Raw genomic sequence first — 72089 nt, 5'->3', positions numbered from 1 at the left:
TTGCTTCTTCTTTAGCTGGTGCCCCTGCTAGTTCTTTCTTCTTCTCCTCTTTGTTTTCTTCAACTTTCTTCGCTTCTTTTTCGTCGGGTTTTTTCTCTTCTTTGGGCTTCGTCTCCTCCTCGGGTTTCTTTTCGGGTTCTACTTAACGATTACTGCCCGTTTTCCGGTCCTTTTGCTTACATAATCCACCAGTTTTGTTGCCTCAAACACACCTTTCACTGTCACTTGTGAGTTTTCAAGTCTGGTTCTGCATTCTCCACGCCTAATTTAATTTCCATTGAAAATTAATTAATTAATTAATTATGTATGGTATCAATTTCCTAAGTCATATATGCAACTTTTGATGATACCCAACAGTCAATACTATTACTAATGATTCCAAAGATTCATTAGTAGTGGAGGACATGTGCTTGAATTAAACTCAAAACTGAAGAATTTTAAGAGAATCTTTAAGAATTGAATATTCTATTCCTACTAACTAATAAAAGAATGTACTGATTGAGAAAGGTACATATATAGAATATAGACATCCTTAAGTATCCAATGTTATTGTAGAGATCCGAAAAGGAGAAAAGAAACGTCCTTTAATTAACAAATACAGCTGAAAAGTGTAACAAAAGCATAATCAGAAAATCAGCATAATGAATCAAAATAGTACTCCTACTACTCCCAAATTAATTAAATAAAAGAAAAAGAGTGAAGAAAATAATAGCAAAATTAATAATCTTGCCTTTCATTCTTTGTATATGCCTCTTGATTTCGTGAGCACAAGCCTCACAATGCATGTGAACTTTCAGAACCATTGTAATCACCTGGGGTTGCAAAAACAAACATACAACATCAATAAACAAAAAACCCAAGACACAATGAGAGACCTATATTTGTATTAAAAACAAGAAAAAAGATGTTTTACTAAAAAACATTTTGATATGAATACCTTAAGCCCAATGCTCTATGGATTTCCTGCTATATACTTAGCCACTGGTGTCTCTAGGAGCCGGAAATTCGTTAAACTACTAACGAATTCAATCTAAAGCAAATCTAACAAATTGATCCGCTAGCTATAAGGACACTGGAGTTGAAAGTTCCTACCCTTCCAACAAACAAGCACCAAATCTACCAACTTAGGAAGAGCAGAGCCTTGTGATATCAAATGAAAAGGAGACCAACCACGACTTTTAGTGACATTGAGGATCACAACAAACAATTTTTAACACAAGAATAGCCATAAGGTCCCTAACCTTTTGTCTTTTAATAGTTAACCACAAGCTTTCATAGTTACACCTTCTAAGAAAAGAGCAACTAAATTTGAAAAAGAGGGAGAGAATGAGAGAAAAGGAAAAACTACACTGATAAAAGTAGAAAGAAAAGGATGACTAGACTTCAATAAATTTGTAAGCAATAGCTCTGCTGCATCTGCGAGTCAACTATATTGTAACACCAACCAACAAATTTAAACACCAGTCAACTATTTTGCCCGTAGCTGTCCAATTAAACAACATAATCAGTGTTAACTTACTACTTATTTTTTCATACTAGTGATGATATTTAAGATGAGATCTGTAAATTCAAAATTGAACATGATTAGTGAAGATTAATATCGACCCCAACTTGTTTGGTATCGAAGGTTGTTCTTGTAGGGAGAATAAAATAAACATGAAATCAAACCACTTGCATACACTTGCAATTCCACCTCTTCCAATTAATTCACCTTGCTGAAGTTGAAAATAACGTACATTATCATGGTACAGAAAAGATTTTTTTTTCTTTAAACTTGTAAATGAGAAGGTTTAAATTGTACCCAAAAAGAGGACCAAGACTCCAAGAGGCATGCATTACATGGCCATTTTCCAATATTTCCAGGATATATTATTCCTTGCAAAAATATAAAGATGAACAGGATACTTAGCTTACACAGACTTCCTTAACTTTTCCTTTTTGTTCAATCTATAGGCCAACATACAGGAAATGAGGAAAAGAAAGGAACAGAGAAAAAGGTTCTAAAAAGATATCATCAAGAGCGTTAGATTCCATAACTCACCATGTTTTCAGTAATAGCATTTCTGAGGCAAATTTTAGTGGATCAACTAATAATGGGTAGAAGGAGAAGATAACAACCTTCTTCAGCACTTGCTGCTCCAATGGAGAAAATGCAATAGCCTGAGAACTGGATCTAGTTTCCTCACAACTTACAGATGTATCACTAATGTCACGACCCAACTAGAGGCCATGACGAGTACCCGATACTTGTACCGAGCACCCCGTATCTATCATTTTACCTCTATTCCTCAGTGGGCCGTATGAACTATACCATATATTTTTTTTTCGTGAACATTAACATTAGTAGCTATTTATAAACATAGGCTAATAAACTTTGTTAGCACGTTATACAGCGACGAGGACAATCCAAAGTACAAAACATCTAACTGTACATATCTGTCTACGAGCCTCTAAACAAAGTGCATATATACATAGGAAGGGCCGGGTTCTGCCGTGCCCGATTATATACACAAAAGTAGTACCAATAGGCTGAAGCTCCGGATCAACTGGAGCACTCTCAAGGAACAGCTGGTGAAGCTCCTAGGGATTAAACCCGTCTGTCTGTTGACCTGCGCGGCATGAAACGCAGCGTCCGCAAGAAGGGACGTCAGTACGAATAATGTACCGAGTATGTAAGGCATAGAAACAGCATACTAAGCAACATTAAATATAATTAACAACATCATGGGCTCATAGAACGTGTGAGGAGGTAAGAAAGTAACCTGTACATAGGAATGCCTTTTTGGCCAGATACCATGCATGCTTGACTTTTCCCCCGCTAAATTTTCTTTTGTTTTTAAAAAAAACATTTCTTTTTCATAGACATAGAAAATAGAACTCATATCCTGTCATGTCATATCGTGTCATATCATATCATATCATATCATATCATATCATAGCGCCGAACAACGCCGGCTCGCCCACATAGCGCCGAAATACGTCGGCTCGCCCGTATATCCCGCGTCCGGGATGATATAACGCCAGCTGACCAGGTGGCAACGCGTCTATAGCGCAACATATATCCCTTCCCCTCATATCTCCCTCCCTCCCCCCATGTACATATACATATCATATAAGCATGCCGGAGAGCCCAAGGAAAAATCATGTTCATCATAATCATCACAAAAATATTCTCATTAGAATAGTTACAATACTTATCGTTCGATAAACGAAACAATTAAGAAAATCCGGGAATAATGGGCCCACCTCGGGTCAAATGAGGTGGCGTACACGATTTACATACGTTACATTTCATGACGTCACTTGTGAGAGTCTTAAGGTAGTCGGGTCCTATTTGTGCAAGTTCTAGATGTTTAGGCAATTTTTCAACATTTCATACAATATTTAATTCAATTCTACTGAATGAAAAAGGGTCAACTTTAAACTCAGAATTCTAGGAATATGATTGTCCCCGAGGCTCGTATCCACCCTATTATGCCTAAGACATGCCAAAGAAGGAAGGGTGAAGCCTTACATACCTTTTCCGCTTCATACACGTCTCCAAAATCAAGTTTCAAATTCGCCAAAATCTACAATTTGGTCACAATTACCAAATGTTAATTGTAAGGCTTTAAGATTTCAATCTTAACCAATACTTGTCTACAAAAATTTGGGCAGCATCTCCCCTATAAATACAACATCCCCGAGATTTAACTCGGCTCAAATATCAACAACCATACCAACAACAATATCAATAATCATCACAAAACACAATATAGCATAACTAGTCTCCTTTCCAACATAGTGTAATAGTTTTCATTCCAACTTCACATTTTCAATTCAATACCAACATTCTCATATTCATTTACTAATCAAGATCACTCCAATACAATTCGGAACATTCCATATCATTTTACAAAATATTCACAAAATATACAAAATATACAAATTTTCCACCAAACCATAATCCATCCAAAACTTCTAATCTTCAACATACATATTCATAACATATTTCCACCTTCCAATTTCATCAACCATAATCATAATTTGCACCTTAACAATTTCATTTTCATAATTACATAAATCTACCATAAAATCACAAAACTTCCCATAACAACCAACCTTTCATGCTAATATGGACTTGCATCCCTCCAAATCCACCAACCAACATAGCCATTCACATTTAAAACTTCATTTCCATATTTACATAAAATTACATTAAAATCACATAAGTTCCTATAATCATTTTCCAACAATTTTTCATGCCATCTTAAACCATTTTTCCTCCACATTCTACAAGTGAACTACATTTATTTCCATCCAAAATTCTCTTCAAATCTCATTCCATAATTCACAATGCCAACGGACGAATTTATATCGCTATTTTCCCGTTCTAATTCGTTAAAACTTTAAATAAACTTGTTAGCAATGAAAAGGAACATTATCCATACCTTAAGAATTCAGACACCACGTTATCACCCTCCTCCTTGGTTGATTTTTAGCTCAAATTGAAGACAGCGCAGCGTACAACACTTTTCCCTTCATGAGCTTCGCGATTCGGGGCTTAGATTTTGGTCAAAATTGATTTCTCTCTAAATTTCTCCTCCCTTTCTCTCTCTAGAATGTTCTAAATGTTTATGGGTGTGATTTGGTCTGAAATGTGGAGAGAAAACCGATTTGAAGTCGGGTTGGGCCGATATCACTGTTCATCTCGACCTTTCTGCCTTACAATGTCCATATCTCCTTGTACCGACGTCACCTGGGAACCCACGACCTATGGTTGGAAAGCTAATTCAATTATCTACAACTTCTATTTCTTGGTATTTTACCAAATTCCAAACTTATAATACCGTTTTTGCCCCTAAAAGTCAGATCACCCGAAAACGTTTTCTTAAAAATATTCGTTTGGAAGACTTCCACTTTTATTTGGCCCAAGGGTCCTTCTTGAGTTGCGTTTAACTCCACATATGTGATTCATATGACTTTTCAGATGTCCCAAAAAAATCTCGATGTGTGGGCCTGATACGCTCAAATTACACCTATTAATGGCGTAAAGCGGACGTTGTCAAATATAGTAACCCAACAAGGTTGGGGTCGAATCCCACAGGGAATATGGAGCGAAAAGATTACTAATCGTATGCGATACCGGTCTTTAGATGCTTTAATCCTATTCCGGATAGTTTGAATTGATTGTTGAATAATGTAATTTAATACTTTGACTTAAAATGTAATTAATGTGAGAGAGAGAGACTAAGGTTGTGTTCCCCAATTTGATTAGATATTATGCTTCAGGTTTCAAAGTGATATACTTCTAATGGTTGTTCTATGAATATGCACTTGGTCTCTTAAAGACTTCTTAATGTTTCCGAACAGTTAAGCAGTATTTCCTCTTTATGATTCTTCCGAATATAAAAGAGTTACAATCGAAGAGCGACCAATGATGCCAATTTAGACTTATTCTTATTCCTAAGTTAGTCTATTAAACGAGGGTTAACGCCTCGAGTCATTGTTATTCAATCTTACCAATATTGACTCTCTTTCCCAAGAAAAGTCAATATAATGGCTTCGGCTAATGCTTGCAATCATTACCCAACGTTACAACTCAAAGATAGAATAAATAACAACAACCATTATGCATATATCAATAATAGAAACCCATTCACATAATACCCATCATGGGATTCACAACCTTAGAATTGAAATTAGCTACTCATAATGTTTCTTGATAGAAAAAGCTTAAAGATTAACATAATACACTTACAATACTAATACAAGATGGAATGAGAGTGAAGTTGTTGCCTTAAATGCTCCAACCACTTCAAGATTAAAAACCTAGGGTTTATGCCTCTAAAATAAAATCTGAAATTTTGAATTAAAACCCTACATTATGTATTTATAGAGCCAAAATTCGCGCCAAGTTTCGGGACAAAAATGCCCTTACGCCGCATTGTTACGGACCGTAACTTAGGTTACGGTCCGTCCTTCATTTTGTCATTTGACCACTTTGACGTTACGGCCACCATGCGACGGACCGTACCCTGTGTTACGGTCCGTCCTTCTGAAGCGTAAGTGGTGACAATTACTTGGCAACTCTCTGGAATTTTGGATGATGTTACGGTGAAGGGTTACGGACCGTAACATGCGTTACGGACCGTAACACTAAACCGTAACACTGAAGGTTTTATTGAAACTCTCTGGAAATTTAGCTCATGTTACGGTGACATGTTACGGACCGTAACATGAGTTACGGACCGTAACACTCCACCGTAACAGTGATGGTTTCAATGAAAACTTTCTGGAAATTCAGGCCCTGTTACGGTTCAAAGGTACGGACCGTAATATGAGTTACGGACCCTGTTACGGTCCGTAACATGAGTTACGGAGCGTCGCTTAGCTCCAATTTGTCCGTTTTTTCAGCATTACTTCTCATTTCCAATCCTTAGTTAATCAACCCTATAAAACACAAAAATAACATAAGAAACAATGTAAAAACACTTAAAATCAAGCAACATGTCTAGTTACAAAGGCATAAAATGTGCTAAAATTCACGGCACATCAACACCCCCAACTTAAGCTTTTGCTTGTCCTCAAGCAACTACAACAATACTCGCTACTAACACACGACATCTTAGCAAAATAAGAATGACTACGGTGGGTTTGGCATGTGTTGTTAGCACGGACTCTTCGATCCAAGAAAAATATTTAGGCTCTTATCCATCTCCTGTTTGTGACACAAAACGCACATTTCAGAAAAATTTCAATTAACCATGCAACCTCAATTAATGACACAATCATAGTACGGTGGTCTCTATGCACATGAATTTCAACTTCCAGAAAGCCAGTTACTTTGAAACCTACAATCCTTATGCCCTCACATAGACCAAAGTATGTCCCAACACACATTTACGATATAAATGGGACAGAAGACTAAAGAGACAGAAGAACACTCACACTCACAAAGAAATTTGCATACCATGCGTGCACAAACCATAGGCTTGCCTTTATTTTCCATGCATTCAACTCTGAACAATTTGATCGTGATCACATTAGGACTTTTTGGGCTTGTAACGTTGGCTTAGGGACGGGTAGGATGAATATTTGGGTATCGGTGACTCACTCTCCTCGACACTTCTTTTTGACTTCATTCATCATTCTTCCTATCATTTCCGACCCTCCATCTTTAGCGTGGATTTATTTAGAACTTATATACCTATATATCTAAAAAATTTTTTTTTTATCCACGCTGAATTATGTCCCTTTATATTCGTGATCACCCTCAATAGGCCTTTGGCCTCATTTTTCGCATCTTGACTTATCACCCCCAACTTAGGCTTTTAGCCTCATTTTCCGCACTTTTGACTTGTCACCCCCAACTTAGGCTTTTAGCCTCATTTGTCATTCTTCCGTGTCAAGGAGGGACTTGGTGCCAAATGGGATTATTCACAAAAGGGAAATAGGTTAGTTCATGGTTAATCGAAGAAAAAGTCTATAGGCTCAAAAATGGGAGACTAGGGATCATTTTCTGTACGGGCCAGGCTCATTTAAGATACTTGGGGGTTAATACAAAGAAAGCCTAAGATCACTTCACAATCAAATTCTCTTTAGAATTCACGCACGACCAACCGGGCAAGTTCTAGATTGCAAGCATCATATGCAAATAGAAGCTAAAAACTCACCACACAATGGTATAAGGATTGTTTAAATATTCCGACTTCATTTCCGTTTGAAGATTTCATATGCATAAACACCCTTTCTTTGCAATGTCATTAAAAGAACCATACATGTCAATATCAACAACTCATTTTTGATGTATATCACAAATTATTTTTCGGAGGGATATCATTGAACTTGTAAAAACCATTTATATCTATGCTAGAAACACGGACCACTACCACTTAAGTCATCATTACTTTACTTCTATATTAAACATCCTAAACATGCTAGGTTTAACATACACATAGCATTCTTCGGGAATAGAAACACATAGCAAAGAACAACCGAAGAACGTCCTAACACATACTTGCTAATAAAAATAATACCAACAAAACAAAACAATAACAATTGTCTTAAACACATGCTTATTATCACAATTTTGGGATAAAATACCCATCAAAACAAAAATACTAAAAACAATCTCCAGTATACTAAAACAGCAATCCCAACAACCAATCAGTAAATACTACACCCCCAACTTAAAAGCATGCATTGCCCTCAAAGCATCAATATAACGCATTAAAAAAAATGGAGGGCCTCCCTGGAGCGCACTAGGCACTCGGATCTGTCGCAGCATCATGGGGTGGATCAGTGGGTGGGGGAGAAATACGGTGAGCCGTCTCAATGGGCTGAGCTGAGCTAGAAGTAGCTCCTGCGGTGTCGGAACTTAACCGGGACTCCTGGCGGATTCTTTTCAAAGTACGCCGCTCTTCTTCCTCATTCTGTGGGTGCAACTCAGCATATGGATCAAGACTTTGGAGAATGGGCTCGAGATCTGGCGATGCTCTACTTCGCTTCCCTTTGTCCACAGAGGGGATATCCTCCTCCAACTCTTCGTCGTGCTGTTCCTCAACCGTGTCTTCGTTGTCATCATCCCCTAGTAGGCTCTGAACCGGCTGGTATAGGCTCTGTACCAACTCCGTGTGTACTTTAGGAACCTGTTCTGTCGCCACAGCCACTTCCTGGGCCTTCAATTTCTGCACATCATCCTTGACAGACCGCAACTCACTCCGAATAGCGCCCAATTCCAATGTAGGGTGTGTCCTAGTCAGCTCAGTCATCCTGCCCTCAATACCATCTATTCGGGAGTGGATTTGTAGGTGGTCCGCAGCCATTTGTTCTTTTATCGGTCGCAGCGCTGCATCAATAGCCCTTTTTGTGTATAATTTTAGCTCAGTCATGATCTGCTTGACCTGCCTATCTGTGCGATCCTCTTGCAGGACCACTGCCCCAAAATTGTCCCGGTTGAACATCATTTTTCTCGCAAGCTCGGGTGGGACTCCTGGTGTTGCCTGCGGTGGTGCTGGGCTTGCTCCAGTGGAAGAGGTAGGACCACCCGAAGTAGGTGCGGCTGGAGGTGGCATAGGCTGTGTAGCATGATCAGCCGGTGGAGCCTCAGAATCTGTGTGCTGATCCGCAGCAGCTCCCTCTTCACCCATGATAGCCAAGGGTATAACATCTGATCCCGTAGGCCCCTCCGGCACCTCAGAAACCGATGCAGAGGGCAACGAACCCTGGCTGAACATCTCATCTTTCCCTTTTGTGATGTCATAAATATGGCTGGCAATCACACTGTGATCGATATGGGGTAGGGGTTCTGGTTCTGCACGCAAGCATAGTAGCGTAAGCAGGCATGGATGAATGAGGGAAGTGGCCGGCTGGGTGGCTCTCTCTCGGAGGTCTTCGGCTATCAGTCGCCCGAAGTTGATCTTATATCGCGACATTATGGAAGCCACAAGAACAACCCTTTCTGGAGTCAAATAATTATCTGATTGGGTAGGACGGATTCGGAACAGAACAATTTGCCACCAAAACTTTGCCTCTGGCGTTAGGGTGTTTTTCCAAATCCGCGTGGTGGCTGTCAACTTTGGCACTATGGCCCATTCAGGATCTGTTGTCCGTGCAATAACAGAAGCTACCCATTTTCGGACGGGGATTGTATCCTTCTGTTCAATTTTGTAGGCAAAATCCCCTTCTTCCGCTGCTGTAGGCTCTATATAATCTTCCCCGAATAGTGTTTTATTTATAGCCGATGGAGAGACATCTATCTTCTTTGTCCGGAATACAACCTCATTCATTGCCGGTACTTGAGTTGCTCGCTGCCCTTTCTTCACTACTTTGAATACAACTGCCCCATATGAAGCGTAGAATTCCCTAACAAAAACCGATATGTAGGACCCAACGGGGTTTTTCAAAAACTCCAACTTGTAGAATCGGATAGTATCACTAATGCCGGGATATCCTTCGATTCCATCGAAAATGACATTCCGTTCCTCGAAAATACTCCGCCTTGGGTCCATTCCCTTACCTTTTACCCGCTCACACCCCTTGTTATACAAATCTTCAGATCCCTCCACATTAAACCGGAGGATCTTCTCAGTCATAGCTTGCAGCCGAATGTCAAGTTTCCTTCTTTCCTGTTTGCGCTCTTTTTCGCGCTCCTCCGCAGTAGGCTGTCTAATGGGTGGTTGAGGTCGGTGTGTTGGTGTGATAGCCCGCTGGGGTTCACTTTGGCTCGACGAACTCGACGAGCTCGACTCTCTTAACTCCTCAGTCGAGGAGGAACTTTCTGATTGTGGGTCTGGTTGGCTGGGTGCAACTGGTGGGGGTGGCTTGCTGGGTGCGACCGGCCTCTTTTTAGGCCTGGCGTCCTTGATCAGATCGTCGTCGCGCAGCCGTGAGGTTACCTTGCTTGCAACACGACCTTTTCCTTTTTGCGCGACCTTAGGTGAAGCCTTCTTTGATTGTCGTGGTTTACCCATACCTGTGGAAGGAAAAGTTAGATATGATGTACGAGAAGTTGTAAAATTTTTACACCTTATGAATTTAAGCCAAAGACTTTAATTAGGTTAGGTACCGTAACACAGTCGACGGACCGTCGATGGTGTTACGGGCCGTATCTTCATCCGTAACTGAAATGGTTCAATTAAGCAAAGGGACCGTAACACAGTCGACGGTCCGTATCGTAGGATACGGTTCGTAACGTCTCACCGTAACATGATCAAAATTTTCAGAAACGTTACTGGAAATTTGAGAGGTGTTACGGTATGATGTTACGGTCCGTCACTCGTGTTACGGTCCGTAACACCTCACCGTAACGTCTGTCAAAATTCCAGAAGGTTTTCATGGAATCCATCGATGTTACGGTGTGGTGTTACGGTCCGTAACATAGGATACGGACCGTAACATCCCATCGTAACATCAGCCAAATTTCCAGAAAGTTTTCATGGAAATTATCGGTGTTACGGTGCGATGTTACGGTCCGTAACGTACGTTACGGTCCGTAACACATAATGACGGGCAACAGATTAGCAAACAAATGACTTGGCCAAATTTTCTCGTTTTAAGCACGAGGCCAAGATTTTGGACTTAATGTCCCATGGGTATGTTGTAAAACAATATTATATCCCCTCACATGCCTCGGGTTACTCAGACTTCACCCGGTTTTATTAAAGTTTTTATTGGGGACTTTTATCGAACAGTTGGGTGGCAAACCGATTTAGTAATTTCAAAAATGAAACCTTTAACCGGATTTGCCCTCTAATTCAGTGGGAAGCAATTGCTCGTGCCCAAGAATCTTTTAAACAGCACCAATACCAATCCCAACCCTCAACCATTGTCAAATCCCCCATAACTTATCAATTGAAATTCAAACTCAACCAACACAGCCCAAAACACGAATTTTAACGCATATTATACGAAATTACTCATGAGCATCATAGAAATCGCATTGATAGCTAAAAGAAAAGAGCAAAGACATGTAATACCTGATCGTTGGCGATTGTAAGGGTGAAACTCAAACTTACAACAGGGATTGTGATAAGAAGATAGTAAAGAGATTTTTAGAGAAATATGGGGGAGAATGGAAGATGAAGAGAGGAGGATGTGAAGAAGAGAAGAGAGGATTTATGAGGGAGAAGGAGTTGAAAAACGTTTTAAGAATCCTTTTAATTTGAAATGGGAACCGTCGGTAATGTATTTAAACATTTCCGACAATTACGTTACCTGTTACGGACCGTATCCTGAGATACGGACCGTATCTTGTGTTATGGTCCATCAAACGACCCCGTTTCACTTATTCATTAATGACCTGGCAGTCCAATCGACGGATCGTAACTCGTGTTACGGTCCGTATCACCTGGCGTAACATGTTGAAAATTTCCAGTGAAGCCCAGATTTTGTATCAACGTTACGACCCAGGGTTACGGTCCGTAATACGTACGACGGACCGTAACTTGTACCGTAACACTCTTCCTCACCCTTCAGTGATTTTTTTATTTTTTTCTTTTTTCCTGTTACGCTTCATGATACGGACCGTAACATGAGTTACGGGCCGTAACATGGAGCGTCTCGCCTTGAATCATTCAGCAGTTATTTCGTCCCTTCAGTTCTCAAAATCCCATCACATTAGCACATCAACAACACAAAAGAATACAAGGACAATACAAACTTTAAACTACTTACAAAGCGGTAAATGTGGGTTGCCTCCCACACAGCGCTTGGTTTAACGTCACAGCTCGACGTGGTACCTCATTTTCGAGTTCAGGAGCCATATTTCAAACGATACCTATCCACGACCTTACCATCATCAATACACCAATGGTAATGCTTCACTCTTTGTGCATTCACCTTAAACGTCCGAGTGCCATCCTCGGATTTCACCTCAATGACGCTTCCATTTGGGGATACACTCACAATTTCAAAAGGGCCAGACCAACGGGACTTTAACTTGCCTGGAAAGAACTTCAGGCGTGAATTGTATAACAAGACCAAGTCTTTTGGCTGAAAATCCTTTTTTAGGATCTTCAAGTCATGATAGTATTTCATCTTTTCCTTGTACAGTGTTGCACTTTCATAGGCATTGTTCCTAAATTCATCCATCTCGTTGATTTGAAACAACCGCAGCTTGGTTGCTTCATGCCAATTCATATTCAGCTTTTTCAATGCCCAAAGGGCTTTATGCTCAAGCTCAATTGGCAAATGACATGCTTTCCCAAATACCAACTTATACGGTGAAGTCCCTATAGGCGTTTTGAATGCCGTACGATATGCCCATAAAGCATCATCCAACTTTTTAGACCAGTCAGTGCGATTCACATTGACCGTCTTTGCCAAGATGCTTTTTATTTCTCCGTTTGAGACCTCAACCTGACCACTCGTCTGAGGATGATATGGAGTGGCAACCCTGTGATGCACGCCATATTTTTCAAGAAGATCAGCAAATGGTTTATTGCAGAAATGAGATCCACCATCGCTAATAATAGCTCTAGGAGTGCCAAATCTAGTAAAGATGTTCTTTTTGAAAAACGCATTGACTCTCCTACCATCATTGTTAGGCAAGGCCACCGCCTCCACCCATTTGGAGACATAATCCACTGCGACAAGAATGTATTTCAGGCCGTAGGAGCTCACGAAGGGCCCCATAAAATCAATTCCCCATACATCAAATAGCTCCACCTCAAGAACAAAGTTCATCGGAGTTTCATGCCTCCGACCTATTGTGCCTTGGCGTTGGCATTTATCACAAGAGCGTGCCAACATATTTACATCACGATAAATGGCTGGCCAGTAGTAGCCACACTCTAGCACCTTGGCTGCTGTTCGATTTCCACTGTGATGTCCACCAACTGGAGAATCATGGAAAGCTTTCAAAATGTCCATCACCTCAGATTCCGCCACACATCTCCGGATCATATTGTCAGCACACGTTCTGAATAAGTAAGGCTCATCCCAACAATACTGTCGGCAGTCTCTCAAGAACTTCTTCTTTTGATATGTCTTCAACTCTTCAGGAACGATGCCAGTTACCAAATAATTGGCAATATCGGCATACCATGGTGCCACATCATTGGCAATGACCAAAACTCTTTCATCCGGGAAAGTGTCATCAATATCTAGCACATCACTCGGTCTCCCTGGTGCTTCCAGTCTGGAAAGATGGTCAGCTACTTGATTTTCTGACCCTTTCCGGTCTCTGACTTCAAAGTCAAATTCTTGTAGCAACAACACCCATCTTATCAACCGAGGCTTAGCATCCTTTTTCGCCATCAAATAGCACAATGCAGCATGGTCAGTGTGAACCACTACCTTGGCACCCAACAAATAAGCCCGGAACTTTTCAAAAGCATAAACAATAGCAAGTAATTCTTGCTCCGTTACTGTATAGTTCAGCTGGGCTCCATTCAATGTTTTGCTGGCATAATAAATTGGGTGTAGGATTTTGTTTAGTCGCTGACCAAGCACAGCACCAATTGCAAGACCGCTGGCGTCACACATTAATTCAAAGGGAAGTGACCAATCTGGGGACACCACAATCGGTGCGGAGGTTAATTTCAGCTTCAACTCGTCAAACGCCTTGATGCACTTTTCATCAAAATTGAATTTGGATTCTTTTTCTAAGAGTTTGCACATGGGATTTGCAATTTTTGAGAAGTCTTTGATAAACCTTCTATAGAATCCGGCGTGCCCCAAGAAACTCCGAACTCCTTTTACTGAAACGGGCGGAGGGAGTTGTGAAATCACATCGATTTTAGCTTGATCAACCTCAATCCCTTTTTCTGAAATCTTATGGCCAAGGACAATGCCCTCCTTGACCATAAAATGACACTTCTCCCAATTGAGCACGAGGTTGGTTTCCTCACACCGTTGCAGCACCCGATCAAGATGACCCAAACATTCATCGAATGAATCTCCCACCACAGAGAAATCATCCATGAAAACTTCAAGAAAGTTTTCAACCATATCAGAGAATATGGACATCATGCATCTTTGGAAGGTAGCTGGTGCATTGCAAAGACCAAATGGCATCCGGCTGAAAGCGAATGTCCCATAGGGACAAGTGAAAGTAGTCTTTTCTTGGTCTTCCAACGCAATGTTGATCTGGTTGTATCCTGAGTACCCATCCAAGAAACAGTAATAAGATCTTCCGGCTAGCCGATCAAGCATTTGATCAATAAAAGGCATAGGGAAGTGGTCCTTGCAAGATGCGGTATTCAGCTTCCGATAGTCCATACACACTCTCCAACCGGTGACAGTCCTTGTCGGAATCAACTCATTTTTAGAGTTAGGAACAACAGTGATGCCCCCTTTCTTTGGCACACACTGAACTGTGCTTACCCATGGACTGTTGGCTATCGGGTAGACCACCCCAGCATCTAACCACTTAATTATTTCCTTCTTCACCACCTCTTGCATCGGTGGATTTAATCTTCGCTGATGCTCAACACTCGGCGAACTTTCCTCCTCCAACTGTAGTCGGTGCTCACAAATTCCGGCGGGAATCCCCCGGATGTCTGCAATAGTCCATCCCAAAGCTCTTAAATGCTTTCTCAATACTTCGATGAGTCTTTGGATTTGGCCCTCATTCAGAAGTGATGACACAATAACTGGGAGGGAGGCATTCGTTTCAAGAAACACATATTTAAGATGAGCTGGAAGTTGCTTGAGATCCAACTTCGGTGGCTCAATAATTGAGGGTTTTGCTGGAGGAGTTGTTCGCTTCTCTAGATCAAGAGATAGTTTCTTGGGCTCATAAGAGTAAGATCCCAGACCGATGAGTGCATTTATTGTCTCAGTATATTCCTCCATTTGTTCAGCATCAAAATTTACCAAGATGGCCGATAGTGCTTCACTCAAACATTCTTCCTCCATTTTGAATTCCACAGCATCATCCACCTCATCAATAGAATTTATGACTGAAATACTTTGATAAGGACTAGGTAATTTCATACCTCTGCTTGCGTGGAAAGTCACCTCCTCATCGTTCACCCGGAACTTTATTTCGTGCTTCTCGGAATCCATAAGAGCTCTCCCCGTGGCAAGGAAAGGTCTTCCCAGAATAATAGGAATTTCTTGATCAATAGCACAATCAAGAATCACGAAATCTGCCGGCTGAAGGAATTTCCCGATTTGAACCAGTACATCATCAACTACCCCCACTGGCCTTTTTATCGATCTGTCAGCCATCTGCAATCTCATGGTAGTTGGCCTCGGCATCGCTAACCCTGATCTCATAAAAATTTCCAGGGGCATAAGATTTATGCTAGCCCCGTTATCACATAAAGCCCTAGCAAAATTTTGCTGCCCTATGGTGCATGGAATTGTGAATGCTCCAGGATCTTCCCTCTTTTGCACTGTGGTCTTGGAAAGAATGGCACTAACGCGGTGAGTGATGCCCACAGTGTCATGTTTCAATGTTTTTTTCTTCTTTGTTAAAAGGTCCTTCAAATACTTAGCAAAGCCAGGTATTTCTTGGACAACATCCATGAACGGAAAATTCATCGTTAACTGCTTGAGTTGATCATAAAATCGCAAGCACTTCTCATCTTCTGTTTTTCTCACCAGCCTTTGAGGAAAAGGTGGTGAAGATTTGAACAATTGGCTCAAAGGGCGAAGAGCACCGGAAAGTTTGCCTTCCCCTTTTCCTGGTTTTCCACCGGTTCCTTTGGTTTATTAAGATTCAGCTCTTCTTCAACTACAATGGGGACTTCCTCCCCTGCTTTTTCCTCGACAATATCATCCAATACATTAGGCTGCGCTTCTTTTTCAACAATTGGTTCCTGATCAATTGGCTTTTTATTGTCACCCTGAAGTATTTTTCCACTTCTGGTGCTAATGGCAAGTACATTCTCCACAGAGTTCACTCCACTACCTTTTGGATTAGGAACTGTATCACTCGGTAATTGTCCCCGTTGAGGAGTATGCACTTCTCGGGAAAGGTCTCTGAATTGCGCTTCAAGCTTCTGAATGCGATAGTTGGACCTGGGACATTCCCTTGATTGTGCTCTCTGTTCTGTCTTGATTCATCAGCATTTTCTGCATCATACTCTTCAGTTCTGCAGAATCATTAGACGTGTTACCAGCAGAGTTAGTAGCTGAATTATCTTTCCATGGCTGGGAATTGGATGCTTGCCCCCTAGGTGGAATGTAGGGGTTAGAGCTCTTGTTGCCATAATTATTGTTATTGTAATTCCCTTGATTGGGATTACCCTGATCAGTTCTTCCATAATTCTGTCCTTGGTAATTTTGTTGAGGCCTTTGCCATGGGTGATTACCGGAACCTTGGTAGTTTTGCCGTTGATAACCCCCTTGCGAGTTATTGACATAATTCGCATCCTCATATTATGGCTGCCCCTCAAGATAAGTTTCGTCAGAAACTTGATACATTCCGGGAGCATGAGGTGGCATCTCATCAATAACATTTACACATTTGGCCTCTTTCTCCATAAGCCTTTTGGATAATAAATCCACGGTGGTTTGCAGTTGAGCGAACGCATGATCTCGCTCATGATTTTCTTTGGCCACCGCGGCCACAGAGGGACTACCATATGATAGGAATTCGCTATCAGTCGAATGTCAGGCTTGATTATGGGTAGTAAGCTTGTCGAGCAACCGGGTGATGTTGACAAAGGTTTTGTCCATAAAGCATCCCCCAGCTGCAGTGTTGACAGCTATTTGATTCATTGTATCTAGCCCCTTGTAGAACTTCTCTGTGAGAATTGCATCTGGAAATCCGTGATTCGGAGATTGAGCTAGATAATATTTGAACCTCTCCCATGCAGCATATAGTTGTTCCCCTGGAAGTTGTTTAAACCCAAAAATCTTATCCTGAAGCTCAGCCTTTTTGCTGGGTGGGAACCATTTTTTTAGAAAGATATTGTCCAGCTCATTCCAGGTATGAATAGTATTGCTCGGGAGCTTTTCATACCATTCCCTAGCTTGGCCAGCTAATGAATATTTGAAAACCCGCAGTCGCAGTGCATCAGCAGGAACACCACCTTGAGATTGTTGGGAACATACATGCACGAAATTCTTTAGGTGTCGAAGTGGACAGTCCTCCGAAGAATTTCGGAAATAGCCTTCAAGTTTCAATAGCTGATAGATAGAACTATCAATTTTGAAATTAGCATTTCCTGTTCTCGGGGGAACTACAGCAGAAGCATAATCAGCTTCGTCGATGAATTCTGCAAATACATTCTCATCCTCCTCTTCTTCTGGTGCAGGATGGTTCACTTGGATCCCCCCTTGGTTCCCTTGATTGCGATGGGGTCTTCCAGCCATGTTCACCTGGTTCACTAAAACAGCAAACGAGGTGTGATGGAATAGAAAAAGTTTTAAAGAATAGTACACAACAATTAGTAATTTCTGAACCGTATTCCCCGGCAACGGCGCCAAAATTTGATACGCTCAAATTACACCTATTAATGGCGTAAAGCGGACGTTGTCAAATATAGTAACCCAACAAGGTTGGGGTCGAATCCCACAGGGAATATGGAGAGAAAAGATTACTAATCGTATGCGATACCGGTCTTTAGATGCTTTAATCCTATTCCGGATAGTTTGAATTGATTGTTGAATAATGTAATTTAATACTTTGACTTAAAATGTAATTAATGTGAGAGAGAGAGACTAAGGTTGTGTTCCCCAATTTGATTAGATATTATGCTTCAGGTTTCAAAGTGATATACTTCTAATGGTTGTTCTATGAATATGCACTTGGTCTCTTAAGGACTTCTTAATGTTTCCCAACAGTTAAGCAGTATTTCCTCTTTATGATTCTTCCGAATATAAAAGAGTTACAATCGAAGAGCGACCAATGATGCCAATTTAGACTTATTCTTATTCCTAAGTTAGTCTATTAAACGAGGGTTAACGCCTCGAGTCATTGTTATTCAATCTTACCAATATTGACTCTCTTTCCCAAGAAAAGTCAATATAATGGCTTCGGCTAATGCTTGCAATCATTACCCAACGTTACAACTCAAAGATAGAATAAATAACAACAACCATTATGCATATATCAATAATAGAAACCCATTCACATAATACCCATCATGGGATTCACAACCTTAGAATTGAAATTAGCTACTCATAATGTTTCTTGATAGAAAAAGCTTAAAGATTAACATAATACACTTACAATACTAATACAAGATGGAATGAGAGTGAAGTTGTTGCCTTAAATGCTCCAACCACTTCAAGATTAAAAACCTAGGGTTTATGCCTCTAAAATAAAATCTGAAATTTTGAATTAAAACCCTACATTATGTATTTATAGAGCCAAAAATCGCGCCAAGTTTCTGGACAAAAATGCCCTTACGCCGCATTGTTACGGACCGTAACTCAGGTTACGGTCCGTCCTTCATTTTGTCATTTGACCACTTTGACGTTACGACCACCATGCGACGGACCGTACCCTGTGTTACGGTCCGTCCTTCTGAAGCGTAAGTGGTGACAATTACTTGGCAACTCTCTGGAATTTTGGATGATGTTACGGTGAAGGGTTACGGACCGTAACATGCGTTACGAACCGTAACACTAAACCGTAACACTGAAGGTTTTATTGAAACTCTCTGGAAATTTAGCTCATGTTACGGTGACATGTTACGGACGGTGACATGTTAGTTACGGACCGTAACACTCCACCGTAACACTGATGGTTTCAATGAAAACTTTCTGGAAATTCAGGCCCTGTTACGGTTCAAAGGTACGGACCGTAACATGAGTTACGGAGCGTCGCTTAGCTCCAATTTGTCCGTTTTTTCAGCATTACTTCTCATTTCCAATCCTTAGTTAATCAACCCTATAAAACACAAAAATAACATAAGAAACAATGTAAAAACACTTAAAATCAAGCAACATGTCTAGTTACAAAGGCATAAAATGTGCTAAAATTCACGGTACATCAGGGCCCCACTTCAGCAAATAATCTGACGTTCAAAAATACGGGATATAACAACTAAGCTCCCCAGCTACATCACCAGTCAACTTGCTTCTGTGGTTCCCCCCTCTAAAAAAGTTGAAGGACCAAGAAATTAGAACTACCACATATATCATAAAAGATGCAAAAAATAAATAATTAAAGAAGGTACCTGGCGGACAGCAAGGGCGGCGGCGGAGGACAGGCAGTGGTGGGGATGGGGCGTCGGCGGCGGGGAGGGGTGTGGTGGGGGTGGGAGTTTTGGGATAAAATTAGGTTTTGGTATTTTTTGGGGTGAGAATTGCACGATTGATGTTGGGGGAGTACATTAAATTTTTCAAATTTATTATTTTGACCGCGTGCGGTCGAAATAATTAAATCAGATTTGATCAAATGTGATTTAATTTTCGACCGCATGCAATCGAAATATGTTTTTTTTTAATTAATTGTTTTATTTATATAATTAAATTTTTTAAAATGTTTTTTTCATTTATTATTTGTACAAAAATAAGTTTCAACCTCATGCGGTCGAAATTTTATTTTCCGTTTAAAAATCGACCACGTGAGGTCGAAATCCAAAAAAAAAAAAACTGAAAATTTCAACCTCATGTGGTCGATTTCTTTTCGACCAAAAAGTGAGGTCGAAATTATTTGGTCTAAAAACCCTGTTTTTTTAGTAGTGGATGCCCCTGGAGAACAGCATATACATTGACTCAGACTTCTAACTATCAACTTCACTAAGATGAAAAGCTAAGTTGCAGTTCCATAGTGTTCCAAACAATAATTTGAATTTTCAGCAGTCAATTAATGTTTGTACCTTCAGGCCAAAACCCTGCCTTATGGCAGAGTTTTACATGCAAAACCCTGCCTTATGGCAGAGTTTTACATGCAAAACTCTGCCTTGGGATTTTTTATTTTTTTTTACTGAGTTGAATTCAAACCCAGAACCTCAGGATATTAGGCGAAGGGCAAAAATTAAAGACCACTAATTTGAAGGGCAAAAATTAAAGACCATCCCAAAAGAAGGATAATCCGCGCCAAAAAAAGATCACGAGGTACATGCATGCCTTGCAATTTGCCAAGCAAACAACAAACTTGAACTTGGGTTTTAAAATATGACACAGTTTTAAAATTTTTTGGTTTGGTTGGTTAGATATTTTCATAATATTAAAAAAAATGCTTGTGTCAGTTTAAGTTGGTAATTAAAAGATTCAGAAGAATAAATATATAAATGAAAAATGACAATTGAGTTGGCGAATTGGATCATGACACATTAGTCAAACCCAAATTAGTCTATCCATCTTGATTCATGCAAATGTTTGACAGCTTATTGCCGCAACGCTTTCAACCTACCAAAATTTAGCACAAACGTGCATTTGATAACCAGAAATCTAAATACTTTAGAAATCTATGTCGTAAAAATAGTAAAATCTCTGGAAGGTCATTAAACATAAAAAGCATTGTCATCAAAACAAGTAATATAATTAAACAGACCATAAAATGTAGTAATTAAGTTTGTTGATGCTAAACCATAAGAAATTAATTGATCTAATCGTCAAAAAGACCGAACAAGGCTTCTTCTTCCTCAGATTCTTCAGCTGCTTCTTCCTTCTTATCCTGATTTGTGTCAACAACGTCACCTTGAGAAGCAGCACATTCAACAGCTGTCGCAGTTGCAACTGCAAACTTGCTAGGATCCTACAGTAATTTTGCAACGAAGAACAAAGATTCAGCGTTAAGTATAGAACAAATACTAACAAGAAAAAGAAAAAGATTTACTTAATGCTGCATCACAACATAGAATTTAAGCATGTATAGTTAGTTAATAATCTGGTAAATGGAAAGGGAAGTCATGTTAAAATTTGATTACACTGTTAGCGTATATGTAGATGGTCCAGAAAAAACTGGAGTGAAAATAGTACCATAATAATGTAATCATAAAACATTTTGGAGAGCAATAAATTAATTGGCAGTACGTAGGTTAGTAAACCCACGTATTTGGAGACAAAAATAGAGAAAAAGAAATATACTAGTACACATTGCCAGTTTAAGATTCGTGCCAAAATTATAAAGGATTGAACCTGTATAAATATACTACGTAGTACCATCTTTTTTAACAGGTGTATCACTATAAAAGGCGTTGAAGTACTATGCCAACAACATAATCAAGTCACTTATCGGTAAATCTAAGCACTAACTAAGTAACTAGTGATCTGATAAAAATGATAACAAACAATACTGTTGATCACAATGGAAACATAGGTCGACATTTCACGTTTTTTTAGTAGTGAGTTAAAATTTATTTGTACTGACAGTGTATATTACTTAAATTCGGACAAAGAAGTGAATTACCTTGAGATATTCCTTGACTTGTTCAGCTTGTGGATAGGAATATTCACTCTCAACAGCCACAGCCAAAACATTCTTGTAACCATTGATGAACATGTGAGGTGCAGCTGCAAGTGTAGGGTAAGAAGCAGCCAAAGACAAAGTAGTAACCATTGAAACTCCAGTAGCAAATTTCTCAACAAGATCATCTTCAGTTAGGTCCAAAACTTCTGGGCTGAATACTGATCCATTATCATAAACAGAAACCACTATAAGCCCATAAGAGAATGGCCTTATTCCAAGCTTGGCTAATAGGGCTGCTTCTGATGATCCCACTTTTTCACCTTTCTTGATTAGTTCAACCGGTGTTACGATTTCGACTGTTCCCCTGTTGATCTTGGTGGGAATGTTTAGTACCTACGTATCGTAAAAAAAAAATTTGCAAATAAGAATTCAACTTGTACAGAGTCGTTTGGTAGGAGCATAGAATGGGCTGGATTATTGGATTGGAATTAATACTATGTTTGGTTGGTGGGATAACCTCTTTGATATCCCATTCAATCCCATCTACATGAGATAAAAGTGTGATAAATTATCCCACAAAAAGGATGGGATTAGTAATCCATCTTATCCCACCAAATCTCATCTACATAGGATAACTTATCCTCCTACCAAATGACCGGTATAAAATAATCTTTAAACTATCAAATCATCTTAATAAAAATGTTAGATAATATAACATGAAAAATAAAGCATGTTAGCTCTGTTACAACGGATTAAAATACATCGATACAATGAGTGTGTATCAGTGGCGGACCTAGTAAGAGCCTAGGGGTTCATCTGAACCCCCTTCGGCAAAAATTGCACTGTATATATAAGGTAAATATTATTTTTTATGTATATAGAGTAGACGTTGAACCACCTTAGCTCTTCATTTATGGCTTCTTTATATTTTTGAACCCCTTGACACAAATCCTAGCTCCTCCAATGATGTGTATAAGTAAAATATAGAATTGTATGAGAGTAAAAACCTGGAAGAAGGAAGTTTGAGAAGGATCAAGGCCAGTGTTGCCAGGAGGGACAATCACATCAACTGGAGCAACCAAACCAACACGTGCGGGAGCTCCAATCTGTTTGCAATGACAAAACATTTAAATAATTAAAAAAGTGAGTTTTACAAATTTAAGTTAGTATACAGTGACTAATCAAGTACTATATAATTATTATCTAACGTGTATAGTTTAAATACACTTAATTATACACTACGTATTTATAGTGATAGCTACCAAATGTTACGATTAGGCGAGTAAAATATTTTTAGCAGGAAGTAATGAATTCGGTTTTGCATTCCTTGAAGATATTCATATGCCCTGTGTCCTAATTTATGTGATAAACTTTCATCTTTATTCCGTCTAAAAAAAGAATGATACATTTCTTTATTTGAGAATAATTCAATTTTAAATTTTATCTTTTACGCTTAACGAGATGACCTATGACCACACAAATATAGATTCAAAAGTTTTTCTTTTTTCTTAAATTTCGTGCTCATTCAAATTATATCACATAAATTGGGATGGAGGGAGTAATACCTTCTAGAAATTTTACATATGCATGTTACATCTATGGTACAAGCAAAAAATGATGGGTGCAACTGAACCAAAACTAAACAATTTTAGATCTGCTCATAACTACATATGACAATTTAGGGGGGGAAACAGATCAAGGTAGAATTTTTATGAAATCTACATATCAAGGTACAGCAAAAAACATACAGGATGAGATTGTGAAGGTATTTGCGATATATATGATATAAGGAATACACATGAGGGATTTATAGGGGAAAATAATGTAACCTTGTATTAACTTTAAAGATGCAGAAACCTACAAACTACACAATAATATAATAAAAGAAAAATATCAACAATTGGGGAATGTTTTACCTTGTATTTTGCGACTTCTTCGTTTATTTCCTTTAGATCACCCTTTGTGAAGATCAAACCAACGTTCCCCTAATATATAGTAAATGATAAGAAAGATATTTAGAAACTTAAAAATAAATCATACTCATTTGACTACTAATTTTGCAGGAAAAAATCAAAAGCAGAGACAGCATAGCTTCATGTAAATATTCAAACAGAAAAAGAAAAATCCCTGAAGTATGGAACTTTTCTCAATAGCGCAATTTGAAGTGACATGAATCTTGAAGTATTACCAAAAATCCTTTGAGAAAAAAGTATTTTCATATCTCTTGGAGAGTACTTTTCTAAACAGGTGAACTAAAAATAACATAAAACATAAAATCTAAGACTATAATCTTTTTTGAGACCTACAAACATTTTAGTTTCTTCGATAATGTTGTTAGTAAAATCTTGCCAATTGAACCGGAACAGGTTAATATCATATTTCAATTTGACTTTTGAATTGAACAGAAAATTAACCATTAAACATGGAATGACAAAAAGTTAAGGCTGAATCGATCATAAAACAGTATAACCATAACAGATGCAAGGACAAAGTACTTGTCTCCGCATATTTTTAAGCCATAACAAAACCTTATAATAACATTAGCTAGTAAGATTAACAACAACTCTAAAAAAAAGGAATCATGAAATTTATTCTAAATTTTAAGGAACTCACCACAAGGAGAGGAATGAGACTCAGAAATCCATCGTTGCCAGTATTTTCTGCATGAATCCTTACGGATCTTTTCATCATTGTATTTTTGCCCATAAGAACAACAGATTCTCCACGTAACCCTTTTCGAACATTTTGCAACTGTGTTGACCCAACATTATCAGCATTGACTATCAAAATTTGGTTGAATAAATCGAGATATTTGCACAATTTTTGATCGTATGCAACTTTCTTTTGTGTTTTTGTTAGTTTCACTGCCATTGCTAATAACTCTTAGAGAAAATATATGGGGTTTCTTGAGGAGGAAACCCTAATAAAGTAGTGGAAGTACAAAAAGTAAAACCCTAGAACTAAATGTCAGGTTTATATAATTTTTTTAATTTTGGTAGACGTGGGAGTGGGTGACGTAACCGCCTTTGAGGCGGGAGTGCAAAAATATTTTTATTTTATTTTTTGAAATTTGGAGAAGTCGTTACAAACACAATCAAGAAGTCAAATAAATAAAATCTATTTTCCTCTTTTACTCGGAATACTCTATTCCTTCAATAAATCTTTTTTTTAAAAAAAAAGTATATTAGCATGTTTCGCCAAACTTTTAAAATCAGCTTATTTTGAAAAATATCTTTTTTTTAAAAAGTGCTTTTCAAAAACATACTTTTGACAAAAAACAGTTTGTGTTAGGCCAATTAATTTTAAAAGCACTTTTCAACAGTAATTAGTGTTTGGCCAAACTTTTAAAAAGTATTTCTAAATGTATTTTCTCAAAAGTGCTTTTCAAAAAAGTGTTTTTTGGCAAAAACTATTTTTTTTAGCTTATGAAAACTGCTTCTACTTCTGCTTTTGCTCCTTGCCATAAACACTTATTTTTTCCCAAAAATTTAGCCAAACACCTCACTTTTTTTTAAATAAGCACTTATTGAAAAAAATAATTACTTTTGGAGAAAAATAAATTTGACCAAATAGGCTATGTGTAAGTAGTAAGTACACACGAATCAAACTCCTTGAGATTCTCGAACCAAAAAGAAAAGGAATCCTTGAGATTTTATGTTTATCACATACATACCTACCGATTTAACTTATGTGAAGTGTGTTTGATTTTACACATATTATTACTATATATAACGGGCAATGCGTTTTGTAGTACTTAGTTACATTATAACTATTTGGTTGACCCAATTAAATTAGTTTGCTCGTTTAAATTATCCTTAGAGTTGCTATTTATTACTTCATGTATCAAAGTATATTCCAATAAATCAAGATACTTTGAAACCCTTTTTGATAGCATATCTTTTTTCTATCTCTTATTTTTGCCCCTACTTTATGTTGGGATCGAAATAATCAGGGCGTCATGCAGAAGCTAATAATTACAAGCCTTGAACGGCGATAAATCAGATGACAACTAAAACTATACTAAAAAGGCATAATATTATGATATGGCTTGGTCAATTGACCTACATATTATAAAATTAATATAAAACATATTCTAAACCTATTGAGAGAATAAATCTCCCCCTAAGCAAAACTCTCTAAAGGACTACATTGTGGAAGCTATTGTGTTCTCTAGTTGTGAGAAAGAGGTCTTCAATTTATAGATGTCCAAGGCTTTTCCTCCAAGAAAAGGGTTACTCAAATATGGAAGATTTGTATTTTCCTTTTGGAAAAAGTAAAATCAATTATGGTAAACTCTTTGCCCTTCCTTCAAGAAAAGGTAAAATCCAAATATGGTAAGAAAATCAGGGCAAAACCCTAACAAATCTCCCCTTTTTGCCTGGATTTTCTTGACAAAACTTGATCTGCCTTCTGCACGAATCTATCGCCCCTGCTTGCCATTGTTAAAAATAAGATTAAAAATATTGTGGGTTAAAGATTGGTTTAAAAATATTTTACTTTATTTTTAAAGATACAGCATCAGGGATGTTAAAATTATGGTTGAAATTCATCTCCACATGTAGTACTCCTAGATAAAATCTTCATTATCGTGAAATTGTTTGCTCTTGATTTGAAACAGCCTTGAACATGTCCTAAACATCGCCGAATCATTGGCCGAACCATTGGCTTTGATACAACTTGTTGGGATCGAAATAATCAGGGCGTCATGCGAAAGCTTATAATTACAAACCTAAAACGATTCGGCGATAAATCAGATGACAAGGAAAACTATAAAAAGGACTTTGTTATATGATATGAGTTTGGTCAATAGACCTACACATGATAATACTAATATAAAAAAATATTCTAAAACTATTGAGAGAATAAATCTTCCCTCAAGCAAAACTCTCTAAAGGACTACATTGTGGATGCTGTTGTGTTCTCTAATTGTGAGAAGGAGGTCTTCAATTTATAGATGAACAAGACTTTTCCTCCCAGAAAAAGGTTACTCAAATATGGAAGATTTGTATTTTCCTTTTGGAAAAAGTAAAATCAATTATGGTAAACTCTTTGCCCTTCCTTTAAGAAAAGGTAAAATCCAAATATGGTAAGAAAATCAGGGCAAAACTCCAACACTTTATTTCATTTTGTATAACGACCCGTCCGGTCGTTATTTAATATTCCGCGAACCCATGCACAATTTAGGTCTAGGGTCGTGAATAATAAGCTCTATGGTGTGATTTAAGGGTTAAGAGTGGGAAAAAACAATTTCGAGATGAATTAGAAAACTGTGGGCCAGGGAAGGAAGTGGACCTCTATAGCGGTCAAGGTACCGCCATAGCAGTGCCGCTATAGTGGTATTTCGACTGCCGCAGCGGTCCACGCGGAACAATGACCGCGTTTTTGGTCACTTAGTTTATTTTTCTCTCATTTTTCAATAAAAGACTCCCAAGGGCTACTCTTAGGGATCCATATGAAAGAAAACCCTTGTACCAAGAAAACAAAAACCCTTCTAATTTCCTCCCCACCACCACTCCCTACAACTAGTACCTCTCATGGATTTGGATGAAAGCTAGGAAGACGAGCAATTCATGGAGATTCAATTAGCTGTTCATCAACGAGGTAGGTTATGGTTTACTTGAGTTAGACTTTGATTAGTGAATCGTATATATTTTTAGAGTTAACGGGAGACTGCATGATTAGGTCTTCGGATACGGAGTTAGGGTGGACATATCTTATAACGTAACTAATATCTTATGTAAATGGTATCTAAGGTAACAATGAACGGCTATTAATGAGGGTACTATCATCACTGAGGGGTGTCTCATCTTTAATTTATGCATCCCTAGGAGTGGGAGATTTCCGTCTTTATTTCTGGTTGTATTGAATTATTCATATGGTTTTCTTTCTTGAAAATAAGAAATTGTATTGAGAGGTCCGAGTAAGTCGGACTAGCGCGGTGCCCATCAAGGCATGATTTATGACTTGTTGATTTATTGAATCATAGCATTTCATTGCACGGGTTATGAGGAAATACAGGAAGCAGGAAAGGTTGAGCATGGGAAACTACGTTATCTGGTCTTTTGGCCGTTGAGTTGGATACGAGTATTCTATGTGATATGGATCCACGTCCGAGGTTCATTCCGGAGTGGAGGATTTATGGCTCGGGTCCTAGGAGTGGATCCAGAACGAGTGGTGCACGGATACCATGGGTCCCCTGCAGGTCATGACTACTGAGCCATGACATCAGTTAGCATGTATGTACAGTGTGTTTGAGCCCTTGCATCACATTCTGCATTGCACTACGTCTCATATTTCTATGTTATGCATGTGTGGACTGCTACCGTTGGTATTGTTTTTTAGCTTTATGATTTATGTGAGATTGTGTGTGGAGGGGTGTTTAATATAAGATAAATGTAGTGGCGGACACTACAAAAAAAATAAAAAAATTGGCAACAAAAATTTTTTTGTTGCCATAAATTGATTATTGTTGCAATAAGTACATTTGGCAATAAAAAAAATATTTTGTTGCATGAACTTTTCCCAACGGCTGTTATTGCAATAAGGTGCAACAACTTTTTTTGGTTTGCCAAAAGTACTTTTTGCCACAATAATCAATAATATGGGAACAAAATTAAATTCTTTGGCAACAAAAAAATCATTTGCCAACAATAAAACTAAGTTGTTGAAAAATATAAAAAAAAATTATTGCCATTTCTATACTTTCTTGTGGTGGGACTTTCAAATAGCGAACCCTTCCCTAGGGTATCATATGGTTTTGAGTAAAATTAAGTAGGTGAACTTTACGGACAATTAAGGGTAGGAATTAGAGGGTATGATAAGCGTGGAGACGAAAGCTAATAGGTTGAATGAGAGGAAGGGAACGGTGGTGGTTAAGTAGAATGCCCGTAATTCTTGAAAATAAAAGGAGTGAACAGTTGAGAATGGAAAGGTAAGTGGTGAGGGTGTAATAATCTTTAGTGAGGATCTTGAGGTTCATTGACTTATCTGTTTATCTTATTGACTTTATACTGTGTTGTGTGAACTAATATTAGTCGACCTATGATGCTTACCAGTACGTGTGGTGTACTGATACTACTTTTGCTCCGCCCTTTTTGGGGTGTAGATATGTTGCAGGGTTTAGTTGAAGTTTCGGCGTGTGGATTTATCAAGCATTCTCCTACAGCCTCGCTTATCTCACTCCAGTCAGAGGCTGGTGTCATTTAGTTTGTCTTCCTGTACTGTAGGAGCTCTTGTACTTGTCTAGACTAGCTTCCGAGGAATTCTTTTCAGTTTTATTGTAGTTAAAAATAGAGTCTGTACAAAGCTTTTACTTTAAATTTGTGATTTTTCAAAGATTGTGGTCGCAACTGTTTAAAGGTTGGATTTAGTTGGTAAGGGTTCGCCTACTAGGGTAATAATATGGTAGGTGCCCGCACGACCCGTGGGTTGGGTCGTGACAGTTGGTATCAGAGCCTAGGTTACCAGTCTCACAAGTACAAGAGCAAATGTCTAGTAGAGTCTTATGGAATGGTACGATGACGTCCGTACCCGTCCACAAGAGGCTATAGGGCATCTAGAATTTTCCCTTCATTCATTCCATCGAGCCGCCTCAAATCCGTCGTCTCCTAGTTAGATCCGATTGGTATCTGGATGATCACAATTGGTATCCCGACAGGCTAATTGGTATCTGTCGATTCCAATTAGTGTCTCTCTAATTTGACGCAAGGAAGATTTTTTGTAGCAGGTGCGGAGTATGCGTGTGAACAAAAGAAGCTTCAGTGATAATGTTAGTGTTATAGACTAGGTACTGATTCTGGAAATTTTAGCAAGTTAATAGCGCATTCGTACTCGTAAGTGAAAACCATGTTTTTATGCGCTAAACAGTTAAGTAAACCCCTACGCGACCCGACCTGGAGGGCAAAAGTTTCGCCCATTGGCACTGTAGCACTGCTGTAGCGGTACGGGGACCGCTATAGCGGACTCGCTATAGTGGGCATCGGACCGCTATAGCTGACCCAACCTTTCCGCAAGGGTCCGCTATAGTGATATACTCACCGCCATAGCGGTACCATTTGACTAGTAGCCTTTCCTTCCTCCCCTGTTTTGCCAACACGTATAATTCATCAATATACCAAGAAAATACCAATTTCCAAAGCAAATAATTTCATAAAAGCATTCGCCCAACTAGGGAAATTATCTTACGAGCACCCTTAAACCGGGGCACCCGCACCAAAACAACAAAATAGAAATTATCCAAACATTCCAAAAATAACCAAAAGCAAGCAAATTGTGTGAACATCAAAGCCCTACAAGGGCAAGTACTAACCAAAGCTGAAAAACAGAAGGGAGGAGGGGGGAGCTCTAAGCCACTAGTCGCCTCGTCGTCACCATCCTCCAAGTCACTAGAGTCCTCTCTGCCAAGTCCGGACTCGCTGAGGAAGGAGAACTGGGAGGCATCTCTGGTAGTCACCTTGAGAGCCTTCACCTTCGGGACTAAGGCCTTCAAAAGACTCTTGATGCCTTTCCACATCTTCATAAATAGCTTGTCCCTAGTCCGTCTCTTCCTCTTCTCCTCGTTCAGGTCAACCTGGAGATCCACATGGGCCTGAGCCAACGATCCATAGGTGCCCTGCAAGGCATCCACAGCCTCTCCCATCTTGGTCTGGGTCTCTATGTAACTCTTTATCAGCTCTGTGGTAAACTAACCAGCACCCGTAGCACTACTAGATAACCCGGCCTCCATGGAAGGCCGCGCAAAACCCATCATGGTCGTCTTCACGATAGCCATATCAGCCTCCATACGCTCCAGGGTACCCGGGGTCTGTGACTGACCACTCCCGCTATGAGGTCTATCGCTGTCCTCGCTGTCATCCGAGCCAGACCTCTTTCTTTTGCCCCTGCCCTGTGATCCCTTGACCTTCAATGGGTCAAAGGCGACATCGCACTCCACATAGCGGTCCCCAGGCTCCAAAGGCACCCCAGCATTACGACAAAAATAGGTAATCAGAGAGGGAAACGTCAAGCTGGGGCCAGCCTTGGCTACAAAACCCCGCCATTCCTCGATCACCTGCATACCCACATTCACGAGCATACCATCCAGGATGCAATCCATACAAGGGCCCATGGGTAAGTGACATCAGTAGGATTTCTCGAAGGGCGAACCCGCCGGGCAACGAGGTTTAACCACCTCCGTCCCTCAAGAGTAAAGTGTCTACTTTTAATAGCCAAACGGGAGACAACCCAGGTAGCCTTCCTTTTTGATTCTCTCACCAGTATCCTCACCAACCACGACCCGTTTCCTTCAATGTCCTTGGCTCGAAGCTCATCCTGTAGAGGGTTGGGCAGCCCATGAACGGCATTGATGGCCTCGGCACCCACTTTTATGGAAACCCCTCGGATTGTAATCTGCGGCTCCGGGACAGTCCAATCTACAGTAGGGAGCATAGAATACAACTCTCTGACCCAGTTACAGTTGACATCCCCAGGCTCCTCGACTAACAGACCCCAACGAATGCGGTGTAGAGTCTGATAGAATTTCGGGGCCAGCTCCTCAACTCGGTCCATAATAAAAGCTCGCTCATGAAGCAGACCCTTGGTCCACTGTTCCATGAAATTCCTCTTACAAGCATTGTTGGGGAATTTGACATATGCGTGAGGAACTGGGGGTTGTTGTACTTGTTGTCCTTGACCCGCCATAGTAAAGCGAGAGAGTTAGCCTAAAAAGGTGAAAAACAAGGTTAAAATAGTGTGGTACAAAGAGTTAGCGGTGATATCCTATGCATGAAATAGTAGAAAAATCTTAAAATTCGTTTCTGCCTGAAGCAGCTCCGTGCGGCAGCGGTAGGGCCACTGCAGCGAAGCCGCTATAGCGGTGAGAGGGCCGCTACAGAGGGCAAGGCATCGCCATAGTGGTGCATCGTCGTTGTAGCGGCCTTGCTATAGAAAACAGGTCACCGTTATAGTGGCCACCTCCCAAATCAGAAGGGTCGCTCGCAGCGATGGTTCCATTGCTACAGCGGTACAGCTGTAAAGGTTGAAGGACCGCCGCAGCGGGCCCGTCTTCTCCAGTCCAAAAAATTCCTACCCCAACTTTTTGCAAACCCAAAATTTTCATCTTGATTTTCCCATTTTTGTCAAGGATCAAGTAGTATGATAGCATGTCTGACTTTTACAACTTTTTCTGCCCTATTTCAACTACCATGGTTACCAAATTTGAGCAAAAACATCAAAAAATTGCACCACTACAAAACATTCCATCCAACAGAAGACTACCCCATATTTAGCAGATCTTCAGTGTAAAGTGTTGCTAAAATATTATGAACGTGAAATAACCCTCCATGATCCAAAGAACTGCCCTCCCTAAGAACCGAAAACCCGTTTTTGTCTAGAAAATCGAATTTCTTCTTAATCTAGAAAGTTAAGCGTGAAAATTTTGAAATAGAAAGACATAGACAAGTTATAGGACAGTGAAAGAGAGCACATACCTTGAAATGGCGAGAGATCTGCAGACTTGGCAAGAAAAGTGAACTTTGGGGTGTAGGGGAAACCTTTATTTTCTTATCTGTTTTGGGTAGTGTTTTAGGAAATAGAAGGGGCTATGGTGGTTATAAGGGAGTGGGGAAGGAAATGAGAGGGTTGAGTAATCTATAAGGGGGACGAATTTTAGTAGGGAGAAGGGAAGTTTTCGTGTATAGGGGAAAAGTGGGAAGTCGGAGGGGTGAACACCCCATTTATTTTTTTTCTGCTCGATGACCGCTGCGGGCAACGATTTGACCGCTATAGCGGTGGCCTTGGAATTTTTTTTTTTCTATTGTTCTATGTCAAATAATTTCCTTGCCCCTATGTTGATAGCTCAAAATCCTATCTCCTACGGTGTAGGGCCCAGAAAGGTGACCCTTACTTCACCCCACCCCGTTCGGGGATGAATGGTAGTTTAATTGATATCTGATGTAATGACCCGTCTGGTCGTTGTTTAATATTCCGCGAACTCGTGCCCAATCTAGGTCTAGGGTCGTGAATAATAAGCTCTATGGTGTGATTTAAGGGTTAAGAGTGGGAAAAATCAATTTCGGGGTGAATTAGAAAATTGTGGGCCAGGGAAGGACGCAAACCTCTATAGCGGTCAAGGGACCGCCATAGCGGTATCGCTATAGCGGCATTTCGACTGCTGCAGCGGTCCACGCAGAACAGTGACTGCATTTTTGGTCACTTATTTTATTTTTCTCTTGTTTTTCAATAAAAGACTCCCAAGGGCTGCAGCTAGGGTTCCATATGAAAGAAAACCCTTGTACCAAGAAAAAGAGACCCTTTTAATTTCCTCCCTACGACTAGTACCTCTCATGGATTCGGATGAAAGCTAGGAAGACGAGCAATTCATAGAGATTCAATTAGTTGTTCGTCAACGAGATAGGCTATGGTTTACTTGAGTTAGACTTTGATTAGTGAATAGTATATACTTTTAGAGTTGACGGGAGACTGCATGACTAGGTCTTCGGACACGGAGTTGGGGTGGACATATCCTATAATGTAACTAAAATCTTGTGTAAATGGTAGCTAGGGTAACAATGAACTGCTATTAACGAGGGTAATATCATCACTGAGGGGTATCTCATGTTTAATTTGTGCATCCCTAGGAGTGGGTAATTTCCGTCTTTATTTCCGGTTGTATTGAATTATTCATATGGTTGTCTTTCTTGAAAATAAGAAATTGTATTAAGAGGTCCTAGTAAGTCGTACTAGCGCGGCGCCCATCAAGGGCATGATTTATGACTTATTGATTTATCGCATCATAATATTGCATTGCACGGGTTCTGAGGAAATACAGGTAGCAGGAAAGGCTGAGCATGGGAAATTGCGTTATCTGGTCTTTTGGCCGTTGAGTTGGATACGAGTATTCTATGTGATATGGATCCGCGTCCGAGGTTCTTTCCGGAGTAAAGGATTTATCGCTCGGGTCCGAGGAGTGGATCCGGAACGAGTGGTACATGGACACCATGGGTCCCCTGCAGGTCATGACTACTGAGCTATGACATCAGTTAACATATATGTACAGTGTTTTTGGGCCCTTGCATCGGATTCTACATTGCACTACATCTCATATTTCTATGTTATGCATGTGTGGACTACTACCGTTGGTATTGTTTATTTAGCTTTATGATTTACGTGAGATTGTGTGTGGAGGGGTGTTTAATATAAGATAAATGTTGTGGCAGACTTTTAAATAGCGAACCCTTCCCTAGGGTATCGTATGGTAGTGAGTAAAATTAAGTAGGTTAACTTTACGAATAATTAAGGGTAGGAATTAGAGGGTATGATAAGCGTGGAGACAAGAGCTAATAGGTTGAATGAGAGGAAGGGAACGGTGGTGGTTAAGTAGAATACCCGTAATTCTTGAAAATAAAAGGAGTGAACAGTTGAGAATGGAAAGATAAGTGGTGAGGGTGTAATAATCTTTATTGAGGATCTTGAGGTTCATTGACTTATCTGTTTATCTTATTGACTTTATACTGTGTTGCGTGAACTAATATTAGTCGACCTATGATGCTTACCAGTACGTGTGGTGTACTGATACTACTTTTGCTCCACCCTTCTTGGGGTGTAGATATGTTGTAGGGTTTAGTTGAAGTTTCAACGTGTGGATTTATCAGGCATGCTCCTACAGCCTCGCTCATCTCACTCCAGTCAAAGGCTGGTGTCATTTAGTTTGTCTTCCTGTACTGTAGGAGCTCTTGTACCTGTCTAGACTAGCTTCCGGGGAATTCTTTTCAGTTTTATTGTAGTTAAAAACAGAGTCTGTACAAAGCTTTTACTTTAAATTTGTGATTTTTCAAAGATTGTGGTCGCAACAGTTTAAAGGTTGGATTTAGTTGGTAAGGGTTCGCCTACCAGGGTAATAATATGGTAGGTGCCCGCACGACCCGTGGGTTGGGTCGTGACATTTTTACTTAGGTTGACACAATCAATTTTGTCAATATACTCATTTTTGAGCCCTTTAAAAATGCTAAAAAATTGTTAATATTGATGATGTCATCTACTAAAAATAACTATGCACAAAGATAATCTAAAATGGTGATGATAATAACTTTGAAGAACTCATTTGGTACCCGAAGAGTACTCTCCGAAGAGTACTCTCCGAAGAGTACTCTATCGATCAAATTTTCTTTAGTAATTCTTAAATTACCATTAAATTTCTCTTGATCTTTTTTTTAGTTAAAAAAAAGGTTATTATGAAAATATAAAGTTAGATTTAATGATTTAACACAACTATACAATAGAAAATAAATTTTAAAATGTTTTACCAATTAATAGATTAAAATCTTAGAAAATAAAAGAAAAAGAACCTTTAAATTTTATTCAATTTTCTTAATTAAGTGGGATAGAAAAGAGAAAAGATGCTTACCAAGTGATCAACTGCTCAATCCCATAATTATTAAATATTGATAACCGCATCTTTCTTTTCTTGCAAGCAATTTAATTTGTCAAAAATCATGAAATCCTTAGTTGGTTGAGTAAGGAAGTTTTCTTTTAAGAATAAAGCCTGAATGAGTTAATGACAAACTATATCTATTCTTAAACTTTGTTTCAAAGAATTCAATTTATTTTGAATTTCATCTAAACCTAGACTTTGATCACCATATTTTTTTTCCGCATAAACCATCGGTCACATGAAATTATGAGTAGTTAATCAATGAATAGCAAAACATGCTATTCCTACCTCTAACTAGAAATTATATGCTCACAAATTCATAAAATATAAAAAATTCCTTTTCAATTTATGAGTATAGTCAATTTGAAATCATTCTGCAAACTTTAAATTATGTTACTAAACATCATGTTATCTTTGTCTCTTTGATATCTGTTTATCCCAAGCAAACTTGCTTTCTTATAACAATTTTTTTAGTAAATTATCTAATTATATGATCAAAAAATTTAACTAATCAATAATACATGATTAAGAAGCGATCATTTTAAAAGAGTTGTGCCTAAGAAACGTACAAAATTTCTTTTAATTAAAAACATTATGAAGTGCATTATTATCTTGATCTTGGGCCCGGGCTCAGCACGGGCTTCATTGGACTAGTATTCAAAACATGAGCATAAAGTTTAACAAATATATTTTTGGAACTTACTGACATAAAATATGCCACAAACATTTTTATGACTATAAAAATCATATCTTCAAGCGTCATTTTTATGACTATAAAAATCATATATTTAAGCGTAAAATAAAAAAATAAAAAATTAAATTACTTTAAAATTTCATTATATTGTCTAAAAAAAAAAATCAAAAAGTGTATCACCCAAAATAGGACAAACGAGTAAAATTTTAGTACGTAGAATTTAAGCACTATTATTGTGCAAACTTCACTTTTTAGTTTTTTCAACGCCACCGTTAATTATGAAACGCTTACATAATGTTTCCACATATTATGGAGCGTTTCTTTCTCTTACCTTCTTTTTCTTTGCTTTTAGTTTTCGTTCCTAATTCTTTCCTTTCAAGACTGATTAGTGATTGGGTAAAATGAACAGTATATTTTATGTTTGCAGCATAAATGGTCTTAATTTAATATGACGATAACAGAAAGATATTTTCTTATTGCAAAAGGATTTGATTATAAAATTTATGGTAATCATTTAATACCTTTCCCATATCAAATAGAACTCTAATAAATTGAGAAGGCGTAAATGAGGCCTAAAAGCAAAGGATTCCTTGTTTCTTCACACATATTATAAAGGAAATAATAAAATAAAATTGATACGCAAGCCAAAAATTTCAGTTTATATACTAGAATCTGTATGGCCAAATTCTTAGAAAATTAGATCTCCTTTCCCCCAAAAAAAAAAAAATGTGTTTATTTAAAGAATATGTGCTTACAATTTTACTGTTGTGACATGTGAGGAAGCTGAAATTAAAGTATTAGTTATGCAGTCGAAAAATTAAAGTTAGATAAAGAATAATCATCACAAGAAAGAGAAGTCGATAGAAAGAATTTCAGTTCTTTGATTACATAGTTCTCATTACAAATATCATTATTTGCTAAGATAAAACAACAAATACAACAAATACAGCAAATACATTCATAGCAAACAAATTAAATTCAACCCCAACAAACATATAACCAATTTAGTACTTCAGACCCACAGTAGAAGACCAACCCACTAAGCAGCAACACTGTGGAGGACAACAGTCTCAACTGTAAGCCCAGGCCCAAATCCAAAAAGCACACCCCATTCGAGCCCTTCACCAGTAGTTCCTAAGCCTTCTTTTGCAGAGGCCTTTCTCATTTCATCCAAAATAAACAACACACATGCACTTGACATATTTCCATAGTTACTCAACACATCCCTTGTAGCCCTAAGTTTCTCCGGTTTTAGGGCCAACTTTAATTCAACTTGGTCCAAAATCGCAGGCCCACCTGGGTGAGCGATCCAAAATAAAGAGTTCCAATCAGAAATGCCCAGAGGCTGGAATGCTTCCACAAGGCTCTTCTCGATGTTTTTCGAGATCAACCCAGGAACATCCTTGAGTAAGTGAAATGTAAGCCCAACCTCACGAAGGTGACCATCGATAGCACCTTCACTATCAGGGAGTAGAGTTTGGGCTGCAGAGACAAGCTCAAACAAAGGCCTTTCGACCCCTGGAATTGGGTCTGAGCCCATTATGATTGCGGCTGCCCCATCACCAAAAAGGGCCTGACCAACCAAACTATCCAAGTGAGATTCACTGGGGCCACGGAACGTGACCGCAGTGATCTCAGAGCAAACAACAAGGACTCGAGCGCCCTTGTTGTTCTCAGCCAAGTCCTTGGCTAGCCGGAGTACTGTCCCTCCGGCAAAGCAACCTTGTTGGTACATCATGAGCCGCTTGACTGATGGGCGAAGCCCAAGAAGCTTAGCTAGCTGGTAGTCACACCCGGGCATGTCCACACCACTAGTTGTACAAAAGACCAAATGAGTAATTTTGGACTTGGGCTGACCCCATTCCTTGATGGCCTTTTGGGCTGCCTCTTTGCCAAGTTTAGGCACCTCAACAACCACTATGTCTTGCCTAGCATCAAGGGAAGGTGCCATGTAGGCACACATATTAGGGTTCTCTTTCAATATTTCCTCTGTTAAGTGCATGTACCTCTTCTTAATCATTGACTTGTCACCTGCAAGTATACCAATAAAATATGTTAAAAAGTCACTAAATCATATAATCAAAACTAAAGAATTAGGAAACAAAAATTACTTAAAGTACTCAAACTGAATACTATCTTTCTCCTCTTTTGGTTAAAAATGCAAATTGAAGTACAAAGTTGAATACTTATGCCTTTATAGTTAATTGTGGTAATTAATACTATAAAGAACCAAAAAACGCAGAATTATCGCGAAGCCTTGTTTTTATCAAAGCAAGCATAGCATGTAAAAACTCAATGAAGAAAACGAAATAAATTAATTTATCAAAATCATGAATTTTCTAGTTTACAGACAGTTTCTCTTTTATTGGAGGGGAAAAAGGAAATAAATATGAAGTTAGCCATAAATAAATCAGAAATTTCCAGACCATTTGGGTAATTGATTTTTAAAATTGTCTAATCTCAATGCTAGGCAAGGTTAACATGTGTTGACATGTTGTGTTCAACTTACTAAGGAAAAGTAACAAAGGATGTAGTCAATATCACCAAAAGCATCTCACATGGATGCTATTTAAGGAATTAACCTACTAATTAATAAATTATTATATTAATAAAAAAGAAAGAAAAACAAATTTGATTAATCTTAGTTAATATCTGAACATCATCTAAAGACACCTCCGCTTATGGAAATTCAATTTGATTAGAGTTGCAACAATTAATCTACAACTCCAACATGCATTACTATTCATAGGCCATGCTATAAAAGGTTCTAAGCACGAGGGTCGAGACACATAATTTTCAGTATGAATTCAGGCATAAACTCTTCAAAAAATTTTAAATAAATTTTCATATTTGAAAAACCACATAAAAAGTATACTAATATACTTCAACACAACTAATAATTTTGAAAATATTTAAAAGTTCGAGATAATCATAGTCTAACGAGAAATTATTCAACCCCAAATAGTAATAGTGTAACATAAAATGCGACAGAGAAAGCAAAATAACGAGGAAAGAGGTTTATCTTACACATGCGCTTAAATTTCTCCTTCAGCTCAGTCTTGTGCTCGCTATCAGTGATACGGAAATAATAATCAGGGTAAGTGCTTTGATCAACACAGTTGGAAGGTGTGGCTGTTCCAATGGCCATGACAGTGGCTGGACCCTCGGCACGTTGCGCCTTACGATACTCCTCCACGGTGACCATTTTCGTCGGAAAAAATGGTTGATATGCTAGCTAGGGTTCTTTTAGTTGTCTAGTGATATTCTCTAAGGCTATTGTAGTTGTAGTAGTACGTGAAGAAGAGTGATATAACTGTCTATGGTTTTTGCATGGGGGTTGTATCATTTATTTATATGTGAATCCCAAAAGGAGAATGGTAGATTGAGATCACGTACGTCAACAACTAGGGCACGTGACATTTATTTTTATTTTCCTTTACAAGAGCTTAGCAAACTTTCTACGCAAATGTTGGTAGTACCTACTTCTGAAGATCTATGGTCATAGATTTTAGTCAATTTCGGTGAAACCAAATGAATGGTCTTGATCATTCTTACATAAGATTTCCGTTACTTCCAACATAAGCTTGATTAGCTTTGGCCTTTGGACAAGAGTTTGACACGTAACACTCTATTAAGAGTTCAGGGTTAAAAAAAATCAGAAAAAGAAAAGAGTAAATTAGTTGTGGAATAAGAATCTTCACTAAGGATATTTAAAATATATATAAGAAAATAAATACGTGAAGAAGTTAATGAATTTAATACTTAATATATTACATAAAGAATAATTTCAACCTTATATATACAATATAATTTTTTGGTAAAGGAAGCTCGGATTAACCCCTTGTAACGTTGAACTGTAATATATACTCTTTGTAAAATCAAATGCATATCTTTTTTATTTTTGATATTTTAAAACTTTATTTAAAAAATTATTTTGAGGAATTTAACATTTTACAGTACATTTTAAAGCAATTCTTGAATATGTAAATTTATTTTTACGAAATTAAGTAGACAATATTTATATTTATACTATTATTTAATTAGATGTTTTGAATTTTGTATTTCAAACTCATCATTTCAGGGACCGAAATATCTACAGTGACACAAATTAAAATGTCAAGACATGAATGCAATACGAGTGTCATATTATGTGTATTAACATTTTTGGTCATACATTTTTTCAACACAAACCGGATAACTTCTTTATTTTACTTTTTTTGGTCATAGAAAAATGTCTATTATTAACAGAAGCGTCAATTAGATGCATGAATGAAATATAATTTGATGAATGTACGGGTGTGGAACAGTAAAGATTCATTCTCCTTTAATTAGAGGTTTCAAGTTTGAGCCAGATCGGAATGAAAGTTTCTTTGGTCGTACAGAGTGCTAGGCAAGGGTGTGTAGTTACGCATGTCAAAGGGTGGTCAATTAAACACTCTTCGTCAAAAAATTATTTTATATAGGCCAAATATAACTTTTATTCATACATATTAATTTTTTAATACTCTTAGCGAAATTTTTGGCTTCGCCGCTGACACTAGAACTCCCCCATAGTGAAATTTCTACGATGCGAATTTGGGTCAGTCGGGGCCCATGGGTTCCGGATTCTGATTTTTTTTTAAAAGGAATTTGATGAAAGTGGATGTTTGGTAAAAGGAAAGGTAGTTATATTTACACAACGTAGGCAAACAACTAATGTGATACAAATTTAAACATTCTGGCCTAGTTCTTTTAGGAGAATGGTTTGTATGTTTTGATTGTTAAGTAGGTAAGTTGTGTGGTGTTGGAAGATCGGCCTTAACGTGTGGATAACAAGACCATAACGTTGTTCCTATTGCTAGCTCTTTAATTTTTAGAACTTTTCCCTTTGTTCGGACAGACACTGAAATAAATAATGAACCGTATATACATGTGATATTTCCAACTTGTAAGGTCTTCACATTTGCCTAAATTCATTAATTGTTAATTAGAAGTAGCATTTTAGGTAACTTTGTTACGTACACGTATGCGAGCCAGTGGCCTTTGCATGTATAAGGGAGTGGAGGCAGATCCATGATATAAACTTGTGGAATAATCTCTTGAGATTTTTAATATTGATCAATACATTATAGTTCAAAGTCATGAGTTTGTTTCTATTATTTATTGTAATTCTGCAAAAAATTGCACATAAATTTACGTTCCACATCGAAAGTTATGAATTCAATTGAACCCGCACCGACAATGATACATCCGCCCCTATAAGGGAGAATAGTCATAGTCAATGGCGGACCTAGTAAGAGCCCAGGGGGTTCCGAACCCCCTTCGGCAAAAAATTGCACTGTATATACAAGGTGAAAATTATTTTTTATGTATATATAGTAGACGTTGAACCCCTTAGCTTCTTCATTTATGGCTTCTTTATATTTTTGAACCCTCTTGACATAAATCCTGGCTCCGCCACTGGTCATAGTAGGTTGACTATCAGCATAAAAGTAATTAAATTATACTCTAATAAAGTCTTGGAAATTTCTTGTAGCAATGTTATTAATACAGTTTCTTTTTTACTACCACTACTACAATATAATGTTTGTTGTGTTCCGTGACTAGTATGAGCTTTTGCCAAGATATGAATAAAAGATATACTCATATTGCCAAGTCGTTATGAATATAGAAATTTCCCTTTTTGCACAAAAATTTAAGGCTCTTTTTCGTGCCGTTCAGAAGCAGCACTTTTGATTCTTCAAATTATCCCCAAAAGTTTTGAAAGAAGGGGGTTGCGGGCGGGGGGGGGGGGGGGGTGGCGCTGATACTTTAACCAAAATAATAAAAAGAGTATATTCCCAATTAATTTCTTTAACATTTTGGAGCCAAAGAAAATTCATGTGTTTTGGGCATCTAATAAATTCATCTTCTTTATTTAGTTAAAAAAAAATGATAAACTTGCATCATATAGAATTAATTAGGATGGTTAAAAGAAAAAAGGTAAGTTCTCATTAACAACAATGGCTAAAATTGCCCCACTGCACAAGCAACCTTAGAGCTGTTGCAAGTACTTCTAAGATCAAATGTTATTTAAAACAAGTACACAAATTGTTGATTGTTATAAAATGAAGCTAAAAGAGTAATAATATTAAAGGATGAAAATTATAAACATAGAGTGACAAAGAGGAGAGATTTTATAATTCTTCCAAAATGTGTTTCAAGTACATTACATATGAAGACTTATGTCTCTATTTATAGTGCTGCATATGCATTCAATATATGAGATAATGGAAGAACCATTAATATGGTGGAAGATAATGGAAGAACCATTAATATGGTGGAAGATAATGGAAGAGGCATTATATTTGTGTAGTGGACATCCATTCTATATTTCATAACACTCCCCCTTGGATGTCCATAGATGATGTGTATCGTTAAAAACCTTATTAGGAAAAACCCTGTGGGAAAAAGCCTCAACGAAGGAAAAAGAGTACACATATCTAGTAATACGCTTTGAGAGCTGCCTCATTAAAAACCTTACCAATAAAACCCAATAGGACAAAACTTGGTTAAGGAAAAAAGAATACAACGAGTATTTCACTCCCCCTGACGAAGACCAATATTCAGATGTCAGAGTCTTCGCATTCCAATCTTGAATATCATCTTCTCAAGAGTTGAAGTTGGCAAAGATTTGGTGAACAAATCTGCAGGATTGTCACTTGAACGAATTTGTTGCACATCAATATCACCTTTCTTCTGGAGATCATGTGTGAAAAATAACTTTGGTGAAATGTGCTTCGTTCTATCTCCTTTTATAAATCCTCCTTTTAATTGAGCTATGCATGCAGCATTATCTTCATATAATACTGTGGGTAATTTTGTATCACACTTCAAGCCACATCTTTCTCTGATGAAATGTATCACTGATCTCAACCACACACATTCTCTACTTGCTTCATGAATAGCTATTATCTCAGCATGATTCGAAGAAGTTGCAACAATGGACTGCTTTGTGGATCGTCATGATATAGCAGTACCTCCGCATGTAAACAGATAGCCTGTTTGAGATCGAGCTTTATGTGGATCAGATAAATAACCTGCATCTGCATAACCAACAAGATTTGTACTACCTTTGTTAGTATAAAACAAACCCATATCGCTAGTTCCCTTCAGATATCGCAATATATGCTTAACTCCGTTCCAATGTCTTCGTGTAGGAGAAGAGTTATATCTTGCTAGCAAATTAACAGAGAACGCTATGTCAGGTCTTGTAGCGTTAGCAAGATACATAAGTGCACCAATTGCACTAAGATATGGTACTTCAGGACCAAGAAGCTCTTCATTTTCTTCTTGAGGTCGGAACGGATCTTTACTCACTTCAAGTGAGCAAACAATCATTGGAGTACTTAAAGGATGCGCATTGTCCATGTAAAATCGTTTTAAAACCTTTTCGGTATAAGCAGATTGATGGATAAAGATCCCATCTGTCAAATGTTCAATCTGCAAACCAAGACAAAGTTTTGTTTTTCCCAGATCTTTCATCTCAAATTCTTTCTTTAAATATTCAATCGCCTTTTGGAGCTCTTCTGGAGTTCCAATTAGGTTTATGTCATCAACATAAACAACGATTATAACGAACTCTGATTTTGTTTTCTTAATAAAAACACATGGACAAATGACATCATTTATATAACCTTCTTTTACCAAGTATTCACTGAGGCGATTGTACCACATGCGCCCTGATTGTTTTAGACCATACAACGATCTTTGTAATCTGATTGAATACATCTCCCGAGACTTTGAGTTAATTGCTTTAGGCATTTTAAATCCTTCAGGAATTTTCATATAGACTTTCATTATCAAGTGAGCCATAAAGGTAAGCTGTAACCACATCCATCAGATGTATTTCAAGGTTTTCATGTACAGCTAAACTGATGAGATATCGAAATGTTATGCCATCCATAACGGGTGAATATGTTTCTTCATAGTCGATACCGGGTCGTTGAGAGAATCCTTGTGCAACAAGGCGTGCCTTGTATCTCACAATTTCATTTCTCTCATTCCTTTTTCGCACAAAAACCCATTTATGGCCAATTGGTTTTACACCATTAGGCGTTTGGACTATAGGTCCAAAAACCTCACGTTTGGCAAGTGAATTCAATTTTGATTGAACTGCCTCTTGCCATTTTGGCCAATCATATCTTCGTCGACATTCTTCGACAGATTGGGGTTCTTGATCGTCAATGTCTTTCATAATATTTAGTGCAACATTATATGCAAAAACATTATCCACCATAATCTTTGATCGATTCAAATTTATCCCATCACCAGAAGAACTCAATGATAGTTATTTATTTACTTGAGTCTCGGGTTCCCTAATATCTTCAGGAGTATCAGGATTAGTCAGATCTTGAATATCTTCATGATATTCTTTCATAGTGTCATTTTGATCATTTTTAGTGTTTCTTTTTCTAGGATTTTTATCCTTAGAACCCAATGGCCTACCACGCTTCAGGCGTGCATGAGATTCAGAGGCTATGACACTAGTAGATTTTCCCTTTGGGACATCAATTCGGATAGGAACATTCTCTGCAGGGATATGTGACTTAGTTATCCTTTTCAAATCAGTAAAGGCGTCTGGCATTTGATTTGCTATTTTTTGCAAGTGAATGATCTTCTGGATCTCCTGTTCACATATGGGGGCACGTGGATCAAAATGAGATAGTGATGGAACTTTCCACACAATTTCTCTTTTGATTTCTTTTCTCTCTCCCCCTAATTGTGGAAAATTTGTTTCATCAAATCGACAATCTGCAAATCGGGCAGTGAATAAATCTCCCGTCAATGGCTCAAGATAGCGAATAATAGAGGGTGATTCAAACCCAACATATATACCTAACCTTCTTTGGGGGGGCCATCTTAGTACGTTGTGGTGGTGCTACATGCACATATACAGCACAGTCAAAGATTCGGAGATGAGCAATATTTGGTTCATGACCAAATACTAATTGTGACGGGGAGTATTTATTATAATGAGTCGGTCTGAGACGAATAAGAGATGCTGCATGTAAGATAGCATGTCCCCAGACGGTAGTGGGCAACCGTGTTTTCATAAGTAGTGGTCTTGCTATCAATTGTAGTCGTTTAATAAATGACTCAGCAAGGCCATTTTGGGTATGAACATGTGCGACAGGATGTTCAACTTTTATCCCAACTTATAAACAATAATCATCAAAAGATTGAGACGTAAATTCTCCGGCATTATCGAGGCGTATAGCCTTAATGGGATAATCCGGACACTGTGCCCTTAAGCGTATTATTTGTGCCAATAATTTCGCAAACGCCAGGTTTCGAGACGATAGGAGGCACACATGAGACCATCTTGAAGATGCGTCTATTAGGACCATAAAATATCTGAATGACCCACAAGGTGGATGAATAGGTCCACATATATCCCCATGTATACGTTCTAGAAAAGCAGGGGATTCAATGTCAACTTTCATTGGTGATGGCTTAGCTATCAACTTACCCTGATAACAAGCAGCACATGAAAATTCACCACTTTCAAGAATCATCAGGTTCTTAAGTGGATGCCCATTTGAATTTTCAATAATTCGTCTCATCATTATTGATCCAAGGTGACCTATTCGGTCATGCCAAAGCACAAAAGTACTTGAATCATTAAACTTCTGGTTTACGATCGAGTGTGCTTCAATTGTACTAATTTTTGCATAATACAGACCAGAAGACAAAGTTGGCAATTTCTCCAAAACATATTTCTGGCCGGAGACATTCTTTGTAATGGCAAGATATTCATCATTTATTTCGTTTAATGTCTCAGCGTAATATCCATTACGGCGGATATCTTTGAAACTTAACAAGTTTCTTGGGGATTTAGAAGAGAATAATGCATCTTCTATAACAAGTTTCGTCCCCTTAGTCAGAAATATAGTAGCTCTTCCGGAGCCTTCAATCAATTTCGAATTGCCAGAAATTGTATTAATATTTTCCCTTTTTCTACGCAAGTGAGAAAAGTATTTCTCATCTTTGAATATGGCATGTGTTGTTCCACTATCAATCACACAAATATCTTCATGATTGGTCATTGATCCAAATAAAATTTGAGGAATTTCCATAGATTCTTCGAGGCTTTTAAAGTATTTGCTCGGAACGGCAGAGTCTCGTGCTGATAACGTGTTATAAAATAAAGCTAAAAGAGTAATAATATTAAAGGATGAAAACTATAAACATAGAGTGACAAAGAGGAGAGATTTTATAATTCTTCCAAAATGTGTTTCAAGTACATTACATATGAAGACTTATGCCTCTATTTATAATGCTACATATGCATTCAATATATGAGATAATGGAAGAACCATTAATATGGTGGAAGATAATGGAAGAACCATTAATATGGTGGAAGATAATGGAAGAGGCATTATATTTGTGTAGTGGACATCCTTTCTATATTTCATTACATTGATAACGTTTTAAGGTAGAGAGAAATGACCTAACCTAACCCCTTCTCTATCCTTCTTTTCTTTCTTCCTTACTTTCCATTCCGACAATGGGAAAACTCACCACCCTGGCCATGAGAGAAACACCCTCAATACCATCGAAACCACCGGATGAATGTGACCACTTAATGGAGGGCCAGACTCCACCCACAAATTCCTACAAAGGAATTTTACTTGACATTTCTAAAGTACACAGCCAGGAATACCACCCCATCTGTGAGGAAAAGGACAAGGGCAAAGGGAAAGTAACAGATGAGGAAGATGACATTGCCCTTACACTGGAAGAGGAAGAGCAAGTATACTACCTATGGAGATTCTCACTGATAATAAAAATCTTTGGGAAACGGACACCTCATCAATACCTGAGAACAAAGCTACTAGAACTCTGGCAGCCAAGTGAGAACCTAGTCCTAATTGACCTGGGACAAGATTTCTTTACAGTCAAATTTGAAAAGGAGAAAAACATGAGAAAGGTCCTACTCCAAGGACCATGGTTTGTAGTGGGACAATTCCTCATGGTTAGGAAATGGTAACCAAATATTGTTCCAAATGAAGCAGTACTAGACACGACATCGATATGGGTTCGACTACCACAACTACCCACCGAGGTCTATGACACAAAGCTCCTAGAGAGGGTGGGAAGAAAACTTGGGAAGCTCCTGAAGATTGGCACCTGCACATCATCCACCCTCAGAGAAAGATATGCTCGAATTTGTGTGAAAATATTACTTCAGGAACCAGTTAAGTCAACCATCACCATCGGGAAGCACACCCAAGTAGTTCACTATGAGGGAGAAGGCATCCTTGTACGGGTTCTGGAAGACTGGGGCATACGTCGAAGAAATGCACTTTTTGACCACCCCAACATAAAGAGGCGTCGACTAGCGAAACCCACCAGTATTCGAGCCAAGGAGGATTGGAAGATGGTGGAATTTCCCAAAAAAGAAACCACACCGGTTGACACCCAATTTTGTCCCGCCTTCCCCAAAATATTTATTTACATTTCTAATATTTTTGGAAACTTAAGAAATAATTATTTATACTTTACTACAATTATTAGTTTTTTATTAATAACAACGTTTCATTATCCTATTGTAGTCACTAGCTATTTTTTTTAATTACGGTTACTACTACCATTATTATTATTATTATTATTATTATTATTATTATTATTATTATTATTATTATTATTATTATTATTATTATTACCAGTATTGTTATAATTTGCATTATGATCATTGCAGCATTTTTACCACATTATGCACACGCATCACATTTATTTTCGCACAATTAAATAATGACGTTTATTCACTGATTGAACTTAAAAAATATTATCGCACGGCTATTACGACGTCATATAATTTTATTTTTTATCTGAGCACTAATAAATACATACTTTTACATTAAATAATATTTTGGCACACGTTAATTAATTGAAGGAAGTCTTTTATGCAAATTTAGAAGCCCAAAATGGCACAAGAAGAAATTATATTTTTAGCCCATCCGCCCCAATCAATTTATAAACATTTTCGGACCAGCCTATTACCAGTCAGCCCATCTAATTATCCCAAAGTATTCAACAACCGGACCGGCCCACCATTTGTTTAAAAACCTACCCAACCTACCACCCTTCAGCCGACCCAGTCCATTAACCATTTAACCCGGTGACCCGACCCGACTTGTTCAACAAAAGGAAACCATTAGGGTTATACGTTTTCTTCATCTGTCGCACCCTTCCCCTTCTCTCTCTCTCCTCACCTACCCTTTTCTCTCTCCGACGATTACAGTAAAATCGCAGACGCCTTTCACCTCTATCAGACCACGCATGGTCATTTTGGGGAAGGAAATTAATGGCTCGTCCTTCCCCCCATCCGGATTTAACCGTTGAAAGAGGTTAAGTTTTGTTTGCTTCTTCTTTCTCTTCTGCTTGCATCTGATAACCTTAATGAGTTTCGTCGATTTGTGAAGTTGAAATCGTTTTCCTTATCAGTTCTTTTTGTCATTTTCGAAGTTGTCACGCCCCGAACCTGGGCCTGGACGTAACACGACACCCGATGCCTGACTGCATATGACCGAGCGAACCAACTGACTGCTGAATCAACATGTGATACCAAAACATAACTAATTTATAAAATAAAACTAACACATGCTGATTAACTAAAAGTCTCACTGAAATATCATAATGCGGAAATACTTAGACAATCTGAACATATCTGAAAGTAGCCAACATGGCTAAACCAAACAACTGAACGACTGCCAACAAGGCTAACATAATAAATATCTTATTGTCTGAACTGTGTCTATGAAGCCTCTAAGAGTACTGAATAATAGAGCTGTCTATAAACTGAAATAACTGGATAGCTGACAACGCCCCGAAGGAATTTGGGGCTCACCAGTAGCTGATACGTGCACTCCTAAATAGCTGAGTCGTCAACCTGTATATCGTTGCCTGCATCGCGAGATGCAGGCCCCCAAGCAATAAAAAGGGACATCAGTACATTTGAATTGTACTGGTATGTAAAGAAACTGAAGCAATAAAATACTGGAACTGAAACTGAAACTGAACTAAACAGGAAAGCGAGAAGCTGAAGTACTCCCTGTTCTGGATGAAGAATCACCTGTAAAACTGTAAATGTAACTGTGGCCTAGGGCCCAAATAATGTGCACAAAAATTGTGGCCTCTGGCCCAAGCAATACGTATGCATAAACTGTGGCCTAGGGCCCAAAAGTACAGATACAGGTGTTCAACATTAACAATTTACAAAACTGAGACTGGCTATAGCTGATAGCATGATAGCTGTTACTGATTATGGGACTCTTGCAAATAACTGGTTATACACTGACTGAGACTCATGTGATAATAATGCATAAGTCTATAAAGATTACGTGTTGAGTTCATGATGTTCAAAGTGATAACCATGAACGAATTCTGTAACTGCAACCCTAGAAGATAATAATTCTATATCATATCATGAAACTAGGGCTAAACTATATTCTGAGTCAAATTACTGACAAGTATGAAGAATGAGGCGTAGGGAGAATCATGAATATTCCCTAACGTAGATAGTTAGCCTCACATACCTTAATTCCAGCCTTTGAGCGTAATACAATGTTCATCACCCCTTTCAACTTTGATCTATATCAATACAAGCCAAAGGGATTCTATATTAGCAATAATATTCATGCTTTGATCATCTAAGCATTTTATCAAACACTTAGTGGGCATAAAGCTCCACAATCTCCATTAATGGTGTTTCTTCACCCAATTCCCAGTCTATTACTTCTAGGTGATTCTACAATCTCAATTAGATGTAATTAACATCATTCTCCATCACCCATATCATTATAACAATCTCAAGTCAACAATTCAAAACCCTACTATAGTTCGTGTAATTCTCTTTACTAAACCCATTTACTATTCTCCCAAGAACTCATCAATTCACTATTATGAATGATTAGAGTGTAGAAACATTACCTTTTTGACGTTCAATCCTCTTGAATTCAAGTTCTAGGGTTTTCACGCCCAACAATAATGTTCCACTCACAAATCTATTGATTAGAAGGGTTTACTCAAGTTAGAAAGAGATTAGGGACTTGAATTCCACCTAGAATCATGATAACACTTACCTTGTATGGTTCTTGAGGCTTGGGACTTGTTCTTATTGACTTTAGGGTAATTTTTTCGTGAATGGGGTGCTGGGGAAATAAACCCCAAACCTTAGATATAACTAAAAACGCGTAACCCGACCTTTTGACCCGATTCGCAATGGTTCCGCGATGCGAGACCATCATGCAATGTTCTGCAGCTCAATACTCAGACTTGCGCGATCATCCCGCGATGCGGGGCCATCCACTCGCCCCCACGCGCCTGAAAGAGCGACGGGTGTCGGTTCTGCACAGTGTTCGGTAAAATGGACATAACTTCTTGTACAGAGCTCTGTTTGGGATCCACAATATACCGTTGGAAAGCTATTTCAAAGGGCTACAACTTTCATGTTTTAAGTTTCCTCAAATTCCCAACGCATTTTCACCGAATTTGACTGGAAGACAGACGTATCGAAAATTTGGCCGATTCTATCGAATTTTAAGTGCCTTACTATTAGCCATATTGAGACGATTATATCTCCTTGCTCCGATCTCTGATTGGCTTGGTCCTTATATCGTTAGAAAGGTATTTCTACATACTACAACTTTCATTAAGGGTACTTTCCCAAATTCCCAACTAATCAAAGAGTTATCACTGCCCGAAGTAGGCCTATCAACCATTTTCGCAAAACGTTCAAATCTTTAGTGTTTCCACTAAAACTCTAATGATATGAGTCTAACCTTAGTTCCAAGATACGGGGTGTTACAGTAGTACACGTTTAATGTTTTTGTTTTCTTCTTCGTTGTTTCTGATCGACGACAGAAAAAGGGCCTCCTAACGTTTTGATTTGAAAATATTTTGACTAGAAATCCCGCCCAATTTTCGTTTTAGAACCCCAGCAAAACCCTAGTTGATTCCTATAAATAATCCTTTCTTGAGTCATTTTAAGGGAGTGTTTTTTAGCCGCCTCGAATCCCCTGGAAATAGAAGTCTTTAGCCGCCCAAAAATTCCCCCCTAAGAAAATATTAATTTTTAGCAGTCACAATATTCTTGATATTGATTCAAAAAGATGCTAAATCATTTTTTCTGTTTTCTTTTGCCCCTGGAATTATTTCGAATCCGAGTGCGCACAAATTTAGAGATTTGTAGTGTTCGAGTGTGTATCGGAGACCCCGCATCCACTTCGCTGCACCCGAAGAAGGTGAACCTCCTCCCTTTAGTTATTTTATTTTCTGTTTGATTCTTGTTTGTTGTCCTGCTATGTGTTAGTTTGTTAGTTAACATTAGTAGCGCAAGCATGATTAGGGTGCATTTAGGTATTGTTTGGTAGTTAAGTTAAGATTAGTATGCTTATACTTGTGCTGTTTAGTTAAAACTATTGCTGAATGTCTGTCTAGATAAGTTTGTCTATTGGTAGTGGCTTAAATATGGTAAATAAGCATTTAGTTGCCTTTATTAGTTAATTTCCTGATTGATAATTGCTTAAGCATGCTCAAATGTGCATCAGCTGTTCGGTTGTGATTACTTAAGCCATGTTTAATTATGATTAAGTATAGTGGGTGCTTTTGCTAATTGAAATTTTGATTCTCAATAACCTAGCATGTGAGTAAGTGTTCACTAGTTATTTAGTAAATCAGTAGTGAATTATTGTAGTTTGAGGTTCAATTTGTTGATCTGATACAAATGTTAACTTAGTTTAATAAAAATATGTGTCTCATTTGCTGACTCAGTCATGTCGTTAGTAGCATGTTGGATAGTTTAGTTGTGTGTCCTGTTTTATTATGTCAAAAGGGCCACTGAATTACCTATGTGGATTATTTGGTCTGTTGTTTTGGTATTTGGACAATGTTAAATAGCCTATCTTGAATCCTAATGTGTCATCTGTTTTGACCAGTGTTCTCCTGGGAATGTATGTTGCTTGAGTGTATTTTCCCCTTTTGTTCCCTAATGCCCAGTTAGACCTCTTTTCCCTCTTTTTTAGTTTCAGTTTTGTCCATGAGAAAATGTGGTAATGAGGTCAGTTTAAGGTTGTAAATATAGGCTAGGGAGTCAATTTTTGTTTAACTAATGTATATGAGTTGACTGTTATCAGAATTTTGGTAAGTCTGTGCGTTGTAATATTTCTGCCCTTCTCCTGTCGATAGTTTATCGTCTTGTGACCTTTGGATCTTTAATAAATGAATGTACCTCTGCATAAGTTGGCCGTGGGAAAGTAATAATATGCCTAAAAGTCTTGAGGTGATTGTGTTATTCTGTGTTTTACTTAAATGGATTTAAGGCCATCTCGGGAACTTAAGGTTTGACATGCCTGAGGTATTACCTGATCTATTGTGTTGTGTTGTGTTGTTAATGTTAAAGGTGAGTATTAAGCCGATAGCATGTCATGTTTTACCCTTCCTTTTCTTTGTTAGTTTGATGTGCTCTCTGAGTATATGATGTCTACTCCCTCGATGTTTAGTGTTGGTTCTTACCTCATTTATTGGTCTGTAGATTCTGATTTGGTCTTATTTTGACTCTAAACTGTAAAGAGACTGTTACTACTCTTCTAAAATCTACCTCAATTAAACTGAAAACTATTTACCTCTTTAATTCATTAGGATAAGCATCTGAGAATGAATCTGCCTCCATATGTTTTGCTTTACAAGTGCTTTTCTTATGTTCTCTTGTTGGCCTAAAAAAGAGATTGAAATCTAATTATGCTTTGGCCTCAAGTTTGGACGAAATATGACAAGTCTTTAACTAAACGAATCAGTGATTGTTTCATGTGTGTTAAGCCCTTTCTTTCTCTTACATTACATGGCTAATGCATGTTGTGTTTTCTGTACTTGTTTAAAATTTTATAAGCTCTCATGTTGCAAGTATATCATGATTGATTATGCATATATATGTATATGACATGTATATCTTAGTTGATACATTTGTGGGAGATTAGTGGGTCATTATGGATTAAGCTTGAACCCTCCCCGGTATTAGCCATGCCTGGGATTCATGAAATCCCTGGAACTTGTGCAACATCGGGAAGACGGGGGCAAAAGCTTTCCGATACTAACCTTCTAAGTATCCTTATGAATGTGTATATACGAAGTATACTCAAATATACATAGTATATACATAATCCACCGGTCTGTTTTGAACTTACATTATATATGTTTAGCCTTATTTATTGATTACGTACTAATCCTTTTCTTTCGTTTTTATGCATGACCATCGCGTACGAGTCCAAGGGACTCGTCTTCTTCCGCATTCGGTGTTGGGCTAAAGCCCAACATGACCTCTCTCGAGTCAATCCCGGTTCGCAGCAATATATAAAAAAAAAAAAATTACTGGGCCAAAGCCCAACAGCAGCAACAGATCGCAGCAGCTCTAAAATGGGCCAAGCCCATTTAAACTTCTTATTTCCGTGGCTCTATTTTTTTTTGTGTATATGATTGCTTGACTAACACTTTGTCTCATTTTATTTTCTTAGCTTAGATGATTCCTAATGAATTAGTGGGGTTAGTTTTAGTGTAATGGGTAGTTAATTTAAGGGGAAAACCCACAATTAATTCCATAGGTTTCATTCTTTTTTTTCTTTATGTTAAATTATTCATAGTATCTATAATATTTATTTTTAGAACAACTGATTTTCAAATAGCGTGAACACATATTTTGAGTTAAGGGAATCATGTTTTTATTCTTACTATCTTAAAAAAATTTAAACGTAGTGGATATGCCAATATGAACTCAAGTATATTTTATAAATAATTTTTTCAAGAGTTACCAAATTATGCATATTTTTAGCCGAGTATAGTTAATACCAAAATAAATAAAAGGAGAAAGAAAACTCACGCCCTTTTTTTTAGAATAAATCTAGATTTTTTTACATTGCCATATTCATATAACATAATTTTATCCAAGGCTCAAATTTGCTAAATCTTCTTTTAAAAGCTATTATGAAATTCCTTATTTAAAATCCACGCAAGTTGTGTCGTAATTATTTTTTATTAAAATAAAAATGGTATTAAGATGTGTGATTTATAAAAAATGATTTTTGGCCTTTGAAAATAATTATTTCCCTATACAAGTTTAGAAACGCATTATATTGTTTATTTGCAAGTTTTCCCTATTTTAATTACGTATATGCATTCTATGAGACATCTTTCTTAAAATTACTTATAAAATATTATTTATTATATTTTTGATATTAACCTAAGTTTGGTCGGTAACCATAATTAATGGATTCTAAAGGATACCTAACCTCTTCCCTTTAGGATAATCTAGAACCCTTACCTAGAATCACACTAATTAAGTAGACAGTTAACGGAGGTTTAGTTTAACTTTACCTTAGTTAATAATTAGGTGTCCTAATTCACCTTTTAAATTAATTAGGTGGCGACTCCTTAAAGTAAACAAAAAATAGGAATCACCAATATGTTGTACTCTACTTTGACCAGTTTAAATGGGGTATAACACCACCGATAAGAAAAAGCTTTCCACTAAACAGAAAAAAGCCGATCGGAGGGGAAGGAAAGAGCCCCACCGAGTCAAGAGGACAAGTTAAGTCTTTTGATACGGTGACAGGTAAGTTCCTTCCAAAGCATTGGGTTGCCAATACTAAGAATGTGAAAGCAAGAGACCACTCCGGCAGAGGAAAAGGACAAGAGGACTTGTCAAAAAATGCTTTCTCCATTCTTGGGGAAGACAACCCAAGCGACAGCGTTCAGGTTTTGTTGACTAGACCAAACGATATCGTTCAATAAGAAGAGCCTTTAAATGAAAACAACACCGTTTTGGATTCCAGGGTCTTACACATCTCTAATCCGTCTGACTAACCCAAATCGGTCAATAAAAGGAAAAATAACTCCACAAGAGTTATTAACCAAAAATCTTGTGACATCATTAAACACACCCCTCCAAATACAACTTTTTGGAGGGAAAAAATGACAAAAATTCCCTACGCAATAGAATTGGGAGTCCTTATGCTCATAACAATCATTCCATATCTATGGAGATGACACTCGCCGTCTCTTAGAAGATGGAAATCTATAATGATGGGATTGGTACGACCTTTAATAACAACAACAACTTTTGCAGTACCCAACATGCTATCCCATATCATACCCAAACGTCTCATATTCCCTCTCTCACTTCTCTAACCTTACTGAACAATAATAGAGAATAAAAAAAAAACCACCCTCAAACCAGAGCCTCACTCTCGTCACCTAAACTCTTCCACTAAAACATCTTCCGACCTCTTGGTTGGAGATGGCATTGCAAGATCAAACTGTGACCTTAGACCTAGTAATAAGGGAAGAAAGGGTAACAGTGATATCCAAAACCCAACATTCTTAGCCCAAATAGTCCAAGCAGGAATGAACAGAGCCCTGACTAACTATGGAACAATGTTATGGCTGTTGACTTGGACTCAGGCCCAGATGTTCGAAGGACCACCACCAACCCCGGTGGAGTTCAACATGTAAATGAGTCAAATGGCCCAGACTATACTGTTCTTTCCAAACCCTTGCATACCACCAATGAGTCCTCGCTTTGTCTCTCAAACACCCCAAACCCTAACACTACCAATGTTGGAACTTTCACCACCTCCGGTACCAATACCCTAAACCCAAATCCCAATAGTGAATGTAAATATGCTAGGGAAGATGAAGAGCTCAAACGACCATGAGAGGGAAATAGAGGAGATGACAGTGGTGAACCAAATAAAGGAGAAATCTCAGCAACGAGAGGCGCTATTGGAAAAACTAGTAGCATCAAATATAGAATTCATACTGCTAAAGGAGCCAATCCAAACAAGATTCAAAGGGCTATGGAGCAAAATTCTTATAGCAGTTTGCTCGAGAAATGTGTCAAACATTCTCCTAGGAATAGTGCACCCCTTAAGAGCAAGCTCTGAAAACTTTGAAACTTTGTTGAATCCAAATGTTGGGAGGAAGAAGGATTGAAGGAATTCCCTAAGTTTGACCCCACTGAGAAAGGGGAGAGGACTAAGCCTGACCTCCTAGAAGACAAAGAGTTTGCTAATGAAATTCATCATCTGGAACACTAGGGGGCACAAAATGTTGACTTCCACTGTCACTATAAGGAAATGGTCCATACCCACAACCCGTCCATTCTTGTTCTGTTAGAAACCAAGTTGAATGACCATAGAGCCCTCACTTACTACTTAGGGTTTTATTTCATAGTTCAGTCCCCTGCCATTGGACTCCCTGGAGGCATTGTCATCATGTACAAGGAGAAGCTCATGCAGTTAGATGACATCACCACAAATGCCCAAGGAGTCGATGTAAACGCCCAGGTACTTCACCCCCCCCCCCCCCTTCTAATTGGATTTTTTTTCTATTAATGTCAGTCCTGATTTCAATACTAGACAACTTGATAACCATTGGGGAAAACCACAGGAGAAAATGGCTAGTTGGAGGTGACGTCAATGATGTTCTGATAGTCTCTAAGAAATTTGGAGGAAATCCTATTAGTAGAAGGAGATTCAACCTCTTCTGGGATTGTATTAACAAATGCAACTTAGTATATTTGGGGTTTAAGGGTAGCAGATACACCTGGTCGACCAAAAGATATAAAAACAAACAAGACCTTATCTTTGAAAGGTTAGATAGGTGTTTTGCTAATGACAGTTGGATAGCATCTTACCCTGATGCAACAACTACTCATATGCCTAGGCTTCACTCTGACCATTGTCCCCTTCTAATAGGCATAGACAACAACATCTCTAGAAATTAGTCCAAACCCTTCAGCTTTGAAACAATGCGGTGCAGCCATCCAAACATGATAGGGATTGTACAAAATAATTTCAACTCTGTCAACCCCCTTCACAGAGCAACTACCACCTTTCAAGAAAAAGTCACTATCTAGAGCAAATCTACCTTTGGAAACATCTTCACTAGAAAAAGAAAGATCCTAGCTAGGATAGAGGGAATTCAAAAGTATGTAAATTCCCCTACCAGCTACTTCTTACTAGACATAGAACTTACCCTCACTGATGAATTTAGTGAAATCCTTAGACTAGAGGCTGAGTTCTGAAAGCTTAAATCTAGGACTAACTGGCTTGCTGAAGGAGATTCTAACAAAAGTTTCATCCATACCAGCACTTTGAATAGAAGAAGGAAAAACAAAATCTTAGCCCTTAGAACTGATTCTGGAAACAAGATCTATGACCAACCAACCATCTCTTCTGAAATCCTCTCTTTCTATTTTAAGTTTTACTCTACTGAACACTTCTCCTCCCTTAGAAGTAATGCAATCACAAACCCTAGATATAACATTCTGGATGATGTGGCAAAAACTGTCTGGGGCCCCTCTAAGAGATAGTGAGATTCACCAGGCCTTTTTCTCTTTCAAGCCTAAAAAAGCCCTAGGCCCAAATGGTCTACACCCTTTGTTTTATCAGAAATACCAGACAAGTGTTCAAAGACAAGTAACCAACTTTTCCCATAATGTTTTTTTTTACATACAGAATGGACCCTAAGAAATATAAAACATATATCTGCCTAATTCCCAAGACTCCAAATGCATCCATCTTGAAGAACTTCAGGCCCATTGGGTTGTGCAACACCATGTATAAGCTCATCACAAAAATCATAATCCTAAGGGTCAGACCTTTCCTTCCCAACATCACTGGGCCTAGCCAGGCCAGTTTCCTCTCAAACAGGAGAGCCTCGGATAATGCAATCATTGTCTAAGAATACATTTTACAATTCAAGAAAATGAGAGGAAGAAACATGAACATGATTCTGAAGATTGACTTTAAGAAAGCCTTTGACAGAATAGAATGGTCCTTCATCAAAGACATGCTCCTTTTCTTTGACCTTCCTGAAAACCTAAGCAATCTTGTTCTCTCTTGCATCAATTCTAGTACAATCTCTGTCCTTGTCAATGGGAGCAAAACAACTCATTTTCTCCCCACTAGAGGTATTAGACAAGGAGACCCTCTCTCACCCTACCTGTTCATACTCTGTATGAAAATGCTTTCTAGGCAAGTAGACCAACAAATGTCTACCAAAAATTGGACTCATGTGGGAATCAGTAAAAGAGGTCCCAAAATCTCCTATCTATTCTTTGCTGATGACCTTACCTTGTTTGCAAAAGCAACCCCAAGCAACTGCAACACTATCTTAGATACTCTTGCTTTTTTCAGTCTCTACTCTGGCCAAAGAATCAATTTCCACAAAATCCAAAGTTGTCTTTTCTGCCAATACCCCCATGGACAAACGAGCTGATATAGCACAAAGTCTAGGAATTAGATTGAGCAATAGCTTTTGTAGATACTTGGGTTTCCCCATTTTCACAGCAAACCCATAACTTCTGACTTCCAGTTTATCATAGACAACCTCAACACTAGGATGGTTGGATGGAAAACCAATTTCCTTAATATGGCATGCAGAACCACCTTAGAAAAAGCCACACTTAGTAGCATTCCAAACCATGTGATGCAATAGATAATCTACCAGTTCCAGTCACAAAACAGATTAACAGAACCCAAAGGAATTTCATATGGGGAGCCACTGCTAGAAAAAAAAATCTCCTGGGACGGGACACCATCACCTTACCAAAAAACAAGGGTAGGTTGGGCGTCCAAAATGCTGAGATAAAGAACAAAGCCCTCATAACTGGACTTGCATGGAGACTTCTCAAGAATCCTAGGGCTAATGGGGCTTCCACTCTGATCCACAAATACTATAGAACTGCCCAAAACATCAGGGGTAAAACTAGAACTTGGAAGGCCATACTGGAAAGGTGGAACACCTCTAGCAAGGGGTTTTTCAATGTAATTCACAATGGAAAAGGGACCAATTTGTTTTGGAGACAACTGGATCCATAATCTAGGTAGACTTAGATAGCTAATCCATGGACCTTTTCCCCAGAACTCTGAACACATCAATATAGCCTCCATGCACAACAATGGAAACTGGAACCTTCACCAATTATCCTTTGAACTCCCTCCCCACCTAACCAATGCTATCAAAGATGTTTTCTTTCCATCAAATCCCAATAGACCTGACAATATCATTTGGAAATTGAATAACAATGGTAAGTTCACCACTAAGTCTGCCTACCATCTCATTGGTAACACTAACAGAGGAAACCGCCAGAACCAAAATGAGAATTTTAGCTGGATATGGAAACTGAACACTCCCAACAAAATCAAATACATCATGTGGATCCTCCACCACGGGAGACTCCCAACCAATCACTACCTTTCCTCCATTGGATTGAACATACAAGACACTAGCAGTTTCTGCACTAACTCACTAGAAACCATCTAACACATCTTCTTCAATTGGTAATATTTGTAACCTTAGTCAACCTGATAGCCTAGGAGTCAAGATAATATTCAATTCAAATAATTGGAGCACCACTCTAGAATCCATCAAGAGCAAAAAATTTGACTCCTCCTTGCTTTGGAAAGACATCATCCCTTTTTGTTTTTGGTTTGGCTCACTAGAAACAACAACCAGTTCAACCATAGAAAGGACCTCAAAAATCACAAAGATACTTGGTCAAAAGCCATGGAATACACACCACTCATCAGCAATAACCTTATTCCAAAACCCAAGCTGACCATCAAAGTAAAATGGATGTCCCCTGATAGAGGACAATACAAGCTTAACACTGATGGGGCATGCAAAGGAAACCCAGGGGCTAGGGGTCTGAGAGCGGTAATTAAGAACAAAAATGGAGACTGGATAGTTGGGTTCATAAAAAGCCTTCCCATTGCCACAAACACCCACACTGAAATTGCAATAATTTTGGAAGGCCCTACCATAGCAGCTTGGATGAGCCCAACACCAATTGTTGTAGAGAGTGATTCAACAGAGGCAATTCTCATGATTGACAAAGGCCATGATAACAGTGCTTTGATTCTTGAATGCAGATTTATGATGACGGGGCTAGGGAATTTGCATATCAGGCATGTGTACAAGGAGCAGAATCAGGTGCTCTAATTAATGAGGGAGTGAAGGGGCAATCTTTTGGTGCTACAAAGTGAATGTTGTTCCTCCGGTGTATGCAAATAGAAGTTTTTGGACAGACATGGAAGGAACTACTTTTACCATATTTATTCATCAATGTAATATTGGTACTGATAATTTAATTTTAGACTCTACTAATATTTTGGATATATTAAATCAGAGGTTTTCTCCAGCAAACAATGGAGCTGCCTTGCCAGCTAATTAGCTTATATTAATATCTGTTTAACAAAAAAAAAAAAAAATCTTACCACATACTAAGAATACTTAAAATTCAATTTGAATGAATTTGGGTCTAAGAATACTTAAAAGTCAATTTGATTGAATTTGGGTCTTTAAGCAATTAATTTACTTTTTTGAAAAAAAAAAAAGGTTAAGTTTAGGCATTTAGATCAGCCCATATGGTAAGTATATTTACTATTCATATTAGAATAATGACATTACATTTTAAAATGTTTTAGCCAGCAGAAAGTTATTTTTTTACGCTTGAAAAGTAAATTGGACTAAAATGTGAACTTAAATTTCTATTTTTCTTTTCATATTTTAAGGCCGGGGAAATGATATTTGTTTCAATGTATATAAAGCGAAGATGAGATCTCAGTAGGTCAGTTGATTGGCCATTTAAACTTTTATCGTGTCTGTGAGAGTTTGATTCTCCACCTGGTAATCCTCTTCTCCATTCCCCTACCCCTATTCTCTTATATATATATATATATATATATATATATATATATATATATATATATATATATATATATATATATTTAAAGGCGAAGATTATATGTTCAATTCGAATCATAGTATATTAATACCATAAATCTACATAGGAGAAGAGAGACACTTTTGTTATTGAATGTTCGACAGTCGACAACACACAATGTTTTACTTATTTCCTTTTCAAAATGCATGAAGGACCTCAAAAGAAGATTAATAAAAATGAAGAAAATGAGCCATTACATATATATATATATATATTACATATATATGTTGACAGAAGTAATCTCCGAAAACGTACTTTTGGCCGGAAATGTACTTTTGGAGAGTAATTATATGTGTTTGATTAGTTAATTTAAAAAATAGTTTTTACTAATAGTATTACAACAATTTGCGTTTGGACAAGCTTTGAAAAGTGTTTTTAAAGAGAAATTGTTTTTTTTTTTGTTTTACTTTATAGTCTTTATTTTATAACATGTTATCAGCACGATATTCTATCTTGGGAAAATATTTTGAAACTGTTGGTGATAATACAATGAAATTACAATTACAATTGAAAAATAAAATGAAGAAATAAAAATATCTTCGGCTGAGGCACAGATATCTCGCTCTCTTTAAGGAGATTCAAGCCCACTGCAGCAAATCTACCGGTCCAGCAGTAATCTTTCTGACTTGTCCCCTCCAGGATATAACAGCCCGATCACGTCGTATAGCTCAACAAACTCTAGACAAGATGTTGAGTCCAAAGCTCCACCAAAAAGAAGAACACCTTTCTTTAACTAATAAACTCTTTTTTTTTCCTTACTTTTCAAGAACTCTCCAATATATATATATTTTTCTCTACACCCCACAAGTTAAGGATGACTAACTATTTATAGCTAGAAAAATCATCCTTGAATTAATTTGATATGAATAGGGTAGTAAAGTTGGTAGATAAATGGAAGAATTATTATTTAGAGGTTATATAAGTTACACACATAAAGAGGATGAATGTGGGTGAGTTATGAGAGGAGGTTACAAAGAAAATAAAGACCAAGATTCATCCTTTTTAATGGCCTAGAACGTGAATGGTAATGCTGCAACTTTATGGACACTTATGCAATGAACTTGGCAATTTAATATAATATATTTAACATTAAAATGCCCCAAAGGTCTATCAATCCCCCAATCATTTTAATATTAATATAAGAGAGTCTACTAGTTGAAGAGAGACTACAGTCAAACCTCTCTATAACAGTATCGTTGGGTCCGAAATTTTTTGGCTGTTATAGAGAGTTGTTGTTATACACCTATAACATCATTTGCCATTAAAATAATATGTGGTTGTTATAGGCAAAAAAGATGCATAAAACCTATGCTTTTTATTTTTAATGTTGTAAAAATAACAAATTATTTAAAATTTAAATCTCAAAGATATGAATACTTCACTAACTAAACATTTCAGAAAGTTAATACAATTTCAATAAATTCATAACTGAATGTATAAAGTTTTAAGCTCTAATACAGACATTTTAAAACTATAGAAATCTAGTTCATTAAAATATCAAATTAAATATTTTTCCATGAAGCTCTTTTATTTATTGTAATAAAACAATTATATTCATGTGTATATTAAATAAGTTATAGAAGACAATGATATTCTTAGATTACAAATATGTATTCATATGTAATATTCTGTCATAAATATAATATATTAAAGTATCAAATTAACTATTTGATCAAAATCTATACACTTATTATTGCTAACCATATATATTCTATTTTTTATAAAGATAATTAACTACTATATTACCCGAAAAAGCAGATAGCTGTTATATGGGGAGTAATTTTACAAAGAGCGTACTGTCATAAAGTTGGTCGTTGCCGTTATAAGTAAAATATTGTTATAGAGAATTAAAATATAAGATAAAAGACCGGTTCCGAAAAATCTTAGTTGTTATAGAGAGGTGTTGTTATACGCGAATGTCGTTATAGAGAAGTCTGAATTTATTATGCATAATGAAGGTGTGCTCTGCATTGAACCTCCAATTAGTAAAACAATAATCTTTACTCCAGAGCCGTTGTGGTCTCAGACTTGAACTATGACTGCTTAAGGGAAATAAAGAATTATTGCTCACACATAATAATCAAGGTGTTGACATGAGCTTTCACAACCAGCACATTACGGCCTTGTGTTATCCCGATTTCATGAGTGCTTTTGAGAATGAGCCCAATTCTCATAGGAAGTGGCCTACTTCCACACTAACATAGGTGAAATCTGTCTATGATGCTTCTGTAACTTAACATCCCAATCATACGAGTTACAGAATTTCATTAAGAGTTTATAAACTCAACCTTCACGGACTGTTACAGAATAATGCACTCACACCATAGGGAGGGAATAAATAAAATGGTGCATTTTTCTCAATAAGTTATCATATGATTCGTTTTTCCCATTGAACCTGGTTATAGGATCTCTAGTCTCCAGGTTGGGTTTCTTCATATACGACTCATGAATTTATGAGCTTTAATCCCATCCCCCTCGATGTGCTCCAGACCCTTTCTCTTGACAAGGCCTTGGTTAGTGGATCTGCAAGATTATCATAAGATTTGACATAATCAACGTTAATGGTATCACTTGTCAAATACGATCTCACAGTACTGTGTTTTCTCCTCATAGGTCTGGATTTACCGTTGTAATAACGGCTTTGAACTTTACCAATCGCAGCGGTGCTATCACAATGAATTAAAATAGGAGGAATTGATTTTTCAAAATAAGGTATTTGAAATACTAAATCTCTCAACCAATTCGCCTCTTCACTAGCTGAAGCTAAAGCAATTAGTTCAGCCTCCATGGTAGAGTTAGCAATAATAGTTTGTTTTTTTATTTCCAACAAATAGCACCACCTGCCAACGTAAAAAAATTTCCAGTGGTAGAACACGAATCACCAGATAAAGTGTTCCAATCTGCATCAGAAAAGCCTTCAAGTACAGCAGGATATTTTTTATAAAACAAGCCATAAGATTTTGTACCAACTAAATATTTCATAACTCTCGTTATGGCATGCAAGTGTTTATTACCTGGCTTGCTTGTAAACCTACTAAGTATTCCAACTGCACACGCAATATCAGGCCTAGTGCAATCAGTCACATATCTCAAACTTCCAATTAAGCTAGTATATTCCTTTTGATTTATCACATCATTTTCACTTTGAACAGGAAACAAGTGAACACTTGAATCAAAAGGAGTTACAACATGCTTGCAATCAAGAAAGTTATATTTTTTTCAAAATTTTCTCAACATAATGTGACTGGTCAAGGAAAATTCCATCACATGTTTTAGTAATTTTTATTCCAAGAATAAAATTTGTCTCACCAAGATTTTTCATGTCAAAATGGCTTCTAAGAATATTTTTAGTTTCACTAATAACATTCATGTTTGAGCCAAAGATCAATAAATCATCAACATATAGGCAAACAATAACATGTGAATTATTCCAAGACTTATGATAAATGCACTTATCACACTCGTTTGTTTTAAAACCATTCTCAATTATGCAGGAATCAAATTTCTCGTGCCATTGCTTTGGTGCCTGTTTCAAGCCATATAGGGATTTAGTAAGTTTACACACTTTGCTTTCTTGGCCTGCTTCAATAAAACCTTCGGGTTGTTCCATATAAATTGCCTCATTTAGATCCCCATTTAAAAAAGCAGTTTTTACATCCATTTGGTGAATATGCAAATCAAAAATTGCAGCAATAGCAATTAAAAGTCTTATGGATGTAATTCTAGTTACCGGAGAAAAAGTATCAAAAAATTCTAGGCCTTCTTGTTGTTTAAAACCCTTGGCAACTAGTCTAGCCTTATATTTATCAATAGAACCATCGGGTTTTAACTTTTTTCTAAGGACCCATTTACACCCAATTGTTTTACAACCCGGTGGTAAATCAACTAACTTCCAAGTTTTATTGAAATAAGTGATTTAATTTCATCATTTACAGCCTCTTTCCAAAAAATAGCATCATGTGAAGATAAAGCTTCTTGTAAATTGAGAGGATCATCCCCAACATTAAAAACATAAAAATCAGGACCAAAATATTTTTTTACTCTAGCTCTTTTACTTCTTCTTAACTCAAAATCATCATTTTCTTTATTTTTCAAAACAAAATTAGAAGAATTAGGTAGTGATAAAATATTTTCTTCAATCCTATGACCCCCACTATTTTTAGAATCAAATGGAAATTTATTTTCATGAAAATAGCATCACCTGATTCTATTAGTATATTATCTTCAAGACTAAGAAATCTATAGGCTGTACTATTTGAAGCATAACCAAGAAAAGCACAAGTAGTAATTTTTTTACCCAACTTAAAATTTTTGGGGTCCATTAGCCTTACATAAGCTAGACAACCCCAAACTCTTAAATAATCCAAATTTGGCTTGTGACCTTTCTACAACTCAAATGGTGTTAATTTAGTCTTTTTATGAGGCACATGATTCAATACATAACAAGCAGTTAAAATAGCTTCACCCCAAAAATTTAGAGGTGCACTAGACCAGGGGCGGATCTATGTACGTGGGTAGGGGTGGCACGCCACCCGGACTCCTCCTTCGGAATTTTGTATATATGTATATGTGTATAAGATATCCATTATATATTTCTCTTGCCACCCGTAGCCACAAAGCAGAGCATAGTGCTAGTGGTAAGTAGTTAAGTTATCCTCTAAAGGACGTGAGTTCGATCCCGCTTTAACACGATAAGTTACATCTTTTTATTCTGCTTTTTTAGCTTCTCCTGCAAAACTTATCCTGCGCCAGGTTTCGAACCCACAATCACCTGGTCAGAAGCCAATTGCCTTATCCAACAGCCCATGGGTTGGATGATGTTCAAATACATTAATACGAGTATATCGTATTTACTATCAAGTCTTTCATATCTTACAAGTTTTAAACTTATTTTTCGTTGACCTTTTTTGTTTTTGTTAAATTTTGCTGACTTATTTTCTTTCTGTTTAATTTTAGGCCTGAAAATGGAGTAATTTTCTTATTTCAACAAGTTTTCTCTTCTCCAATTTTTCTCCTCTCTATTCGTCAAAATTTCAGAAACCCATGCAGTAAGTTTCTCTTACTCTTTGTCTATTAATTAAATCATTTGGATGCATATTAAACAATCAGTTTAATCGTGATAGTTTAAATCTTGGTGAAGATTTTAATTTACAGAATAAAATGTTGCAACAAAAGACGACATGAAAACTAGATTGGATTCCATTTGATTTCTTTAGCCTCTTTACATTTTTTATTACTGTCGGTCGATACTTTTAAATATGACTTCGTATGTGAAGATCTTTGACGTCTTTAGATTTAGTTGTTACATAAAGCGTGAAGTATTTATATAATATAAATAATTTTATCATCATTGAGTTTTTTTAGAATATGAAAACTTGTTGAGTGCAATTATAAATGGACGATATATATTTATGATATTAATTACTAATACTATTAAAAATAATAGTAATTGTTTGAGTTGTCATAATTAATTAATTTTTTCGTTTGCCCGATTTGTCTTTATAAATCGAAAAATAAATAACCTGAACCCAAGCCCAAAGTTGATCAAACCGATCGACCAAATATTTACGTTATTTGGACCTTGTAAATAGCAATGTCACGTGGCACCCCTAACCTCCAAATCCTGAATCTGCCTCTGCACTAGACTCAATAAGCATGACTTTGTCAACTCAACTAAAGTTCTATTTTTTCTCTCTGCTACACCATTAGACGCAGGAGAATAAGGTGGAGTAGTTTCATGAATTATTCCTAATGATCTAACAAAAGGATTAACCTCATTAGACTCATATTCTCGGCCTCTATCACTTCTAATTCTTTTTATTTTTCTACCAAAATGATTTTCAACTTCATGGAGATAAATTTTATAATTTTCAAAAGCATCACTTTTATTTTTCATCAAGAAAACATATGTATACTTAGAAAAATCATCGATAAAAGTGATAAAATATCTATTTCCTCCACGAGTTAAAATTCCTTCAAGTTCACAAATATCAGTATGAATTAACTCTAACAATTTAGTTTTTCTTTCAACTTGAAAATGAGGCCTTTTTGTGATTTTGGCTTTACTACAAGCTTCACATTTTTCAAAATCCTTTTTAATCATTGGGACTAATCCTAAACTACTCATGATTCTCACTTAACGATTATTAATATGATACAAACGAGCATGCCAAAAATTAGTAGAAGAAAGCATGTAAACAGAACTAGTAACTTTATTCATCTCAAAATTCAACTTGAACATCCCATCACAAGCATACCCTTTCCCACAAAAATACATTTTTTCATTATTACATATTGATCAGACTCAAAATTTATTTGAAGCCTGCTTTCTTAAGAAGAAAACTAGACATCAAATTTTTTCTCATGGAAGGAGTAAAAAGTACATTTTTTAAAGTTAACACCCTTCCTGAGGTAAAGCTCAACTCGACATCTCCCTTTCCAAGCACTTGAGTAGTGTGAGAATCACCAAGCATGATGGTTTTGGGCTCCTCAAATGAAGTATACACTTTGAACTAATCTTTGTCATAGCAGACATGACGGTTTGCACCAGAATCATCCCACCATCCATCAACATTTTCAATCATATTTTATGTCTGTTATCACCGCCACAAGTGGCTCTTCGGTAACGTTCGCCTGAGGTGTAAGACTACGTTTTCGAAACTTGCAAATCGAGCAATATGCCCACTCTTGCCACAAACAAAGCATGGTCCTACATTTTGTGCTTGTTGATTTTGTGCTTGGTTATTACAACCATTATTTTTCTTGGGAGGTCTACCATTATTTTTCTTGAATATTTTCTTCTTAGGCTTCATAGAGGTATTTTTGTTAGCATTAGGGGCACCATTATTTGAATTAACCAAATTTACCTTATTTGTGACGGGTTGTAAGTTGTTCTCTTCCGTTTGCAAAAGTGCATCTTGGCCCCTTGCCTCTTCTTCCATGCGGATTCGCATAATCAACGTCTCAAGAGAAGTTTCCTTTTGTTTGTGGCACAGAGTTTTTTGGAATTCCTTCCATGAAGGTGGAAGTTTATTTATTATGCCACAAACAATAAGGTTATCTCCAATTTTTATCTCCTCGGACTTGAGCTCTCCAACGATCATTATAAAATCTTGAGCTTGGTCTACCACTGATTTGTTGTCCACCATTTGGAAATGAAAAAATCTACTAGCAGCATATTTTTTCGCTCCATCCTTCTCGGTATCATATTTACTCTGCAACGCTTTCCAAATTTTCTTTGCAGTAGAGTAAGTTCTATCATAATAATCATAAGAATTATCTGATAGACAATTAAGTAAATAATACCGACACTTGTATGAATCGTCATCATACTTTTCAATTTTTTCTTGAAGAGAAATAAGTTCTTCATCATTCATGGAAGAGTTATCTACTTTGTTTTGGATTCTTCTCAGATAACACATAAGAAACATTGAGAAGACTTAAGTAGAAAAGTACTTTACTCTTCCATCTCTTAAAATGAGTACCGTTGAACCGAAATGGCTTGTTTAGATCTCGCACTTTGACATCCGCGGATTTTTCAATTGTAGCCATTTGAATCTCCTTAAAATTGTTGGTGATAATATAATGAAATTACAATTACAATTGAAAAATAAAATGAAGAAATAAAAATATCTTCGGCTGAGGCGCGGATAACTCGCTCTCTTTAAGGAGATTCAAGCCCACTGCAGCAAATCTATCGGTCCAACAGTAATCTTTCTGACTTGTCCCCTCCAGGATACAACAGCCCGATCACGTCGTATAACTCAACAAACTCTGGACAAGATGTTGAGTCCAAAGCTCCACCAAAAAGAAGAACACCTTTCTTCAACTAATAAACTCTTTTTTTTTCCTCACTTTTCAAGAACTCTCCAAAATATATATATTTTTCTCTACACCCCACAAGTTAAGGATGACTAACTATTTATAGCTAGGAAAATCATCCTTGAATTAATTTGATATGGATAGGGTAGTAAAGTAGGTAGATAAATGGAAGAATTATTATTTAGAGGTTACATAAGTTACACACATAAAGAGGATGAATGTGGGTGAGTTACGAGAGGAGGTTACAAAAAAAATAAAGACCAAGATTCATCCTTTTTAGTGGCCTAGAACGTGAATGGTAATGCTGCAACTTTATGGACACTTATGCAATGAACTTAACAATTTAATATAATATATTTAACATTAAAATGCCCCACAGGTCTATCAGAAACGATCAAAGCGAATTGGTTCAAAGATTCGTAGAACGGTGAGAGTACCATTCTCAAACCAATCTCCAAGTAAGTAATTATGGTCGAATTTGAATCCGTTTCTTTAAGCTGAATGATGAATGATATATCAAAACAGGCGGGATATATATCATCACCCATTAGTTGGCAGTGATAATCGTTGTATTACTAATTTGTTAATTCTAGTGATGTTAATAATAGATCACAGTTGAATTGAAAGAAAAAATTTGATACCTTGGAAATATTAAGCTACAGACATAGAATCCTTGGATATTACTCCTCGTTTGATGTTCCTTGAAAATTTGTTGCCATAATTTCCATAGTTATTGGATATTAATTTTATGGTTCTTTGATTGCCTTGGAGTATCAGCAGAATTCGTCACTTCGAAAGGTAATTTTTGTTATCTATTTAGCATTACCTTGTTAAGTTTATGGCCACCGGAAGTGATGCTATTTTTAGGCTTGTTGTGATTATAATTGAATATATGTGAGAGAAAAATTCTCTACATCATATCTTCGATTTTCTCATATTTTAAAAGAGATTCTAAGCCATTATTTTTTGATATGATTAAGGCACGTCTAGATATGTCTCATTCTTGAAGAATGAGAATTTTTGATAAATGATATAAATACAGATCAATTCCTTAAAGTGAATGTGATAGTATGTAGTAAAGCCTATAAATATAAATGTGCATTTGATTGTAAAAATATCACGACTCATCTCCAGAAGAGGTAATAATTGAGAAGAAATATTTTGAATACTCTATGTTTTACTTCCGAAGTAGTAAACTCGAAAATTTGCTCCCGAAGTAGCAAAACTCTGGACCCTACTCCCAAAATAGTAGAACTTTGAATTCTACTCCCGAAGTAGTAAAACTTTGAAATTTACTCCTGAAGTAGTAAGACCTTGAAATGTACTTCGAAGTAGTAAACCTTTAAATTTTCTCTCGAAGTAGTAGATCTTTAAACTTTACTCCCGAAGTAGTAAAACTTTAAAAGTTACTCCCGAAGTAGTAAAATTTTAAACTTTACTCCCGAAGTAGTAAAACTTTAAACTTTACTCCTGAAGTTGTGAAACTCTAAAAATTTACTCCTGAAGTAGAAAGAATTAGCAGCATATCTGAGACATTATCAGAAGCAATGTCCTCTTGTGCTTGAGAAAAATAACGAACTATTGCTGAACGTCGTATTTCAAGCACATTTGAATAAACAAGTTTCATTCCCTGAAGTGAACGAAGAAATATCACAACCTATCTCCAGTCGAGATAAAATACAAGGATTATACATGTTAATTTTGAGGTATGAAATTAAGACATTGCAACACGTACCTGTCGTACGTTTATAGGGGTCATTTTAAAGAAAAAGGAAGCAGAGTAAAATGGTTTCTACTATAACCACATTGATTTATTATGGTTAGTTATTGTTGATTTCCTCGAAGGAAATAAACATTAATGTATCCCTTCTTGAAGGATGTGATTACTATGAGGTTGCCGCTTGATACAAAATATTCAGATGTTAACAACTAATCTCCTTGAAGGAGATATTAGAAATACTGAAGTTTAGAGCTTACATTTGGTTTTTGTAATTTATAGTTTAAATTTGTCTTTAAATTTCCATTTGATTACTGCTTTCTTTCATGACACCAGCAGTGTCTAATCAAATTTTCTTTTGTGATACCAAAAGTATCTAACAAATATTTGGTAGTAACTAATGGTCAAGGGCTCTAGAAGAGTAATTTTTTATCTACAAGTATTATGACAAAAACGGTATCCAAATAATATATGATTATGGTAAATAAATTGAAGTATTTCGAAGAGGTTATGTACGATAGCACCGTTTGCCCTAGATCATAATGGTTACGATCGGAATAAAAATTATAGTATCATATTGAGACTGCAAATGATTGGAAGATATAATATCTTCAAATTACTGCGTGTAAGAAATAGGTGTGTGAAACGTTACCCGAGCATGATTAGATAAGAAATACGTATGTGAAACGCTACCCGAGCATGATTAGATCACAAACCATGATAAATCAGAAGCTTATTGATATGCAATCTCATGTAATAGTAAACCAGAAGTTTATTAAAATAAATAGCATTCGTCATGGTAAACTTGAAGTTTACGGGTACAGATAATTTTATTAGTTGATAAGATTATCCTGATTCAAATCTGATGTGCTAATTGAGTATTCAAAATATATTGAAGAACTAGAAAATTCTTCAAGAATTTATTTGTATTGCTTGTTCTCATGATAAGTTGATTACACCAGCTAATGTTGGGATTGAATCCCCTAAATTCTGGAAAATATAAAAGGTGAATGTGGGACCCTTCACCTGGGATGTGATGTCTTGAATAGATACATTTATGAGACGGTCACATACACGTTTATTATCAACTGACAGTTTAACATTTACGAAGTTGCTTGCTCAAAATACTTGAGTTGGAAGCATAATTTTCAGAATATGTAATCAAGACAATTCATCTTGATAATGCTGGTTTATATTTAAGCTAGTTCGACATTGGATGCCTCCATAATATAGCTAAACCATTGCTTATGATAACAGAGCTTCAGATGTTGGTCTGAGATATGATATATTGCATACAATGACACTTGTATGCTTCAGACCAATCAATTATGATAAATTCTCCCCTCATAATTGATTCAGGGTCAGGATCTAGATATTTTCATCTTCTAGCTTTGGATGTACGGTATATGATAAATGGATATACCAAGATGCACACAGATGGATTTCCCAAAGAAAATAGGGATGTGTGTTAGTTTTTCTAACATAAGGAGGAGAGACTATGCAGCTAAGAAATATGTTGCGAATTATCATCAGTTGATCCTCAAATAATTCAAGTCAAATGCTGGAAGCGTTTGTTGACCCAACTATTTCATATTTCATCTGCAAAATACTCTTAATGTCCCTGGAGGATAGAGTCTACAGCATGCATGGTGCATGGTATATCAATCGGCTCCAAATGTAATAATCCTTGAAAAAGGGAGGAGCAAATGATCAAAATGATCATAATAAGGAGGCAATGTTCTCTTGAAGAGCCTATAGCATAACACTTTATGAAACCTTATGGGATGTTCAGGAACCTGAAAATGATGAAGTGATGAGATCTCAGTAAGTTATGTCGAATTGCGAACCGATACAAATTGATATCTCGTCGACGATATCTTTGATACAATATGACGTGCAATATTA

The 72089-nt window shown here is 37.2% G+C and overlaps 2 protein-coding genes, 1 long non-coding RNA gene and 1 other non-coding gene across 4 annotated transcripts in view; 1 reads left to right on the top strand and 3 right to left on the bottom strand.

The window, feature by feature from the left end:
• The window catches only part of LOC132610284 (uncharacterized), a 1207-nt gene extending 440 nt beyond the window's left edge, over positions 1-767 (bottom strand). The window contains exon 1 of the long non-coding RNA XR_009571104.1: positions 1-767. This exon is cut by the window's left edge and continues 43 nt beyond it. This is a non-coding gene — a long non-coding RNA (uncharacterized LOC132610284).
• Positions 768-17200: 16433 nt separating this feature from the next.
• Positions 17201-17306, top strand: LOC132612407 (small nucleolar RNA R71). The gene has a single exon (XR_009571772.1). It is a non-coding gene; the product is annotated as a small nucleolar RNA R71 (small nucleolar RNA).
• Positions 17307-20766: 3460 nt separating this feature from the next.
• LOC132610248 (large ribosomal subunit protein uL10-like) lies at positions 20767-24665 on the bottom strand. The gene is made up of 5 exons (XM_060324560.1): positions 24356-24665; positions 23659-23727; positions 22750-22848; positions 21743-22135; positions 20767-21088 (listed from the first exon to the last, which is right to left on the bottom strand). The coding sequence occupies exons 1-5, from the start codon at positions 24611-24613 to the stop codon at positions 20939-20941; spliced, it is 969 nt and encodes a 322-aa protein (XP_060180543.1). The 5' UTR covers positions 24614-24665; the 3' UTR covers positions 20767-20938.
• A 12040-nt stretch (positions 24666-36705) lies between these two features.
• On the bottom strand, positions 36706-39169 carry LOC132610120 (chalcone synthase 1B). Its single transcript, XM_060324396.1, has 2 exons — positions 38872-39169; positions 36706-37875 (listed from the first exon to the last, which is right to left on the bottom strand). The coding sequence occupies exons 1-2, from the start codon at positions 39047-39049 to the stop codon at positions 36884-36886; spliced, it is 1170 nt and encodes a 389-aa protein (XP_060180379.1). The 5' UTR covers positions 39050-39169; the 3' UTR covers positions 36706-36883.
• Between the last annotated feature and the right edge of the window lie 32920 nt (positions 39170-72089).

The sequence above is a fragment of the Lycium barbarum genome, chromosome 9, assembly GCF_019175385.1.
Source record: "Lycium barbarum isolate Lr01 chromosome 9, ASM1917538v2, whole genome shotgun sequence".
NCBI classification, from domain to species: domain Eukaryota; kingdom Viridiplantae; phylum Streptophyta; class Magnoliopsida; order Solanales; family Solanaceae; genus Lycium; species Lycium barbarum.
Note: the sequence above shows the minus strand (reverse complement) of the source record. Positions and strands in the feature narration are given on the sequence as shown.

Excerpts from the sequence above, each read along its gene's own strand:
- LOC132610248 (XM_060324560.1), bottom strand. The coding sequence starts at position 24,613 with ATGGCAGTGAAACTAACAAAAACACAAAAGAAAGTTGCATACGATCAA. Across the intron at positions 22,136-22,749 it reads CTCAAACTTCCTTCTTCCAG|GTACTAAACATTCCCACCAA; the intron begins GTTTTTACTCTC and ends TACGATACGTAG. Across the intron at positions 21,089-21,742 it reads AAGTCAAGGAATATCTCAAG|GATCCTAGCAAGTTTGCAGT; the intron begins GTAATTCACTTC and ends AAATTACTGTAG.
- LOC132610120 (XM_060324396.1), bottom strand. The coding sequence starts at position 39,049 with ATGGTCACCGTGGAGGAGTATCGTAAGGCGCAACGTGCCGAGGGTCCA. Across the intron at positions 37,876-38,871 it reads GGAGAAATTTAAGCGCATGT|GTGACAAGTCAATGATTAAG; the intron begins GTAAGATAAACC and ends GTATACTTGCAG.